Source organism: Netta rufina, assembly GCF_964035555.1.
Source record: "Netta rufina genome assembly, chromosome: 16".
Lineage (NCBI taxonomy): Eukaryota > Metazoa > Chordata > Aves > Anseriformes > Anatidae > Netta > Netta rufina.
The window spans coordinates 976,112-1,047,535 of record NC_140140.1 but is presented as its reverse complement, the minus strand read 5'-3'; the positions used below and the strand labels follow the sequence as shown (position 1 = coordinate 1,047,535).

The 71,424-nt window shown below is 46.9% G+C and overlaps 2 protein-coding genes across 2 annotated transcripts in view; one reads left to right on the top strand and one right to left on the bottom strand.

The window, feature by feature from the left end:
* B4GALT5 (beta-1,4-galactosyltransferase 5) overlaps positions 1-20,208 on the bottom strand; it is a 32,409-nt gene extending 12,201 nt beyond the window's left edge. Inside the window, exon 1 of the mRNA XM_084296943.1 lies at positions 19,932-20,208. Within this exon, the coding sequence (XP_084153069.1) occupies positions 19,932-20,058 (127 nt within the window). The 5' untranslated portion in view covers positions 20,059-20,208. The remainder of the gene's footprint in view (positions 1-19,931) is intronic.
* A 17,487-nt stretch (positions 20,209-37,695) lies between these two features.
* On the top strand, positions 37,696-66,995 carry SLC9A8 (solute carrier family 9 member A8). Its single transcript, XM_084296697.1, has 16 exons — positions 37,696-37,750; positions 38,311-38,489; positions 42,448-42,528; positions 47,490-47,548; positions 49,045-49,128; positions 50,090-50,191; positions 50,936-50,970; positions 52,027-52,170; positions 53,452-53,590; positions 55,468-55,573; positions 57,474-57,590; positions 59,159-59,241; positions 60,989-61,100; positions 61,524-61,744; positions 62,805-62,951; positions 64,262-66,995. The coding sequence occupies exons 1-16, from the start codon at positions 37,743-37,745 to the stop codon at positions 64,367-64,369; spliced, it is 1,725 nt and encodes a 574-aa protein (XP_084152823.1). The 5' UTR covers positions 37,696-37,742; the 3' UTR covers positions 64,370-66,995.
* The last annotated feature ends 4,429 nt before the right edge of the window (positions 66,996-71,424 follow it).

Sequence of the window (71,424 nt, the reverse complement as noted above, 5' to 3'; positions counted from 1 at the left end):
ATTACCCACGGCACCGAAACGCATGCTTGTGCTGTCCCTAAGCAAAACCCTCCTCATCATCACTCTCCTGCACCCTGGGCAGTGCATGCACCAGGTCCCCTGCCAGCCCCTCTACAGAACACCTTGATCTGAAACCAGGGAGGAGAAAAAACAGAGGGCTGACCACACTAACACCAGGAACTGATAGTGCCAGGAAGCCTGAGCCCCGCTGCAGCCCCGATTAGATAGGGACCCATATCAGGGCACAAGGCTGCTCCGCCAGCGCTGCCCACTTGGTACACACAGCCATAGCCACTCCTCTGCTTTCCCCTTCTGACCACAGCACCCACAGCAGCCTCCGGAGCAGCTGCTGCCTGCTATTTCCTAATTATAATTCTATTATTTTTTCTCCATGCAGGTAAGTAAATATTTGGAAGGGCATCTAAGCTCCGGAGCCAGCAGCCGTGCTGCGTGCACCCCGCTCACTGCCTGCAGCACCATGGGGTGGCTGCAGGAGGGGCTTAGCAGCTAAACTGCTGCAAAAGCAACGTTGAATGCTCATTTCCAGTCCCTCCCCTGCCAGGGATGGATGTCGCAAGAGCAATGTGAATGCCAAGGCACCCAAAAGGAGAAATTGGCTCCAGATTTTGTCAGGACACCTTCCCCAGGCCCAGCCTCTGCCCAGACTGGGTTATACCAGCCCAGCAGCGAGCAAGAGCTGCCTTGGCCAAAGATGCACCTAAATCCTGCAAGGCACAGAGCTCCTAAGGACACGTTTGCAGCACCTTGCCCTAAGAGTCACCATCCACACAAAGACACAGCAAAGTCTCAGGAGGCTCTACCAGGAGGCAGCACGGACCAGCACGAGGCAGAAGCTGCGTGCCCAGAGCACAGCGGAGCAAGGAGAGGTAGGGCATGGCCCCACCTTGCCCATCATAAAGCAACCAGGATTAACGTCTGCCCACTGCCCTTTCCAACCGCCCAAAAAGCAGATCATGGGACAGGGCACAGCTCTTCTCTTTGCACAGAGCAGCCAGAGGGGAGCCAGAACTGCTGGAGATGTTTACCAGGACCGGGCTGCGATAAGGGCGAGCAGGGGCCCCAGCAGGCTCCCTCTTCTAGCTCGCCCGGGCTTTGAGTCAGCAGCGAGGCACGACTTGCTGATACTGAACAAGTAATTTAGCTTTCTACCTCATTATGCCTTCTACTCGCTGGGTAAAGCAGAATCAGATTTGGTGAAGCATGAAAGAATGAAAGAGACACAAATCAGCATCCAATCCCTGCTTAATTTCAGGAACAGGGAGGTCTGTCCAGCACTCAATGCGACGTTTGTTTGCCTGCTCTCTAAGAGGGCAGATGAAGCACGGCCTCGCAAGAGGCGCATGACATGACTTGCTCATTTCCACTTTGATGAAATTGCAGTGGGAATCCTTAACAGACTGTCACAGCCGTTACCATCCCCAGGGGAGCTCGAGCAAAAACAAGAGCAGCTTTGTTTTAGGCAGCACTGCCTTTTCCCACATTAACCCCTTTACTCGAAGGGTCACAGAGGTACCTGGCTGCGGCGGTGCCATGCCACCAGTGCCCCAAGCACAGAGCCCTGTGTCCGTGCTGCCACAGCCAAAGCTGTGCTCCCCTGCCGTGACCCAGCACCATCACACATCCCTAGTATCCCAGGAAATTAGATTTAAAATGCATTATTTAAAACATTTCACTCCCTATATCTGCTCAGTGCAGCTGCCAGGGCTGTGCCTGAGCCTACATGGGCTGTGCCAGACCCCAGCTCACTCTTCAGTTTCCTGGGTTTCTGATGAGCAGAGGGGCCAGCCTGTAATTGCATTAAGCACAACCCAGCTGCCCCCAGAGGTCAGGGCCACGGCGGTGGCGTGGCAGTGACACGGGGCCCCGGGTTGGAGCAGCACCGTGCACGTGCGGCTCACACTGGCTGAGCTGGGGTTCAGCCAGAAAACAATTCTCTGTGTTGCGAGATAGGGCTCATCTAATCACGTAGGATGGTCTAGAAAATTACATTAGCCTTCTGCCTTTCTTCTGTCTGACCACACGGCATTTGAGAGCACATCTGTGGAGTGATAACAGCCTGGCCACGGCAGCCAAGCGGCAGCACAAGGACAGGAGAGGGATTTTAGCCTTTGTCAGCAGGGGGAGATGCCTCTTTTCAGAGGAATTTCCAGCAGACACTCATTATCCACATGGAAAATGAGCAAAATTTAAAAATCTGTCCGCCCAAATGACCACAGTCAGATTATTCCCTCTGGTTTAAGGGACAAGTTGGCCCTGCTGGGATTTAAGCACATGGGAGCCGTGCTATGGTTCTGTAAGCACAGTGCCAAGCCTCCGGCTGCCCAGCAGCAATAGTGGGGCTCCCCGCAGCACCCTGAGATGTGCACCCTTAGATGCACACCCCAGCACCCGCACGAGCAAGGCGGTGGGAGAACCAGCACTCATCAAAGTCCGGGCACGGGCAGCAGCTTGAGGTGGGGAGGTGAAGTCCAATTACATAAATGAGCACTGAAAGCTTCCTGTAATCATTTCTCAGCTAGTATTTTCAGAGCACTTCTAATTAAGAAACAGCTGACTCTCTCATGGAAGATTAATTTCACAGACATGATATGTACGAGAAGAGGCAGCAGAGTGATTTCCACTTTGGGAGAGCTCTGAGCACGACTCATGCCGGCTGCCCACACCAGAGGGGCTCAGACCCGCCGCATCCTGCTCATGACCCCAGCAGGATACAGAAGGATGATCCCCAGCACAGGGACATCGGGGTGTCCCTGGAGGAGAGGCCGGGTGGGTGGCAGCAGCCCTGCCCTGCCAGCATTATCAGCGCCCCACACAGCAGCCAGGCTTTCCGGAGGAAGGACCGCGTCTTCCTCTGCATGGAGATTTAGGTCTTTCTGTCCCATTCAGGGCTTTCCCAGGCCATCTGTCTGGATGCAGAAGCACTGAGGGGATGCTCAGGGCTTCACCGTGGCCTTTTCCTCCGGACACACCAAAGTGATGCTGGGGCACAGCGTGCGGCCTGCCCCAGCCCCTGCCCTGCCCTAGGAGCAGGAGTTGGAATAACAAACCAATAAATCCTAAACCAACATGCAGCTTCATCAGGCACTTGGAGGGAGCGTGAAACACTGAACTTGTGGGATTTTTGCACGCTGGAGATGTGTGGGGCAGCACCAGTGAGAGCGGTGCTGGCCCTCACTGCACAGCACCTCTGCACCAAGCCTCTTGCGGTGCTCTTCCAGCAGATCTCCAGCACGGTATTCAGCATTAGCAGCACAAAGGGTTTTACTCACCCTCACCCAACACTAACCCTACAAGGAAAATATAGACAGTTAGGACAGCCTGAATGTGTAAGCAAGGTGATGAGGGAGAGTAGCAGCACAGCGTCCCACTGCTGGTATGCCAGGAGACCTCTGGCTCCATTAGTCTCACGCGTTCAGCGGTACCGTATTCCCCTGCTGCACAGAGTGCCAGAACAATTAAATAAGAGGTTACAATTAGGTTTAGAGAATTTAATACTAATGCCAACACTGTTACTTAGCCCTTTGCCTATAAATAGCACAGGAAGGAATAATTTGATACATTAAGTGGCCTAAGAATTAGCAGTGCTGCAGCACTGAGTTGGTAATTACCAAGCTCCCACTCCCAAACTCAGCCTGCACGTGCACCCGGCAAGGGGGGAGGATCAGAGACTGCAGTGATGTTCATGCCCTGACTATTGGGAATCTGCACCTGAAAATGGGAAGGAAAAAAAAAAAAAGCTGTGAATGTTTCAGCAGGGGGTGGGTGGAAATCTGGTTACCCGAATAGTTCCTGAGTTCTTTATCGTGTCTGGAGAGCACTGCTATCAGTGCCCGTCTCAGCAGTCCCACCGCTGCCTGGGGGTTGTGCAACTTCCTCTGAGCACCACTGCACTGACTGCAGGACAGGCAGAGCAGAAGGAGCGCCCCAACCACGTGCAACAATTTGGAAGCCCGGGGGAAGCCTGAGCACCCCCAGCCCTGCAGCACCCACCTGGGTGAGCTCTGTGTCCACCACTGAGCACCCAGCGCCCGGCTGGGCGCAGTGACGCACACAGGCCAGCACGTAGAGCACGACAAGTGCTTGCCCGAGTTAAATATTACCCTTCCTAGTGAGACTGGGGCTCTCCTACTTTAATTGCAGCTCAGGAGATGCAATTGCACAGGACTGCATCTCCTGTTTGGTCACCATCCCTGCCCCTTCACGGCCAGGCTGCCCTCCCCGCCAGGGTGAGCACAGCCACTGCCAAGGAGCAGGAAAGCGAGGGCTGCCAGCAGATTTCTGGGCACGCAAAGCACAAAAGCACAGTGCTCGGCCTGCTCTCATGGGCACTGCGCAGTAAAGCACACAATAAAAGGCCCTTCAGCAAGCAGAATTAAATGGTTGCTGCCCTCTTCAGCTGGCAGCACTCGCACACCGCTGCTGACCCCGGACAGCAAACACGGACAGCTTGGCTTTTGTGCCTTGCCCTTCGGGAGACAAAGCGGTGGCAATTCCTGTGTCCCAGGCACCAGCTCTAAGCAGCAGGAATCCCGCTGCTCATGTAGGATCAGGATGAGGAAACAGAGGAAGAGCTTCAGTGAGAAAACCGAAAAAAAACAAGCAAACCTGGGTGAGCCAAGGGAGGCAGAGCAGCAAGATGCAGCCCAGCGCTGCCCGAGGCAGGAGGCACACAGCCGCCTGCCACCAGCCCTCTCCTCCTTCGCTTCCTGGCCACGGGAATCCATGCAGCTGCAGGAGGGAGGAAATCCCTGGTCAGGACATCACACATATTGAGCAAGAAACCTTAAGACAGGCAGGAAGAAGGCTGTCTGTGGTGCTTCTTCCCAGGAAATGCATTAAATTGAGAGTTCTAATCTATGCTGTTCTTCAGCCACCTAGCACATAGCCAGGTCACAAAGGCAGGCTAGGCTGGGTTTGGATTTAAGATTTCTGTATAACCACGCACCACTTACACAGGTAAATTTTGAAATCACTCATTTGTTAATCTGTGAAATTAGGAGATTACCTACACCCACTGGGGATTATCCAGAGTGTCAAGATAAAAACAATTAAACAGAGCCACAGACTTAGCAACTCGGTCCACGCGGTATAATCGCCACTGAAGTTCTAGCATCTCGACTTCTGTGAACTAGAGGAGAATCTGACAGCTGTTTAGGATGTTCCAGAGGAACAGACCAAGACCTGATTTTCCAACCATGTTTCACAAGCTCAGCACAGCTGAACAAAAAGGCTCATCACATGCCCAGCCTCACTTTTGCTGCAACGGGGTTGTTCCAAGTATGGGGCCAAAACTTTGCTTCTGGTCACTGGCTTGCCTCTTCAGCTAGGTTGGACTACGTGAGTTACCACGCATGAAATCAAACTGCCTCCCAGCTGTCACACATAAACACAAGTGCAAGATGTGTGGTTGTAGCACCCAGCACTGCATTCATCCTTCCTTCAGTTCTTCAAGACCCAGGGCATGCTTCACACTGACATTTATGGCTAAAGAATGGTCCAGCTCTTATTTAAGGCTTTTTTGCTTCCAAAAAAAGCCTTGTGCAGGGGGAGCTTTGCTCCCTGCCTCGCTCACCCACGATGTCCACACCCCATGGGACCCATTCCTTGCTGCCTGCACACACGGAGCGTCCTGCTGCAGGTGCAGAGTGGGGCCGGGCGCTCATCCTGTACCATGCCATACCCTGCTCTGCTGCTGCTTTCCTCAGCACAGCAACATCCTGCCCAGAGAAGCCCCAGGCTCATTTCTGACATGACCATGGATGTTCTGGCTCCACACTGGGGCTGAAAAAGCCCAGACCCCACAGCAGCACAAACTGCAGTGCTGCACTCGGTGCCTGCTAGTGCAAACAGGGTTGTACAACTGCTCCAGCCTGAGAAGTACAAGAGGGACCTTGCAGTAAGCATGATTCTCACTGTGCAGACTGCAGCTAACGAGATCCACTTGCAGCAATATCCCAAGAGCATCCCCTTTGTGGCTTCTTCACTACCCAAGGCCAGATAAAAGGAGAACAGCAGTTTCAGCATATGAGGAAGGAGCACTCAGCCACACCCCCACACCACACATCAGCCCAGTGTGCCTGTCAGTCCTCCCAACTCCTAAAAAATTCCCTAGACTGAAACTCTGGAACCACATGGGCTTATTGCCATCCGAGATCTAAGAAGGCAACAGCTCAGAGCTCCCGGCCAAGAAGGCTCCTTCCACAGTTCAACACCATCAAGAGCTGCAGCAGCTTGTCCTCCGCAGCGACATTTCCGAGTTGTTCTTGTCTGTGACAATTAAAGACCACAGCACTAACAAAGCGAGTACAGCTGCTGCACTTCTGTGGGACAAAAAAAGCTGTCAGAGAGAGGATGCAACTTTGAGGTTCCAGCATCCAGTCCACTACCCCCGTGGTTTTGTAAGAACACCAATGGCCTAAGACACTTATTAGCTTATCGTGAACGATGTAGCCTTGGAATACCTGACATGTTTGAAATTGTTTTCTTCCACCTGGCAAGCAAAATGCTAACCCAGCTGCTGTAAATAAATTAACCAATTCCATTACCAGAGAATGACCTCACTGCAGATCATTCATCCTGCTCTTGATTAACTTATTTAACACCTCATGTCACATCACAGCCTGTGGTGTCTTCCTGGGAGTCAGCAGCAAAGTAGGTAGCAGGGCAAAGAGAGCTGGTTTGGGGTGTCCCGAGCAGGAGGGAACGAAGGACAACCTCCGTGCCCTTGCCCCGTGATAAGACGCCTGCCGGACGTGCCAGGGTAAGGAGACTGCTCATGGGCTGCCCCCGGATCTTGCCCAAAGCACTGTGCTGGCTGCTGCCTCCCCTCCTGGGAGCAGACAGAGCACACCAGCAGCAATGCTGCCCAGCCACGCTGGCAGCGTCCCGAGGAACCCCCAGACCTTATCGCAGTAAGGGTGGGAATAGAGCGCCCTGGCTTCAGAATCCAGCTCAGTACCACCCTTCACCATAGACACCGGGCTCCCTGGGTTGTGAGTAACGCTCTGTAATTAAGTTACGCATTAATCCCAGATAAGCAGCAGCGAGGCTGTGCAATGAGTAAGCTCGGCGAGGGATAAGAGGGCCCAGTTCAGGATCTAGCAAGGAGGCAATGGCAATATCACCCACCTGCAAAATCCCAACCTGCAGGTGCCAGGCTCCCAACCTACCAGGGTTGCTGTTTTATACCAACAGGAAACAAATCCAGCCCAGGGCGCAGGCTGCACGTCAGCTCCAGGCAGCCCGGCGATGCTGCCCTGCCCCATGGCCACTCCTCATTGCCCGGTGGCTGCTAAATTAGCAGGGACTATCCTCAATTGGCAGGGACTAGCAGGTTACAGCTCTGCACATCACCCCTGCCCCACAGCCCTGGGGAAATACAAGCAGCTGAAGGTGCACACTGGGGGTAGCACAAACTCCCTCTTGCCCCACAGAGGCTTCTTTAAGATGTTGTACATGGCAGCAGGCATTTCTGCAAGTGACTTGCCTGTTTACCCAGGGATCTGAACGCTCGTTAGCTGATATGAGAAACAGAGCAGCAACAACAACAAAAAAATTAGTTCCAGACTGACTGCACCCAAAACGCAAGCTTGGCAAACAAGTTGGGAGTCAGATGCTTCCCTGGAAAAGATAAACACACCAGGGAGTGCAGACGGTGCTCGGAGGGGCGAGCAGCCCTCCCGCGCAGGCACAGCCCCTGTGGCCGGCTGCACACCCTGCTGCATCATCCTGCCTATTGCACAAGCAGCTCTGGATACAGAAAAGGCACTTGGCAGACGAGCAGGGAAATTAATTTATAACAGGTGGGCACATCCCCACGTTCAATGCCCGGAGCAGATTATAACCAAGGCAGCTGCAAGAAGCTTCTCTGGGCAGTGGGCACGAGGGCTGGCAGCACCGGTGCGGGCTCTGCGCTCTGCCCCCAGGGCATGGGGGTCACCCCTCGGGGGGTCTGGGGCCTCCTTCAAAGCCTACCCTGTGAGCTGTCGGGGTGCTGAGCAGAGACAGGGAGAGATCCTGTAGCCCCTGGGGATTTGGGGTCAGAAATGGCAGCATGCAGTGTGTGGCCCTGCTCACATCCCACTCACACTCCTCCTCGGCACTGCCAGCAGCGGTGTGTGCTGCGGTCAAAGGCTTCAGCTTGCAGCACAGCACAGGAAGGTAACCTGGGGGATCCTGCCATGCACCTGCCCACAGTGCTGCAGTACCCCTCCCTCCTGGCCGAGGCAGCAGCCCTTCCCTCCATGGCAGATAACAAGATTTTAGATTACACTGATTTATCCACTCAACTTATCCGATTTGCCCAGGTCAGGTTCGCTCCTCCAACGTATTACAGCTAAACACAGTCATCCTCCTCTCATCCCTTCCTCCACAGACAAGCCCTTGCAAGCACTTTGCAAACACAGCACTACAAATGCCACGTTTCCCTTCACCGTCATCCTCCTCCTCCTGCAATTTGATTGTTTTTTTTTTCAACCTGCTCCTGAGCCAGGTGGGGACACAGTGCCCCCACTGCCCACTGAAGGCCACGAGCACCCAAGGAGCCCCAATGCCTCCAGGAGCCCTCTGTGCCCTCAGCAGAGCCCTGGGGACACGAGGACACCCAGTGCCACAGCTCCCAGTGTGGGGCAGGAGGTAGCAGCTGGGGGTTTAGTGTCAGCACCACTTGAGGAGGCCGTGCCTCACTATCAGCTTGCTCTAGCCCAACAGTGAACAAGCCCATTACCATGCCAACTCACATTTTGGCTTTTTTAACCAGGTGACAGCAGAGCAGCTGAAGCACAGCACAGGGCAGCCGCCCCAGCACACTCCTGCATCGTGCGCTCCCTCTGCAGCCCTGCTGAGCTCGGTGCTGTGAAGGAGCCATCCTGGGGCTGCCCAACGGGGCCAGGTGTCAGCAGATACCCCATGCTGGAGGCTAAAAACGCTGAAAACCATTTGACACAACACAAGAAACTGGAAAGCAGGTGCTGACAGGCTGACTTGATAGCCACAAGCCTGCTGAGTGCTTGAAACACAAAAGGGTGCCTGACCTGCACTTGCCCAGAGTAACAGACACAAGTTAGGGCAGGAGGATATGCAACAGGCTGCAGGAAAAGCGGGGAGCGCAGGCACCTGCTTCCACATTATAATTGCGCAGGTCGGTTCACCTCAAAGCAGAATGGAGCATTATCTCCTTCCTCCAGCCCAGCTATTTGTTTACCTCTGCACTGACCCTTTTTCCACCTTGCAGGCTGTGCCGACAGCCACACGCACAGAGCTGGGGAGCCGGGCACCCACAGCTGCTCCCTTCTGCACAGCAGCAGTGAGGGGAAAGGAGGTTACCAGAATAGCTTTTTTTTAAAAAAAAGAAAAAAAATAAGATGGAAGGTGGTCTGAATAGCTGGTGCATCCTAAATAACTTGCTCAACTAAGCTGGGACAGCTCTCACCATGGTGAAGGGAGTGCTCGCAGCACACCGATGGCACACACAGGCACGGCGAAGCACTGACGTGCCTCTGGTGACAACAGCAGAGAGTTAACCCTGCAGAAAGGGACACGTGCACCCTCCCCTGCTGCTTCAGAAAGACCCTGGCAAGTGCAAGAGCTCTCAGCCAAGGATGAAAATCACTTTAAACATGCCTCTATACCTGTTTATAGCAACCTTTCTACCCTCCTAAGCGTGCACAGGGATAAACGCTGCACGACAGGCTGGGTGCTAGCCTCACGTCCAACATGGCACCTCCGCGGGGCAGCAGGACAGGGGGAGACAGCTCTAGTGGCAAGCACAGACCCTTGTGGGCTCCAACGCTCTCAGCCAGTGGTGTCTGCAGCTGATAGCACATGGGTTTGGTGAGGCTTCCTGTGAAAGCCCTGGAGAATCTCATCTGCTGCAGATGTGGAAAGCTCACAAATATCAGCTGCTGGTGTAGAAGGTGGAAGCCTGACTGCTAGCAGCCAGGGTGTCTTCCATACCTGCAGGCACACAGCTTTGTGTATGGGGAAACAGTTTCAGTGAGAGAAGGAAGACTTTGAGGGAGAAAGTTCTCCAGGATGCTGAATTACAGCATCACCGATGTGCCCCGGCAGCCCCACCACTGCGAACTCTTCCTGTCTGGTCTCGTGTTTGACCAGCACAGCTCTTGATGTGTGCCTGCAGTGCCACCAGGAGCCCCTCTGCCCGACCCAAACCCAAGTGATGTTCTTGCTCAAGAGCTGGGCTCCAGAGTGGCATGTTCAAGGGCTTTGATCCATTTCAAATAAGGCAATGAGCTTAGCCCTTGATTAAATACGTAGCATAATCCACCTAAATCTTGTTAGCCGAGAAGCCAGTGGCTTGTCTCTCCAGTGGCGGGCAGCGTTTTGCTCCACTGCTGGGTGAGCACAGAGCACGGGAGCAGCAGAGGCACGGCACCTGTCCCTGCTGCTCCAGCACCTCCGCATGGATTCGAGGCTCAGAAATTCACAGGCTCCTTTTGCAAAGCTTCCCCCTGTAATGGAGTCTGTACCAGCCCTGCTGGGAGCACTTCCCAGCTCACTGGGAGCACCTCACAGCCAGCAAAGCCCCGAAACCCCAGCACTGCCTGTCAGGAGAAGTCATTGACCCTGACCACAGCCACCGCAGGGCAAAAATGTCATGCTAGGATGTGGGTTATGGGAGCTCTGCTCCCACGAATACAGCACATTTATTTGAGCCTTCAGAAGACCAGCACCGTGAGAAGAGGTACTGCTGCTGTTTCTCTCCGTGGTCCCACACAGGGACGTGGGACACGTGGCATGCAGCGGGGAAGAGGCTGCACCAGGGCCAAACCCTGCAAATCCCCACTGCCAGCTGCATGAGTGGCTCCTGAGCCCCCTGCAGCAGCCAGCAGGCTCCAGTGGCCACTGTCAGGCTGCTGGTTAATTCACCACTGCTAGAGCATCGTGGGGCTGCTGTCATCTCTGTTACCTTAAAAAGCCCAGGCACGGGTCTTGGGGGAATGCAAGGAGGAGAAGAAAATAGGTTTCAGAATTTGTGAAGAAGGGGGGAAAAAAAACACAAAAAAAAAGAAAAACGGTTTTAGGCACAATCCCAAAGCATGTTCTCAAGCAAGTTGGAAAAATAAACTTCACAGGATTTCTAAAACAGAAAATGCAGCAAATCTAGGAGATATTTCCTTTAATCAAATACTACAAAGGAAGGCTCAGCGGAAAAAATCTGCTCCCAGGTGCACAGGGCTCGCCAGTTACCAGCTGGTGCAACAGAAATCATCCTTTTGGCATCTGTATCCTCAACCAGAGTCAAGAAAGGGAAAGGGCTGCCCGCAGAGTAACCGTGCATGATAAATGACAGCAGTTGAGCATTGCAGGGGCATTTCACTGCTTCAGAGGCTGCTGCTATAACAATCTTCTCTGACTCAGCAGCTGAAAGGGACACTGGGAAGGAAGCACCATAAAAAAAAAAAGTCATGCATTATTAATATGGATGCTGGCAGCAAGACATGAGTTGGAAAAACACTGAGGGGAAAAAATATGACTGCAGAATAAGAGACGGAGCTGCGTGTGTCAGAGCACTTCACACTACCCTAAAAGTGGGCTGCGGTCGGGCCAGTGGCTGCTGCTACCTACACGTGCTGCTGGGGCAGGGGGCCACCCCCTGCTCATCCCCCCAGCTCTATCACAACGAGCATTTACGGAGAGGAACCTAATGGGAATGATCTGCCCCCGAGATTGCTGCAGTCCCAGCTGGAGTAGAGCAAACACAGGAAGTCTCGGGCATGGCCCACACTAGCCGACGCTTTGGTTTAGGGTTTTCCTGCCCTGACATGCAGCCATTTAGCCATCTTATCTCCCTGTGGGCTGTGCATCAATCAGCTGTCTGCCAACGAGCCCACCAGCACCCCATGTTGCATTGCACAGCTCATGCCTGGCACTGCCCCAGTGCCACCAAGGGCACGGAGCGCAGGGGTGGTACTGAAATGCTCCCCTGCTCCCACTGGGTAGGCAAGGAAAAGCCATCAGTGGGAGCCCGCCTACCTGCTGCACTGCAGTCTTTCATTTCCTGTTTTATTCTGCACGCTTCATGGATTTATTTATTTCATTATTTATTTATTTTTTTTAAAGAGGCCAGAGGTACCTTGCCAACATTTAGCATCTGTGCAGCTGTCTTCATCACTTCCCATCCAAAATCCTCGTGTAAAAGCCCCCACTGCTGGGAAGAGGCACTGTACAGTAGCAGCGTGTGCTCTCCCAGCTCAGATGTCCCAGCACAGCCCTCTGCGAGCCACCTGCCCCATTTGCAGCCAACCCACCCACTCCTTACCAGGAGGGCTGTGGCAGCACATTGGTGTATTTATCACTTTGATGCAGCTTGGTGCTCAGCCTCTGTAAAGCAAAGGAGGTGGGTAGTGCAGCGCCAGGATTCGAGAGGTCCTTCTGATCATTTATAAGGGGATAGCACTCAAGTACAACTAATCAGGTAGTTTGCCATGAAATTGCTTGGTATGTAAACAAGCCCTGGCTGACTAACACCACACACACCTCATCCCAACAGCTGAGCAAAGGATTTTTCTCCTCCCCACACTCTATTTACTTTCTCCCATTTTCAAACGCACAGAGACACCCTCCATGCAGAAATACTTCCCAATCTTTACATCTCGGACCAGAAAGGCAGAGGGAGAGGACAACTCTGTAGGCACAGCCCAGCACACAGCACTGGCACGGGAAGCACACTGGCCTCACCGAGCAGGGATTTGTCACCATGCAGCCATATCCCTGCTCAGCCACACACTTCCAGCTGAAATCCATTCAAAGCAGCCACTGATCTCCCTGTGTACCTGGGGTTTCCATGTTGGGGCTCAAGCCCAGGCCCTTGTGCAGCTGCAGTACTATTTACACACCTTGGAAAACCGGAGCGCCGCGTCAGGTGTGCCACAGCATTGACTTCTTACAAAACACCCACAGTCACTACAAAACACAACAAGACTCCCCAGCCCACCTGCTGCAGCTCACTCATTCACTATAGGTTTACACAAAACCAGAAAGCCCTAGAAAATTCCTTTTCTGTGAGCGAACACAGGACAGTGTTTCTCTCCCCGCCGCGCCACACACCGTGCCCTGCGCCCACAAGGCTGCTTGCTGGCCAGGCCGCAGCTACATGTGCTGTCCTTGCGCTGCCCCTGGGACCAGGCCAGGCAGCAGATTAGGATGGCTGGAGGGAGACATTCTCCTGCCAGGCACTTACATCACCCTCCAGATTTTTGGTCTACCTTTCCTTTCAAAATAATAGCGGCTCTGAAGCGATACTAAGAGCCCTGGCATTTTCAGAAGTGCTAAGATTTAACAACCGTGATTTAACATTCTCCATAAAACACATCTGCAAACAGAGCTCAAAGAATTTTTTATTTTTTATTTTTTTTTAAGAACAGGTGCGAAAAAGCCTTAAAATATACACTAAGCACACTAATGCACTGATGCTCGCCATGCTGCCAGAGAAAAACAGAACAACCCAAAGTCAAACAAGGAGGAAAAGCTAGCATGGAAATAAACTTCACTAAAATAACCCAGCAAAGGTTTTGTCAAAGTAAACATGTTTTATGGTAACAGTGCTGCTTAAAAAACAAAGCTGGTGAGGGGAAGATTTCCTCACTGTACAGAATTTTCCTTCTGGACTCCTGGCACTGCCATAGCAGGGGCTCTGCAGACCTGATCCCCCCCAGCCTTAGGTCGTGGCATCCACCCCTGCAAGGCTGCCCAGAAATTTCAGTGTAATTAATCATGTAAAGACTCCACGCATTAAAATGAGCCAAGACCGAGAGCATTCAACCAGGGGCAAGTGGGACACACACAGCTCCCCGTGCTCCTCAGCTCCGGTCCCTACAGCTGTCCCCGGGGGTTCGTCACCCCCTGACGGAGCAGAGGCTGCCTGAATTAATGCAGTTAATGAGCCCAGCCAGGGAGGAGGCAAACCATCACAAACCATGGGCTCCGGAAACAAAGCAGCAGGGCCGCAGCCCTCATCGCCATCAGCAGCCCCCTGAGGAGGCCAGCGGCCTGCTGAAGCCATGGCCATCTACAGTTTCCCGAGCCTTAAAAGATCAGGTATCCTGGAGACCTGGGCTGGCAACACTGATGTTTTTGCTGTAAGGTTTGGTCTGTTGCCTATCGCTTAAGTTTTGATGCAATTAATTTGCAGGAATGAACCTGGAAGGCTTTGTGGCTTTCACGAGTCATGCTCACAGAGACAGGTCGCTGAAACGTGAACTACTCGCATGCTCCCTGCGCTTGCAACACCGAGTGAGCCAGCAACAAAATAACCCAAACCAGAAGTGCCTGACAGACGACATGGCCCACTGTCATGGGTGCTTAACAGCAAAGAAAAGCCAGTAATTCACCTGCCTCCTGAGAAACCCTGCAATTCCCAGCCTTGACCTGTGAGCCCTGAGCTGCAGTGCTGAGGTCGCAGCAGCCTCCTGGTCACACGTGCGGTTCAGAAAGCTCTGTCCTGGACATGACAGAAGCAGGGGCTATTTCCCTACACTGCTGCCAGCTTCCTTCAAACTGAAGGCAGGAAACACAGAGTTCAAGCCCTGGTATCAAGCAGCATTTATCACTCCCCTCAGTCATTGTCGAGTCTGATGCCTGCAAAAAGCTCAGAGAAACACCCCAAGAAATGCCTCATTACTTCTTTGGGCTGTATAGTGCTGCTGCACAGACCTTTTAGGGTTGGGAAAGGAGGTAAACGAGGGCAGCACTGCCGGTAAGTTTGCGGTAAGCCACCACAAGGCAGAAGGAAGGCCTAGCAGGTGACAGACGGAACTGCCACAGCACAAACCTCACCGCCTGCAAAGCTGCGCCCTGTCCTCACCTGAGCAGAGCCCAATCCCACAGCTGCCACCACACCAAGACCCAGCCTCCGGCACCCACAGGGCCCTGCCTCCTGGCTGGAGCTGCGGGAAAAACCCAAGAGTGAAGAGAAACAAAACCCCTCCTGCCTCTTCCTCCACCAGCCATCGGGCCTGACCACAACTCCTTCTGCTGGCATCCCCATGAAAAATGCACAGCGGGCGAAACAAGCAGCTCTCCATCCCCGTGTCACCTCTTGGTGTCACCGCCACAGATGTCTCGGCCCCGGGCAGTGCTGTCCCTGCAGAGCCACCTGCCCAGCACTGGGGACCCACCTGCTGTCACTTCTCCCTGCCGAGGGCAACTCCACGGTTCAGAGAAGCTGGTGGTATCAAAATATTTCACCATGTCCACACCTGGAGCTACCCCGTATTGCAGCTTGCCAGGAGGATGCACTGAACAGCCGATTTGGATCGGTCACACACGGCAGCGTGGTATTTCTACAAGGAATCAAAGCAGTAGATGAGACGCACAAAAACACCGTGCCTTTGGTCTCCATAGCATTGCCCGGCTGGCCACTGAAACGCGGCATGAAGGAATGGTGTTTCAAAGCATTTTGACCGATCATAAATCAAGCCCTTGCATCACAGATTTAATCCAGGCCTAATGCTGCTGACTTGTGCACTCTACAACAGGTCTGAAGCAATTTCTGATAAGTTTTGAGGAAGTAAAGCTTGAGTGAATTACAGCTCTCTCACACAGGTAATGATCTTTCACCCAATAATTTAAATTCTGTTATTTTCCCACATCAGATTCAGACAAGAAAAACTCCTGTACAGGAGTCTACCCTGTCTAACCCTAAAAAATATAGAAAAAAAAAATTCTAAAAAATATAGAAAAAAAATAGGGTCCAACATCTAGAGAAATAAAAAACAAAAACAGAAGCAGGTACCTGAGCACCAGGGGAGGCCTTGAACCTTCCTCCTTCCAGGAACCTGGTAACAACCCACAGAGAGGACCAAGGGCACAGTTTGACAAGTTTCTGCTGGTGAAGCGAGAGTTATCAAGGTGCAACTGAAGCACGCAGCACAAGCAACTTGTAAAAGTATTACTACTTCCAGCTGCAAGATGGAATTTCCCTGGTTTCCTGGTCCCTGTTACAAAAGTGTGAAGCCAACAAGAAAAGACACCTCCAGGAAAGCCACATGAACCCCCACGATGTGCAAAGGCATGACGGCCAGGGATTCTTACCGCAGCCCCTTGAAACACCTGCAGCCCTCTTGTTCAATTCAAGAGGCAGTCAACCAGCAGCAGTTTCTGGAGGTGCAATGCCTGCAAGGCAGCTCGCTCACCCCATGGCCTCCAGGTCCTGCCTGGTCACGGGGCAGTTTTCTGGGCAGGATGATCCCTGTGGCACCTCTGGGGGTGGCTGCAGGCCCCCAGCATCTCTGGGTGATAAAAGCCTCAATGTGAGCAAGGAGACTGAACAGGCTTTCAGTTCTGTCTCGTAAAAAACAAACAAACAAACAAACAAAAAAACAAGTGGCCTGTTGGACTCCAAGCCCCATAGAGCATGGTCACTGCTCAGCAGACCCCCACATCGGATGGACCAGAGACAGCAGCACCAGGGGCCTGCTCCAGCCCTCACAAGCACAGCTCAGCACCCGCTTGTGTGGAGCTCAGGGGCAATGGGACACAGGCACAGGTGTACCAGCAGCTCCTCAGCTGCTGCATCTTTAATGGCCCCGCCAGGCTCTCGCCACGCAGCTCGGCGCGGAGCGGAACAATCGGCCGCCTCACGGAGCGCACAATGGCAGCGATGAGACAGACCCACATAATAACTCCATCCGCACCAGGAACAAAAGCCAGCAGATGCTGGGGAACAACGTGGAGTAAAAGGGAACCCTGCTGCATCCACATGAGCGGCTCAGCGCCTGATGATCTGCTCTCCGAGGTGGATTTACAAGCCCAGGCCCGAGGACATGGGTTGTTATGGTGCAGTTCAGAGGAGGCCACGCATTTTAGTTGAGTGCCGCAAAGGAAGAGATGCTGGCTGATTGTCAGATTGCTCTGTAAGAACTTGAGGCTGCAAGAAGATATCAGTTTTGTAGGTGAAATGTTGTTTAAGAACATAAGCAGGGGGTTACCCCAAGGACAACACAAACAGAAGTACCAAAGGCCCTGGGCTCATGGAAGGTGCCAGGCATGGCTGCTGCCCACGCAGGCTGAACTCTCCCACCTGCATCCTTGCTGGCACTAAACACGAAATTCTTCCTCACGTTTCCATCATGAGCAGCACAGTCCGAGCAGATGGAGGGCAGGCCACTGGCCTGGAGCACAGGACAGCACTGTGTGGGGCTTGATGAGGGGAGGTGACCCTGAGCAGTTCCCAGCACCTGGGCCAGGCTCTGCTCTCCCTGCGGGCACCAGGAGCCATTTTCTTGCCTTCCCAGCCCATCAAGGGAGCTGTAAAGTGCGCCATGCCAATATGCTGAGACAGCACCCAGAAGTGCAACTGTCCCAGTTTCTTCCTGGCAGTGGGATACAACTGCTCGAACACAACAAGCCTCAGCAGCTCCAAAGCATTTTCCATCAAATTGGCACCCGCTCCCCACCCAGGGCCTGCACCAGACACTGGGGACAGGGCACAGGGGTGCCCCACACAGCACGTGTGGCCACTGGTCCTCAGGATGGCCCCCAGCCACCTTGGGCAGGTTGCCTTCACCAGCCAAATGGACGCGGGTCACCCTCTGCAGGCCAAGGTTTGCTGTAGCAGTGCATTTTCATCACTGTTAGACATCAAACAGATTAAAGCCTTCTAACACTGGTTCAAAGTCACACACACAGATTCTTAAACTTCAGGTCCAGTTCATTTGGATTTTTCTCTTTGAATTGAGACATGACCAAGGAATAGGATTAATCACTCCTCCACTTGTGTTTTAGCCAAGAGCCACAAGTTGCTCTGCAGTCTCTTCGCCAGCAAGCCCTGCAAAGGATGGTTTTGGGGCTGAGGCCTCACACCGTGTCGAGCACTTCCCCTTTGCACACCGTTTGCTCAGTTTAGTGAGGGCTGCAGCATTGCTCACATCCTACCAGGAAAACTCACTTTTCTTCCAACTTTCTCCTTACCTCTTTGGCCTAAAAACAAACTGCTTCCAAGTGACAGGATGATGAGCCCAGCCGCCATGGGAATACTGGGCTGGGTTTTCATGATGGAACATTTTTGGCTGAAAGTGGTGGAAAAAAAAAAAAAAAAAAAAAAAAAGGAACCAGATCTTCTGTCACCTGATGGGGAGATGAGTCAGAACATCGCTAACATCCACAGGCATGTGGGGACAGGGACTATCTTCACGTCTTTGCTTCCTCTTCCAGCACCTCAGAGAGGAGAGCAGGGGCTGGGACGTGGATGTGCTACCTGTGGTCCATGTGGGTAAAAGGCCTGGGCAATGAGCTGCTTTTACACAGGGATTTGCATTTTGCAGCACCTCCGGTTCCTGCGTGACTGTTGGCCACCCACAGCAGTGCAAAGCAAATGAGACAATGTAGCACAACTCTAGAGGAAGAGCAAAACTATCCCTGCAAGAGAAGTTTCCCGCTGATGCCATACAGCAACTCCCCCTTTGAAGCCTGGCCACAGCCCCTGCAGCAGGCCAGGAGCACACCACAGAGCTGCTCCTCGTCCCGGCCCAAAGCTGTGCCCCCAGCAGCAGCCACGCTCTGCCGGGGGCCCAGCATCTGAGCAGTGCCATTTCCCCAGAAGGAAACCAGTCGTTTATTTCCAAAGCAGCTCACCCCTGCACCGCAGCTCTCTGAAGGGACATTCCCCACACCTGCCCTGCACAGGGCCACGGGACGCATCTGACAAAGCCGCCGCCAGCAGAGCTGGTACAAAACTGTCCTCAAACAGATGCTGGGGAGCTCTTGGCCACCCCAAGGCAAACATGCAGGACAGTGGCCAGGGGCTCAGCAGTCAGCCCACGGGGACAGTAAAGCCCTGGGCCACCCCGCCAGGTAGGGCACGGGCACCCAGAACCTCACACGGGCTGTCCACAGGACTCGTGCCCCCATGTGCAGGGCTTTGGGCACCAGCAGCACTCTGCTTTGCCCCGCACAAGGCTCCCAAAGCCCAGAGGCAGCAATGGGATGGGATCTGTAAACAAAAACCTGCAGAAGTCACTTCAAGGAGCACACTTGGGTCTCCCTGGGATGTCTGAGCTCGGGACAGCATGAGCGATACCAATGACATTTCAAGGAGAAATTATCATTGGCGAGATTTTCAGTTTTATTGAAAAAACAAAACCACAATCCTTTCCAAAGAATGGGTACTATAGCTAGATTGAAGGCCAAGCTGCCTGTGAGCCTTGGCTTCTTACAGAAACGCGACACACAGCACGAAGACAACAGTTGCTTTGCAAGTCACAAGCCTTCCTGCCACTATGGGAGATGGGCACCCAGTCCCACGAGCACCGGGTGCCCTAGGTGCTGGCCATTCGGGCACACGGCCACCCTCGAAGCACGCCGTAAGGACAACCACCACCAAGCACCCCCCCCTTTTAAAACACGCACTTCTCATCTTTCTACTTTACCAACAAAACAAAAAAAAATAAAAAGAGAGAGAGAGAGAGAGAGAGAGAAAAAGGAGTAGGATTTCCGCCAGGGAGAGTTCAGACCACAAACACTCAGCCAACACTCCACTTCTTCGAAAACAAACTCGGTGCTTCGCGGGCCCGCGGGGAGGTACGGCTTGGTTATAGCACGGCTCGGCACAGCTCAGTACAGCACGGCACGGCTCGGTATGGCTCGGTACGGCTCAGCACCCACAGGCGGCCCCACGACCAACAGCAAAACCCCACTCCCATGCACACCCCCAGGGGGCCACCCCCCTGACCCCCCCCACCCCAAACCCGCGCTTTTTTTTTTTTTTTTTTTATCCCCCCCCTTTTTTCCCCTACTTCCCCCGCCCCACCTCCAGCACCCCGCGCAGCGGCCGGGCAGCACCGCGCCCTCCCGCACCCCTCTCCGTCCCCCCGGCGATGCTGCGGCCGCCCGCCCCCCCGGCCCATTACTCAGCGTTTCCCCTCGGAGCGGCGCCGCGGCCCGCCGCTTACCGATGCCCGGCGCCACATAGACGAAGTAAAGGAAGGAGGAGGAGAGCGAGAAGAGGAAGAGCGCGGCCAGCAGCGAGCGCCGGGGCAGCAGCCGCCAGGCGCCGCGGGGGCCGCGGGGCCACCGCATGGCCGATGTTGCCGCAGCCCTGCCGCACCGCCACCGCTACCGGCACCGCCACCGGCACCGCCACCGGCACCGCCACCGGCACCGCCCCGGGCCCGCTCGCATGCGCCGAGGCCCGGCGGGAGCGTGCTGCCGGGGCCGCTCCGAGCCGCCGCCGCCGCCGCCGCGTGAATGAGCCGGGGCGGGGCGGGCCGGCCCCGGCTGCTCGCTCCCGCCCCCGCCGGGCAGAGCCGGGCTCCTCCCACGGCCACGGGGGGCGTGGGGAAGGGATGGGAGGGGATGGGTGGAGAGGCAGGGGTGTGGGGTTAGGGGGTGGCGGGGGACGCGGTGATGGTCCCGGGATGCGCGGTGATGGTACCCGGACATCGAAAGTGGCCTTGGAACAGCCGGTGATGGCCCCAGGACACCCGGGTATGGTCGTGGAGCAGCTGGTGGTGGCCCCAAGAGACCCAGGCATGGTCCTGTGGCACCCAATGATGGTCCTGACACACCAGAGGTGGCCTTGGGACACTCAGTGATGGCCTTAGGACACTTGGGTATGGTCCTGGGATACCCGATAATGGCCCCAGGACACCAGAGGTGGCCTTAGTACATCTGGTGATGGTCCTGGGGCACCCGGTGATGGCCAAGGACACCCTGGTATGGGCCTGGGGCATCCATTGATGTCCCCAGGGCACCAGAGGTGGTCTTGGAACACCCAGCGGTGGCTCCAGGACACCCAGGTATAGTCTTGGGACACTACGTGGTGGCCCCAGGACACCCTGTGGTGGCCCCAGGACACCCAGGCATGGTACTGGGACGCTCAGTGATGGCTTCAGGACACCAGAGGTGGCCTTGGAACACCTGGGCATGGTCCCAGGCCATTCACCACTGGCCTAGGACACCCAGAACTGGCCCTACAATACCCAGCAATGAAACCCAAGGCATCCAGCAGCGGGCAAGCAAGGGCTGAACCCCTCAGCCCACCACACACAAGGGTGTGTTTGCCACCACCCCAGGTGCCATGCACGCACCACTGCAGGATGCAGAGCATCCAGAGCCTGCAGGCCGGGCAGGTGATGGGCACAGATGGGCAGAGGAGAGGGGGCGAAGTCGGCATGGTCAGCGCAGCCATCAGCACCCGCAGCAAGCGGCAGCGCAGCTGGTTCGGGAGTAATTAAGTAGATTTGCACGTTTGTGGGCAGTTCCTCCGCTGTGTGTGGGAGGAGTTGGAAGGAGACACGGAGATGCCTGAAAATGAAAAAATGGGGAAGAAGAGCATCCATCCCCATCGGGGGAGGGAGGCAGCAGAAGGAGCTGCCAGGGCCCAGCACAGCCCACATTGCAGCTCAGGCCACGCTGCGTTTCTTGCTTCTTTGTGCTTGCAGGAGCTGTGCAGCTCACACTGGGGCTGGGGCACCAGAGACAGAGGTAATTTCTCATTTTACCAGCAGGTAAAGCCAAAAAAGCCAAGGCCGGGCTGCAGGGGAGGACAGCAGGGTGTGGGCCAGGCTGCCTACATCCAGGGCAGGCTCCTCGAGAATGATGGGCTGGGGGTGGGAGATGGGGCCAGCCGCCGCTGCCAGGGCATGTCCACTGTGTCCCTGACTGCCTCCGCAGCCTGGTTGTTAGCCTCTCCCTGGCAGAAAGTGAAGCATTGCTTAATCCAAACTTCTGACTTTGCAGCCTGACTGTGACTTCAGGGCAGGAGCAGGCCCCCAGGCCAGTTTGGGGATGGATGCTGGAATAAAGGGCACTGCAGGTGAGGCTGTGTATCACGGTAACCCAGGGAAGGATCAGCCTCCCTCCCGGCCTCCGTGCAGCAAAGGCAAATAAAGAGAATGGTTCCCATGTGAGACCAGTGTGAGAGAAATACCTTTGTGTTGGATACATGGATTCACTGAGGAGGGATGAGATAAAAAAGAACATAAAGTCAAACTGAGTGGGGATTAGCAGAAAAGTGGAAATCTCTCTTTAAAAGGTAAGGTGTTCTTGTTCATAATGCAACAAGGCCCAGAAAGGAGGATCCTCTGTCCTCCAGAGAAGGGAGCCTGAGGAGGTAAGCAGGGATGTCCCTAGAGAGGCTGCGTGAGCTGTGATAACTTCAGGAGCAGGGAAATTTGCACTCGTTGTGTTCCACTGCACCGCCACCTTCATTGAGGGAAATTAAACCCCGAGCCCTGACAATTTGTAGCAGCCCAAAATATTGTAGCAGAACCGCGTGGTGCTGGCTGGGTCTTCTGTTAGCGCAGCTCCTATCCAACTCCTAACAGCACGCCTTGGGCAAGGAAACCCAAAAAGATTCCTTGGCTGGCTTTTGATTTGTCTGATGCAGACGTGGTCAAAGGTGAGACATCACCACAACCGATAATCTCACCTTTAGAGTGTATTTAATTAGCAATGACACCGCTGGAGGAACCACCCAGAAACTGGCTCCCAGGCCCAGCTGCCTCAACAGGGACTGGCACAGAGGGGCAAGGGCAGCAGAGCCCCCATGCCCTGCTCGGGCTCTCCCCTCTCCCGGCCTTCCAGGGCCCAGCTCGCCCCAGCCCACCCACCCCACTTTCCCCCTTTTTTGCCTGCTGTCTCATCCCCTCTGGTTAAGCCCCCCCAGCTAAATGCCAGCTCCATGGCTCCAACCAGCCTACACCATTCCCCCTGCCTTATCCCCATGCCAACAAGACCAAATGGAAGGGGGGGGGGGGGGGGGGGAGGTTAACCTTCTGGATTGTCCAGATTTCTTCTGGATTTGCCCTGGCAGGCAGGGGCTGTCTGCTGGTGCATGGCCACCAACAGGAAAAGAGGGACAGGTCCTGCCAGCACCCAGACCTGTGCTAAGGTCTAGGGGCACCCTGGGTGCATATCTCCATGCAAAGGCCTTTGGACCCCCTGAGGGGGGCTCTCCTTCCATGGCTTGGGGAAGCAAGCACAGGGCTCAGAGGGAGGGCAGGAACATGGGTGCACCAGGCGCCGTCTGGAAACGTTGGGGCCACGTTTGCACAGCAGCACCAGCGCATTGCACAAGTGCTGTGTGTGGGAGACCGACCTGGAAGCTCTCTGCCCGCTCATGATAAATTCTGGCGTGACCGGGCTGGGCGTCTGGCGGGCTAGATCCTGCACACAGACATGGGGGCACCGAGGTGGCCGTGAGAGGCAGCAGCAGGGGCCGCCCTGTGCAGTGCTGTGAGCAAACCCTGCTGAGGAATCACCACAAGACCTCAGCCCCACAGTCCCTCCCGGTCCCTAGGGCCACTGGTGACCAGACAGGTGGCCTCTGCCTCATTTTGGGGTTAGAAATGCTCAACAAAGGGCTTCTCCGCCCTGACAGCACATCCATTCTTGTCAGCTGCCAACTTCTGGTGGAGAGAATAACTGATCTGAGCAATAATCTTTGCCCTGCCTCTTCTGCACAGGACAGATTGCAGCAAGGGTGTCGCAGCTCTCCTCGTGTTTAGCAGGCTTTGTCACCATCGCTGTAGCTGCTGACACCTTCAGCCCAAATGGCAGAGACTTTCCAGAACAAAAACTCAATCCTGTGGTTAGAAAAATGTCTCCATTTATAACGTCCAGCTGCTTGGCAATGCTCAGTCTGCCTGGGATTTTCCCTGGAGTTTCTGCAGCCAGTCAGTCTGTGAGCAGAGGGGGAACCTGAGCTGTGCCACTTGGGCTGACCAAGGTGCTGGGTGCACTGTATGCTGACCAGCTCTCAGATCTGCACGCCCTGGGTGACAGAAGTGTCTTCCCTCTACTTTTACTAAAAGCCCAGTTGCAACACCCGGCTTGCTGCAGCTCCACTTAAAGCCAACACAGGGTCATCGCTGGCTGTGAGCAGACACAAGACCGAGAGGATGCAGGAATGCACACCCACAGACACCATGTGTGCAATAAATATTCATCCAGAATCTTTTGCTCTTTGCCAGATCATTGACATAATTATTGATGCAGCAGCTTTTCCAAAAGACAAAACAGGGTGTGTACTTAATTTGGTAATGAGAACACACCTAAGTGGCCCTGGCTCTTTAGGCTAAGCATCAGACCACTGCCACCCACGTGTGTTGCTATTTTATCTAGCATCAGTGTGTTGGCAGTAACAGAAAGGAAACCAAAGGCAGATATTTGTTTATTAAAATGGGAGAACACCGAACACTGCAAGGTGCTCCTGGCAAGCAGGAGTGCTGTAGACCAGCTCCTGGATTATGCCACCCACTGAACTTTCTAACAAGGCTATTAGGGCTCTGATCTTACTAGCACTCGTGCACATGCTTAACCATAGGGATGTCTCATTCTACCAAAGTCAACAGATGTGTCATACCTCCCAAAAGGAAGTACCGCCAACAGGAATGGCTTTGCAGAGCTCCACATTCACTTGGAAGGTCGCTGTAATCAGGATAAGAGGCTAAAATATTCAGCTTGTCATTGCACTTTTCAGAGGTCCAACTGATTTTGTTACCCCCGAGTCAGCTCATCTCTGAATGCTGGTGATCTCTCCCTGTCAACGTGGATTTACCCAAAGACACATAAAATGCCTTTGAAATCTAAATATTTTGGCTGGGGAATACGCCAGGCTGTACTTTCCAAAATTTCCCAAGGAAGGAAACTTTAGCAGACAACAGTAAAAGTATTGCGTAATTTAGCATGAGCGCAACTTATCCAGATTTTGAAATATCACTTGACAAAGTGCATGGCAAAAAAGCTATGACAATAGTTGAGATAAAATACCCCGAAACAGCCCAAACTGTTTGAGGGTCAGCAAATAAACAGGACGTATCAGTGCACCATGGGGCTAGGACTGGGATGCCAGGAAATTCTCCATAGGAGATGTTTTTTGGGGGGTGCTGTGGAAGAGCCCTGCTCTCTCCCTCGTCCAGGAGGTCTGCAAAGCCAGACACAAGGGCAGCGCAGGTACAGGTGAGATCCAGCCTCTAGCTCCTGGGAGGTGACATGGACAGAAAGGGAACAAACATTTGGACAGTTCAGACACATTGCTGTGTCTCAAAACAAACGGTGTAGGCAAGACAGTGGGATGAAATTCTGCCTTTACTGAAGCCAGCAGTGGAAAAGACTCCAGGACTTTCACCGTGCAGAAACGTGGCTGCCTCCAGAAACCTGGGGACAAGGACAACCAGGAACAAAAGAGCATTTCAGAGGAAATTGCTTTCTATTAACTCATAATTACATAACGCAAAATTAACTCATGAAGGCCAACTGCTTAATTGGATTCCCAAGCCGGGAAGACATTTGCATGGTGAATGAGAACCTTCCCCAGCTCCATTGAATCGGGTGTTTTAATACAGAACATAAATTCCTCTGCTGTGTGGCACAATTTACCCCTCACCTTCAACAGCTAAACCAAGGGGGTTTTGAGCACTTCTCCTCAACCACTGACCAGCACCAAACACTAACCAGGGACCCCTACAGAAACCGCTCAGTTCTGGAAACCTCCATTTACTCTTTTCCACACAGCCACATTCTAATTAATTTTGTGAGTATATTCAGATATTTTGCTGGAGTAAAATATCAACACTTTCTGCAATTTTAGCCTTCCTCTCAGCTTGGATTTTGGTTAATTGGAGTAAGTATTTAATTAGGAAGGCGAATAGCTGAACCTCTTGAGCAGCCAGGCATCACCTCTGTAGTCACCACCCTTTGATGTACAAGGAAAGTGCTTACAGGAGTTTCTTGAACACGTGCAGACTTTCATTTCTCTTAACACCTTAGCAAGGTTTGGCTCTGCTTTGGGGTTTGCAGCACGGTGAGGGAGCTGCCCAAAGGGAATTCCTGCTCCCCTTGGCCTGACGCCGGCCAGGGCAGAGAGTGGGACCGGGCAGCAGCTGGGCCCCAGCAGCACCGTGACCTCTGCAGATGAACTGCCCCTCTCAGCAAGGAGCCGTGGGCAGCTTGTGCTGAGCCACAGGCTGGGTTTTGCTGTCCCGTTTTGGTTGTATTTCTCGTCACTCTCGGGATGGGCCCCGCTCTCTGCTTAATCTGAGTAAACGCAGTAAAACTCTGCTATTGAAGTGCGAAACATTTACATTGGGTCTGTTTTATTAGGTGTTTCTCCAGCATCTTCCCACATGCAGAGGCACAGCCGTGAGCATGCACACCCCGTGTAGCGTTGTGCACGCATTCTTGCAGGCTGCTGGCTCCTGCAGCAGACCTTGAGCAGTGCTCGTGCCCACCCTGCCACATGTGTGCTGGGATCAGCTGCCTGCAGTTGGTCCTGGCGCCATTTGTGTTGTGTGCTTTTATTTTTCCCAAAAGGAGCGTTTGCACCTTTACTACATTCATTTTATTCTGAGGAAACTGTAATGATTTACTTTCGTGATTGTTTTTTCCTGTTTGCAGTGGGACTCCTTCTGTCGTTCTATAAATATCCCATCCTCAAGTCGTTGCAGGAGTGAGCATGACTGAGAGCAGGGAAGGTGAAGCCAAGCTAAGGAGGCCTTTACCAGTGCTAAAAACAGCTGCTGCTGTGGCTGCTGCAAATGATTTATACCTCATCTGGAGAACAACAGTTCAGAGCCTGGAATTGTTGCCTCCAATGATTTATTTGGCTGTGCTTGGGTTTGGCGACGTGCTGTATAATGTTTTTTGCATGGAAGTGTCACTCCGAGGAAGGTTTAATTGCTTTTACCATGGATGGTGATGAGAACGCCTTGGAAAAGCTATTTGCATACATTTTCTAGAATGCCAAATGTGTAACTTCCTCTGAGCTCAGGCAGTCTGAGACTGCTTCGCTGCATTAGTCAGCTGTGCTGAATGCCTCTGAAAAATTAACAACCAGAAATTCCCCGGCATGGAGCAGAAAGTAAAACTCAGGGACAGCTGGCTCAAGCACAGGGTTATCTGTAGCAGATAAAGCGGCAGGGCTCTGGATATGAGGTTGCAAGCCACAGGCACTGGCAGCCCCAGACCCAGCACTGCTCACAGCCTCACAGAAGCCCAACATGAAGAAAGGGTCCCCAGCTGCTGGCATGGCTGGCTGCATACAGGAAAGGAAAGGAGAGATTTCAGCAATATGGTGCTAATGGCAAAAAGCTGACCCGCTGCCAAAGGCAGGGCCCACACCTGCTCCTTGCAGCACTGCCGCTCACACGCCGCCGGCTCAGTGCTGCTCCCGGAGCACGCTCCCAGGGTTATCACTGCAGTGCCCTTCATGCAAGGCTATGCACAAATCCCTTTTCCTGCTTCCTCCACAGGCTTCAAGGGCAGAGTATCTCTTGAGTGGCCTTGGATATTTCCCCAGCATCAGCCACAGCTATCTGGTCTAAACAGCTCCTTACTCCAGCACATTACTCACTGTACAGGGAAGTTCATTTCTGTGATTATTTAACGCTTTGAAGCCTCAGATGTTGACATCAGCAGGACCCTGCCTATACACATGTATTGATTTAATGTCGCTCAGTGCAAGGGGATCCTAAAGCACCTATAGGTGACTTATGTTGGAGCCACAGCCATCCCTCTATGTGAGTTTACTCTGCATTTCCCCAGAGACCTGTGCTTTTTCTGCCTGTCTGCTTTACGTGGGGAGAAGAGAAGGGTTATTTGCGGCAGGCACACAGCACCCACTGCCCTGCACAGCAAGCATCGGGAGGAGAAAGCACAATGATTGTCTGCCCGTCACGCAGTGAACGTGCTGCAGGACCAAGGCCTTCTGGAAGCATCAGATTTGTTGTGGAGGTGCTGAGCAGCTGCATATGTGCATGTGATGGATCAGCACCTTTCAAGCGCAGGGGATTTGCTGAGCGTGTACAAACCATCTGCCCAGGAAAAACACAGAGAAAGGCACCAGTCCTGGTCCCCACAGTGTGTGGCAGTGGTCCTGCCTGTCCATGAGGAAGGATAACAGTCATGTCAGGCAGAGCATTTCCTGCTGGAGACCATGTTTCTGGCATGAGTGGGGCTGTTTGTGCCAACCCCCCGACCCTTCTGCCTCTTGGGATACTGCATCATGGCACTGACTGTGCTGCCTGCACACCTAGGGGTCAAGGCAGCGCTCAGGGGTGCTTTTTGTGTCACACAAGGCAAGGGGCTCAGTCCCTGAGCCCGCTCTGACACCTCCTCCCAGCAGCTCGGCAGCTCAGCCCCAGCGTGCAGGGCACAGCAGCGAGAGGCTGAGTGTCACCAGCTTCCCTGGAGCCAGCAGAAACTGTAGTAAAGCAGAACACAGTCATCCAAAGTGGAATCCAAACAAGATGCCAGGGTTCGTATTTGCTAGTTATGAACAACCAGGATGAGTACATGACATAACTGTAGCCAGAAATACTCTCCAGTTAGAAATCAGGCTGAATTTTGTAATAGCAAGCGTGGAAGTGACAAATTCTTTCTCTCTTGATGTCACCCAGCTAAAGCAGTAGAGTTTTCTGGAGGTTACGTGTCAGCCACACACCCACCCAATGCACAGGCTCTGGGTTCAATGCCAGGTTTTACAGACAGCTCTCCGTGGCCTGTGACACACAAGTGGCCAGCTTCGATGACCTCAGGGGCTCTGCTGGCCCGGCTGCTCTTTGTCCCCAAACAGCCACCACCTCATGATTCAACGGGGAGAGATGCACTCTGCAAGCACCGCAGCCTGTTTCGGTCAGGTTCGCAGAGTTTCTGATCTTGTGCAACCCCCAGCAGCTGAGCACAGCTAAGAGGCAGGCTGGCAGGGAGCGGTGCCTGCTTACAAAAACAAACCCGGCCTTGCTCTGCCACAGGCACATTTCCCTCTGATAAACTTAGAAAATTTACCGTAGTGTGCTGTTCGTTGCACACAACCTAGATTTAAACTGTTTAGTTTAGAAGGGTGTTTTAAACAAGCAGCTTTTTGTTTACATTCTCACCAGCCCTGCAGATTTCTGGGTTTAGGACAGCTCTGATCACTCTACACCAGCAGCCTTTGAGATCAGAGGGAAGGGACACTGTAACCACTTCCTAAATCTGGGACTCTGCAGCCACTTTCCCGGCAGTGTCCCTGAGATTAACTGGAGCCACTACAAGCTAAAGGGCTGACCCTCAGGCTTCCCTCATCTCTCAGGGCAGGGCAGCCGCTGGTCTCAACCCAGAGCTGGGAGGAACTGGGCCACCAGCACGATGAACAGCCGAAGCACCCCTTGGTTTTTGTGTTCCTTGGTGTGTTCAGCTTGCTGGACGTGACAGGGAAAAGGAGGGGCTGGGTCTGCTGGGAGAGTCATCACAAGGTGCAAGAAGGCTGCCAGAGCTGATTTCTTCTTGGAAAGAGGAAGATCCAAGGAGCATGGCCTTGCCAAGTAAAGAAACAGTCCCCTTGCCCTTGGCTCTTGCTCTCCTAACCAGCCTCTCCTCCCTGAGCGCTGTCAGCTCGAGCACTTTGCTCTTGGGCTGGGTCTGGCTGGCACGGGGTGAGTTTTCTTCATGCTGTGTCCTAGGTTTGTGCCTAAAACAGAGCTGATAACACAGTTTAGCTGCTGCTTAGCAGTGCCTGCACAGCAACGAGCAGCTCCTTTTCCCACTCTGTCCCCGTGAGCAGGCTGTCAGGGGGCAGAGCCAGGACAGAGGACCCCAGCTGGCCCAGGGGGCAGTCTGTGCCCCAGGACCTCGTGCTGGGCTGTGAAAGGGGAAGAGGAATGCCGGGGGAATGCAGGAGGAAGGGGGGCACTCAGGGTTATGGCATTTGTCTTCCCAAATAACCGCTGTGCATGTTGGGCCCTGCTTCCCCGCGGATGGCTGAGCACCTGGTGGGAAGTGAAAAAATTCTTTATTTTGCTTCACTTGTGCATGAGATTTTGCTTCCCTCGTTGATCTGTATTCATCTCAACCCACAAGCTGCTTCTCACTTTTGCCCTTCTGATTCTCCCCCCTCCCACTGGAGGGGAGAGAGCAAGCAGCTGGGGGGCCAGCAGGGGTCAACCCACCACAGCTGGGGGTTTATATGCTGCTCTTTTGTTACCTATCCCCTCCGTCCTATGGGATAGTTACTGTTCCTGTAGTGCCACATCATAATTATTGTTGCTACTTCACTTTTCCTCTCTCAGCTCCCTGCCTCTCCCCTTATGGTGCTGCTGGCCACAGGAGCAGCAGTGCTCCGTCAAGGTGGCGGCTGCAGGAGGGGATGCCCCTCTGCAGAGTGGGGCCTGCGTGCTGTGTGTCAAAAGTGATTTGTGGAGAAGGTGTGAACAGAGGCTGTGTTTTATCAACAGGGCAATTGCCGTCTTGATGACGGGCTACAGAGATAACAGAAGCAGCAGAGTTCTTCCATGGAGACGCTTCAGAGGAATGCCTAAAAAACCGCCAGCAGCTGCCTCCGAGGGAGAGGAGCTACAAGAGAAAGTGTGGTCTGGCAGTCAGAGCAGGAGTCAGCACATTTAAATTAGTGTTTGTCTCTCTGCTGTGTGCTTTGCTGGGTGCTGAACTGGATACCTACTTCATCTCAGCTGCGAAACTTCTCTCCCCCAGCAGAGGTGCCGTGGGGAGGGTAATGGGGTGTACCCCAAATCCACGTCCTACAGACCCCAAAGGTCTGCTGACCTGCACTGGGCAAAGGCCCCCTCCTTCCTGGCAGGAGCAGGAGCAGCAGCAGGCTGGGGAATGGTGCTGGCTTGTCACCAGAGAGCCTGCAGGGGTCCCAGCTGGTGGGGCCTTCTTCAAGGGCTGGCAGGTTTTGGAGGCAGCTCAAGAGCATGAGAGCATGAGGCGACAGGTCCTAGGAGTGCCCAGCAGCTCCAGGCTACATCCGTGAGCGAGCAATGCAGTTGTTTGTACAGTTGTTCTCCCTTCCCATTGACACTTGTTGCAGACATGCCACAACAGATGCTTCCCACCAGCACAACGGATACTTGGACTCATCTGGGGCTGGTACCCGTAACTGTAATCCAGCTAACAAAACACTCTGCCTGTCACAGGGCTGTCACAAAGATTTGTTAATTTCCGTTGACAGGAGGCCTGTCAGGTTACCCTGTAATCAGGAAGGAGGAAGAACTTTTAACTTAGGTGCCAGGAAGAATGCAACCCACAGGATAGCTACACGCTGCCCTCAACAACAGAGAATTATTTAGGAGTAAGAGCTACCCCCTCGAGGGGCAGGCAGAGGCAGACTGCTGCAGGAGGGAGAAGAGCAGGGCCAGGGCAGGCTTCCCACAGCTGGCATTCGGGTTTCACCTCACGGGTGATGAATGTCTCCTGTATGGGAACAGCTGCTGCCTGGCATCAGGGTGAATCTGGACACATCACCTGCAGTGTCTCCCAGCACACGATGGGTTTCCAACAGCAACCGGGTTTGGAGCAGAGAGCAGGGGGTGGCTCTGTGCAGAGCTGGGCGTGAAGCTGCAGGTACTGAAAGCTTCCACGATTTGTGTGCTGAGCAGTGCTGGAGAGGCTGCTTGGGAGCAGGACTGCATGGGCTCACCCTGCTGTTTGTCTCTCAGGATGTCTGCTGAAGGCCTCTCTTGGCTTTTTTTTTTCAGGGAAATTGGTGGTGGTAGTCTTTTAAATTCTAATTCTACCCTGACCATATGTGCAAAGCAGCACTAAATTCTAGGAAGGATCCACATGCACCAAGTTCATAGAAACACCCCAGAAATCCCTCCTGTGGCAAAGTGCAGGAGGCTTGAACTCACAAAGCTTATATGAGATCAAGCGGTGAACAGTCCTCTGTGGAAGAAACAAGAATGCCTTGAGGAAGACATTCAGGAAAAAATGGAAGAGGACAGTATTTTGTCACCACTACCTTCTGTTGCCTCATTTTCTGAGCACGCAGAAGCACTTGGAGGCCTCTGCTGGGAAGAAGAGAGGTGGCCTGCAGGCCTTGCTGGCCCGACGCAGTGTGGCTGTGTCCCTGGCCTGGCAGATGATGGCTGTGGGATTGCATCACACAGGGCTCCAGCCCACGCGGCCACAAAGTTTGGATAATGAAGTGATGTCAGTAAGAGCTGACTATGCCAGCAGCCAAACAGAAACGTGTCCTGGGAGCCTAGGGGGAATAGGTGGGAGCAGAAGCGATGCCCAGTCCTTGGCTGAAGTTGCAGGTCTCCAGATGAAGTGCTCTTCAGAGGGCAGGTCCCTCTTGGTTAGCACAAGATTTGCTTCCCAGCTCACCCACGTGCTCTCTGTGTTTTTCAGGGGTGTTTCTCCAGCCTCTCCGAGCCTCAGTTTAGCCATCTGTAAAACAGGAACTGCCTCCTGCGAAAGCCTGTCACTAAGCATCACCCGTCTGTGTTGTGAGAGTCACGTCCTGAGACCGACAGACCATCTAGCTGCTGCTAGGGCGGCCCGCTGAGTCACAGCACACGAGTGCAGCACCAGCTCTGAAATGCATGGAGTGCCTGAGAGCCCAACATGGAAATATTCACCACTTAAGAGCAAAACTGAGTGAGGACAGGCCCTCTGTGTCCTGTCTCTGAGCAGAGAGGTTGGTGGTGCCTGCAGGGTACAAGCCAGAGTGAGCAAGCAGCCGGTGCTGCAGTCAGAGTAGGGAAGCGAGGCTGGGGGCAGGTGGGATGCATTTCCCTGGAGGGCAAACAGGGCTGGAGAAGTCCGCTGTCACCTCTTGATAAGGTGGTCCCCACCCCATCTCCGTGTCCAAGCGAGGGAAGAGTTCAGCCTCCCTGGCCCACTTGACTAGCATTGCCAGCAGCTGGTAGGACAGGATCTCCTTAGGAATATTCCTCCCCAAAGCCCTTTGGGGCCCTCTTTCCAAGGATTGATCCCATTTGTTCATATTTCAAGCTGATCCCAACCTCTGGCCACCAGCTCTGACAACAGTTCTGCCTGGGTGCTGACTACCAGCAGGACACACAATGTACTTCCCTCTGTCACTGCTTCCTCCTGGATAAACTCGGGATTTATCACATCAAAAACAGAAAACACATGAAATGAAAAGCAAACAAAGCACTGGGCTCAAGCATTCAGTAGTTTCAAACAACAAATACCAAAGCAATAGGAAAGACATCACCTGCTGCAAACTCCTGGCTAGAATTTGCCTATGTGTATAGTTACTCATATTTAGATGTGTGTGTATACAAGTGTATTCACACATGCATACACCTACTGTGTATGCCTAGAGAACAAAAGAGTATGACACCATGTATGCTAAGACACATCAAGAATACACAAAAAATCTATATAGTGAAGGGTTTAAAAAAAAAAAACAGAATTTCACCAGTCAGCTTAAAAGAATCTTTCCTATCTGCCCAAAAGCAGTAAAACAAACACATACGGCTGACTCTGTTCCTACCTGCTTAGTGGCATGTTTAACCTTCACCTGTATATTAAATAGATATCCTTGGTTTGATAACAGAAGTTATCATGCCTTTTAAAACACAATCTTTTCTTACTTTCTTAGTCTCATAATGGAGTGCAGGAAAACAGAGAGAAGGAAGGGGGGGGGAAGATCTTTTAGCACAGGGGTTGTGTTCACACCACATCTCCCCAGCGCTCGCATCTGCTGGCATCAGCCTGACAATACCTTCAGGAGCTGCGATGGGACTGATCCTGGGGGATGATGATGAAGCCCCCAAAAGCAGGTCTTTTGTAAGCAGTGAGTGCCCTGCTGGCACTTTGGTACTGTGGCCATAGGCATTTCCTCACATGTAAGCTACAGACACTGACAATTTAAGGCTTCTGCCTGTTTTGGTGTTGGCATTGCTGATTTTGCCTGACATCCCTGAAATCCCAGGCTCCTCTCGGTGTTTGGCATATAACATGTTCCACACCACAATCAGAACCTGGCTTCAGCTGAACTTGGAGCCAAATCCCTCTCTACTCCCTGGTAAGTATTTTATTTTTATTCTAAAGCCAAGCTATAAAGGCAATGGCACATACAGGTATTTGTGGAGTAGTTCTGCAGTAAACCTGGGCAAGTGCTGCTACCTCCCCTCCAACACCTGGCAGTCCCTCGCTGTGCAGCCTCAGTGCAGCAGGAGGAAGCTCAGCACTCTCTGGTTCAGGGAAAGGGGATGAATCAAAGGTGACTGACCTGCCTGCGAGCACACTGTTTGCCAATAATCTAAAAGGCAAACCCAGATCTCTCCAAGGACAAAGACTACCTCAACTGCAAAAGCAACTCCCTAATGTAAATATGTCATATCACCATTCTTTATTGTTGACAGCCTTCATGTACCACAGCACAAGAGAGAACAAAGTCCTGTGCCTGTGAATAGAGTCCTGTGCTTGTAAATTAGAGCCTTCCCTACATTCCCAGCACGAGGTTACAGCTGGTCACTTCCTCATCTGTGTCTGCCCTCAGTGTTCCACATAGCTATCTATTTAGGCTACTCTGTATAATTTAAGAATTAAAACTAAACACTGTGTTACCTACAGCCACACCATGTTAGATGAGCTTAAACAACTGTGAAATTCCTGGGATCTATTAAAAGAAGCATTCAGCGCGTGCATTAATCAACAGATGCTCCATAGCCGTGCATCCGAGCACCACAAGTGAGGAACAGGCTGAAAGGCCTCCTGCCCAAATGATTGCTTTCTGTTGTGACCATGCTGTCAGCCCATGGAAAGCTATCTGCACAGCAATGCCAGAGCAGCTTTGGTTCAGCAGTTATCTCCGTCACAGGGAGTCTCACTGACCCCTTTTCAGAAGCCACTACAGGACAAGCAAGCGGTGGTATTTCCTGCAGACGAGTCAGCAAGAAGACACGAAAATCACCATCCCCAAATACAGAACAATTTATATATTATAATTCGATATCACCTCTGGTTATTTCACCCATAGTGTGCTGCTGTGAGCGATGACACTTGCTTTACATGGAAATGGAAGAGTTGTCAGAAGCTGAGTGACGGTGCCTCTGGGTACCTTGCTCCCACACAGTCCCAAGCAGTCCTTGATGCCCCCAGCCACCCTGATGCTCCCTTCTGCAGGGGTTCCTGGGTTCTTTGTCTTCCTTTCATCTTTTTCCTCTTTTTTCGCCCACTTCAGATCCTGGCTTTTGTGAGGCTCAGCCTCATGTGTGTGTCTCTGTAGGCTCCCAGGCCTCTATTGCTCTGACTCCTTCCTTCCACATCCCTTCCTGAATCCTTCACATGGCCCCCAGCACTCATCTGTGGTCCACCTTTGGCCTAGGCCAGCAGGCAAAGTGAAGAGGTCAGTTCACATCTTGAAAAGTTACGTCTGCAGTCATCCCTTTCCTACATCAATCTCTCAGGATTCAAAGCACACGACAACTACAAGGCCAGTAAAACAAAACAAGTGTGGAGTTTCCTGACTATGCTGGTTGAGAGATTTAAGGAACAAAAACAACCAAAAAAAAAAAAAAAAAAAAAAAAAAGGCTAAGACCAGAACCAAAACAACTCAAAACAAAGGGAAGAAAAACAAAGAAAAAAAAAAAAAAAAAGCAAAACAGAGCTATAATTTCTGGCCTTCATTCTTAGGCCAGATGACCTACTCCTCACGCCAAGCAAAACTCAAGTGAATGACTAGTAAAGATAGTTTTAAGTTTTTCTCTGTTCTGCTCCAGCCTTGTACAGAGTTGGATATCACTCTGGTGACAACTGCAGGAGGCCATTTCAACAGGTAAAGATTACACGGGACTCAAGCCATGCCCTCTTTTGCACTGCTGTGATGACCCCACTTCTTCCACTATTCGCTGTTTTGCTGACAAGGACTGGAAGAAGGGGACAGGAAATAAAGGGAAATAAAGACAATTCACCTTTTAGCAAACAGCTACTGTCAGCCACCTAGAGTGACTTGCACTGATGAAACAATCCATACCCCTCTGGTGTTTCGACACAGGACTTTTGGAGCACTTCACTAATACTGGCAAATTTTGAATTTTAACTCTTGTGGAAAAAAAGGAAGACAACATTCACCAGGAATTTTCCTGTGTTTCATCAGCTTAAGTGTAATTCATTCTGGATCAAGCTTCATTATTTGTGGATGAAACTTTTTTCATAATGTCCACTGTCCACTCCAAAGCATTGTAAAAACTGAGATCAAAAAGAGGAAGCATCCCAGCTCCTGGTGTGCTTAAGGCCCACAGACCTCCAGATTTGAAATGGAGTGGGACGTGCACATCACCTCTGGAAATCAATCAGCTTGCACCAACTTGCAAAGTGGCATCCTCCTTTTTCACTGGCATCAGTGGGCTTTACGTGCTCCACACCACACATCCCTACAGTAAAGCCAGGCACACCAGACTGTCCCAAACGCACTCAATGGGGAAAGTGAATTAAAGCCAGTGGTGTTTAGCAAATGGCATATTGTAGGTAATTATCCAGTGTAAGGGGAAAAAGAAAAAGAAAAAAAAAAAAAAAGTTTTGGTTGTAACTCTGGTAAGAAGGTTACCACAAAACTACATTACACTCATGCTCATACTTCTTTGAAAGGCATTCACTTTCACATACGCAGATCACATGAGTATCAGCCTGTCTGTGAAATGAAACTACAGTTTCATTTCGATTGAAGTGTGTGGCAGAAGTTCTAAAAGGCCTTCAAAATGACCCGAGGTTTACAAACCAGCGTGCCTATTTGTACAAACCCCACACTTTCCTTGAGAATGTCAAACCAAAAACGCATAGAAATGCACACGATGCTACCATGCTATTTGCTTGCACAGTGCCTGTCACCCCAGCATCGCCAACATTCACTGAGTAGATATATGTTCACAACTGGCTCTGTGAGCCGGGCAGTGTTTGTAGGCCTAGCTACCTAGGCATGCAGGTAGGAAAGGATGCACGGGTGTCCTGCTTTTAGCTGGGATAGAGTTGTTTTTTTTCTTCTAGTGGCTGGCATGGTGCAGTGTTTGGGATTTAGGACGAGAATAACACTGATAACACACCAGTGTTTCAGCGGTTGCAGAGCAGCGCTTTTGTTAAGCCAAGGACCTTCCAGCTTCTCAGATGGCCCTGCTGGAGCTGGGAGGGGACAGACCCGGGACCCCAGCCCCAGGGGATGTCCCACATCATGCTGGGCATAACACCGGGGGGCTGCTGCTGCTTGGGGACACTGGCTGGCAGGTGGTGAGCAGCTGTAATCTGCATCACTTGCTGTTTTATAGTTCTTTTCCTTTTCTGTCCCATTAAACTGCCTTTATCTCAACCCATGAGCTTTATCTGTTTCCTGATCCTCTCCCCATCCCTCCGGGGTGGTTGTGTCGTGCTGTGCTGCCCACCAGGACAGCTCCCGGGCACACCTACCTCAGAGCCACCGTCCGCAAGGGAGAGCAGTTCAAACTTAGGCCGGGCAAGGCTGACAACCACCTACTTAACAGGTTTTACTAAATACATTTTAATTCGCCACCACGTGATGCTTTAATTCACCACACGACATTGAAATTCATGACCACATGACACTTTAATGCACGATATTTCAATCCACGACCACCCCATGACATGTTATTCACATTACATGTTGTTCACATGGTGTTTTAATTCACGTGCTGTTTTAAAGCGTTTTGACGCCAGCCCGGCGCTGTGGTTGCTGCCTTGGGGCGGCTGCGGGTGAGGGGAGGATGAGGCAAGGGGGCAAAGTGGCGGCGGGCGACTATGGCGTGTGGGGGAGGGGGGGGGTCACGATGACGTCACGCCACGGCTCCGGGCAGTGACGTCACCGCGTTGCTACGCGACGGGCCCACAGCTCTCGCGCGACAACGCCCCCTCCCTCCCCGCTCCGCTCTGCGCAGGCGCGCCCTCCCACCCCGCAGCCTCCCTCTCGTTCCCCACCATAGAGTTGGCGGAGGCGCCGGCTAGAGCGGCCGCGACGCTCCCGGAAGTGGCGCGGTTTGAGCCGGCGGGCGGCAAGATGGCGGAGTGAGTGCAGCGGGGGGCGGCCCGCCGGGGGGCGGGGACCGTTCCCCTCAGCGGAAGCCTCCCTGCGCCCGGCTAGGGCCCCCGGGGCAGCACGGGCGGCTCCTGGGCCTCGGGGCTGGGCTCTGCATGGGGGGGGGGCGCGGGATGGTGTGATGAGCTGCGGGGAGCAGCCCGGGGGAAGGCCGGGCCCTTGGGTGGGCCCGAGTGGTCCCTGGGTGGGCCCTCAGTGGTCCTGAGTGGTCCCCGAGCGGCTCCTGCAGGCCGTGGGCCCCGGACGCTGTCAGGCTGGGTGCCGCTGCGTCAGGCTCTCGCTGCCTCCCCCAGCTGCGTTGCAGGGTGTTTGGTGCCAGCAGCGCACGAAGACACTGGGCAATAAAAACCTCAGTGTATACGAAATTCCACCATTTGTCCGGGATCAGAGAGCGCTTCTGGAAGCAGCCTGCATGTGTTGGTTGTGGCACAAATCGGTGTGATGTGGGGTTTCTGCGTGCTGTTTCTTGGCTAATTCTTTGTCATGCTGCTCCCAGCTGGTGTAATCACATGTTGTGTAATCCTGACAGGTTTGCAAATGTCACCCATGAAGCCATCAATGTCACCCTCCGCACCACGCTGGCTGCTACCACCAAGCTGGTGGTACCTACACCTGCTAAACCTATCCTTCCAGTGCAGACTGGAGTCCAAGCACAGCAAGAGGAGCAATCTAGTGGCATGACAATTTTTTTTAGTCTTCTTGTATTAGGTGAATGATGAACTGAAAGTCTCTTAATCGCTCTTAAGCATACTCTGCATGTGAGGATGTGGGCTGACTTTCAGAATCTTTTTCTCTGTGAAACGAAGTATTGTATAGGCACAAGGACTGAGAAGAGTTGGGTGTATATACACATACAATTAATCACCTGGCCTCCCCCAGACCCATTGAAAGAGAGGCCCATTGCAGACCTTTTCACGTTGATCTCAAAGTGCAGACAACATGTTTAATTGGCTTCATGTTCTTAATCAAGCACATGGCATATGTGTATGTATGAGAAAGATGCTGTCAGAACGCCCTGTGGTGCTTGGATCTCTCTTTGAGGAGAGAATACTGGATGGATTTCAATTTTGATTGGTTGTAGCACTTCCAGACATCGCTCAAGATACTTTGTTATATAGGGCGATGCCAGACAGTTGGGTTTACCTGCACGGGTACTAAAGTACAGTATCTATTTGTCTGGCTCTGTCAGGTTTCTAACATTCTTACCAGTGCAAGAGCTACTTGCAGATTGCCATAGTTATGCTAACATTGTTACACATACAGAGGGATTTTGAATGGCAGATGCCCACCCAATTCTCTAGTCTAGGCTGTCATCTTTCCTTTAGTAGAATATAGCTGTCTCCTACCATCTGCTTAGAGCAATGCTGTAGTCAAAACTGTAACAATAACAAAATTTTCACAGAGGATTACTTGTCTGTTTTCTTTTGTGTGTGTGCATGCTTGGTTTCTCCAAAGCAAGCTTTGCTGAAAGAACCTTTTTTCTGCCAGACAGGTCAGCTAGTCTTCCAAGTGGTCACTCTTGCCTGTAGCAAATGAAGGAAATAATAGTGAAATGTGGAGTTGAAAGCAGATCAGAAACTTCTGCAAATCATATGGATTAAAAAATAAATAAATTATTTCTACAGTATCAGTTTGTCTTCAAAGAAGGCTGATGTTTTCCCAGTGGTCAGTGGTCTAGTAGAATTTGAACAGAAATGAAAGACCAAAGCAAAATGCAGTAGTTCAGAAAACTTGTAAGATTAAAGTCAAAATTTCTAAGTATGCATGTCTCGTGGATTCTAAAAGGTCAGAAGAACATTAAGAACAGAGCTATCATTTATTGACTGTGTTCCAGCCTGCTTATGCCAGTACGATAGCTTAATGCATCTTGAAAGCATCACCCTCAGGACAGAGGAGTCCCATGAACAAAGTAGAACTAGTATAAAAGCTTATTGTTCGTAGTTACTGCCATTCATAGTAATCTCATTTAAGAGCGTAGTAAGGACAAACATGAATGTGCCGACAACACTCAAATCTGGATGTTATGCACTGTTATGGCCTTTAAGATGTTCTAAACTAGGATCAGAAGTAGATCTGTTCTGAGCTGCCTGTGTCAAATTCAAGCCCCAGATTTAAAGTCCCTGAAGCAGTATGAGGTAGTTTCCAATCCCAGATTTCCCATGGCTTGTTCATCTGTTCAAACACCACTTCATTTTCAATAGCCCACTGAGCCAAAAAGTCATACCTGTCTGTTCTGCTGCATCCGTGGGATCCAGGAATTCCCTTCTGTCACGGGTGTGCCTACGGTACACTTCCTTAGGGGGACACTTGAATATTCTTACAACCTGTCCAGAATCATGCTTCTTCCAGCCTTTTGCCTGTTTTACTCCTGCTGTGTGCAAGTGCCTGGGGGAGATGGCATGCTGCAAATACAAACTAAGCAGTCCTACACAAGGAATAGGTGACAAGCAGCTAAGGAATCTACTGGGCTGCCACACAGTATTTCTGGTGGTGGGAGGTGCTTCTTAGGCCATGGTTGCTTTTTATTTTATTGTCAAAGTGAAGTAAAAATAGTAGAAAGAAGCTGGCACTTAGACCTGCTAAATGGAAAGCATATTTGTGCTTGCATTGGAGTTCACTGGAAATCTGCATGGTACAGATACCTTTATGGATCTGTCACGGGCAATAGCAGTATGGAATGCTTTTAACACAGTAATCCTAAATGTCTTTGTTGGACGCATATTATTTGTGCTTAATGGATAGGAAATTGGTCAAAACTCAGTAGTACTGATGGACAAGTGTACAAAAACTGCTTGGGGTACGTGATGAGGTTATTGCTCCAGCAGTTTGGCAGCTGGCAGTCAAATGTCTGAGTTGTTAGTTCCTGAACTGCTGCAGTTCTTAGTACAGTATTTAAAGTAAGCTGTTTCAGTCTGTGTCAAAGTATTATGCTGTAAACACCGGTGTTTGAAAACTGATGGGTCAATATTGTGAAGATTGGTGGAGTAGAAGTGGAGTAAATGTAGGGAAATTAGTCCTGCCAGTCTTCCTGCATGGACCTGTCCCTGCTTGTCACTCAGAACCCGCAGTTATGGCCACGAACAATTTGCATGCCAGTAAGTGAGCAAATATGGTGTATTTCTTGAGGCCTTGCTCAGTCTGTAAGCCCATCCTTCCATCCGTTCACATGCACATAAATAAAATGTCACACTTGTATAGGAGCAGGGCGTGTAAGATAACAAGGGCGAGAATTATCCGAGTGATTCCAATTCCCTAGCACAGGAGAGGAGGACAAAAAAGAGTGGTAGTTGTATTTATGAGCTTTGTACTTTGTGATGCTGTACAGTGAATGCAGATCATGATGGAGGTCCCAGTAGTTCATGGGTGGTGTGAGCCAGCAAGTCACGCCAGAGCTCTGAGTTCCTGGTGGAACATATTGCACCTTTCAGACTGTAAATTAAAAGCAGTGTTCTGAACCAGCTGCAGCGTGGCTGTTGTGTTGTTGTTAACTAGGAGGAGCAGTTAAACTGAATCACCAAGAGCTGTTCACGGAAGCGAGGTCATTGCAGTTGCCACTGGGTTTGTAAACTGCACAGTTTGAAACAGTCTCTGCTGCGTTTGGCAAGCCACAGTTTGATTCCACCTATGAAATGCTGTTGACTGCTTGAGTTTCAGTTGCTTTCTGTCAAAATGCGAGCAGTAATTGTTTATATCCTAGGCCATTGCTGAAAGATTTTGTAGTGAATAGAGCAAAATGCATGTATTGTGGAGATGCAAGCCAGATGTTTCTTTGTCTGACTCTTAGTTGAGCTAGATTAAAACGGGAGAAGAATTTCAGTTCAACATGTAGAGTGTCCAAATAAAAATTGGTAGGAATTTAATGATCTAGGTTTATGTGAGTCAAGATATTTAAGCAGTTACCCATCCTGCAGCCTCATAGCACCACTAAACATGAGCAATAGACTCTTCTGAGGTTCCCAAAACAAGAAGGAAGCAGCCATGAGACTGTTACTGGAACTAGGGGGTGGAGGGGTTGTGCTATCTTTGCTTTTGAAGATTTCCAAGCTCAACTGGATAAGGCCATGGACAACTTCTTTGACTATGAAGTTATCCCTGTTTTGAGTAGTAGGAGGTTGGATTAGATGACACAGAGATCCCTTCCAGTGTAATTTTTTTTGGTTCTGTGATTATACATTTACATAAAGCCCATTTCCTCAAAGAGAGTCAGGTACAAAAGAGTATAGCTCTGAAATTTTAATTAAGGCTATGTGTATATGTGCTTACATGTTTCACTTCAAAAATGTGGAAATGTTAGAAAAAAAAAAAAAGATATTAAAACTGCATGTTCTGTATGACTGCCATTTTTCACAGCTACTGTTCAGAGAAAATTTTCTTGTAAGCTGAATCAGCCTCTAAGAGTAGCAATATTTGTATTTTTAGAAGATAATTTTAAGTGCTAAAACTTGCCTCAGTTATTTTCTGTCATTTGTAGATTAATTTAAGTATTTCATTGAGAATTAGGAACCTAGAATTTGGTTATTTTCATCAGTGGTATTCTACTAAATCATTAGGAAAAGATTTCCTGCATGCATTTTAGAAATGCTACTTAAAAGCATATGTTATTCCCTGCTAACACTTCTAAATTTTCTACTTTTTTTTTTTTTTTTTTTTTTTTATTCCTTCACAGCTATCTGCATCATATTGGTGCATTTACTGATAAAATACCGACTGCATTTTTTACCAGAGAGTGTAGCTGTTGTTTCTTTAGGTGAGTAACCATGCCTTTTTTATATCAGATTTGTGTTAATTCAGAGATTCAGTAGTCTGTGCTTGAAATTCTGTGCCTTTGTGTGTTAGCCATCACTAGAAAGATGTGGAAAAGTGGATGCAGTGAAGAAAAACAACTAATTCAAATAATTAAACTGATGAAAAAAATCAAGAAATAGGCATAGGTACAGAGAGTGGATCAGCAAAACGACACAGGGGCCCTATAGGGGTGTCATTACCTAGGTATTTTGGCAACAAACCTCCATTCTGGGCTCTGCAAGGTGGGATAAAGCACTGACAAAGCACTCCAAATCATTCCCTGGTGGCCATACTCTGGCCTTGCCTTTCAAATGGTACATGTGTTTGTTTCAGTATCTGTAGGATTATGTCTATATATGTGATTTAGTCCAGGTGTGGATATAATTGTATCTTCAACACTTGCCCAGGACTTTCAGATACTTAGTTATCACTGTGCTAGATACTTAACTTTCCCAGTAGTACCATGACAAGAGCTATTCCTGTGACCTGAGGTAAAAGAACGCCACTCTTCATGATAATCACGTCCTTGCGTAATTTGTACCAAATCTGGAGTATTCCTAAATCTGCAGTTTTACATTATGATAGTTTCACTTAGTTGTGTGCTGTTGCTTCTGATTTATACATGTGTACATGAGAAGGAGATCAGGCCAAATACATTCATTATTTTCTTTACATAATGTGTAGCAATGTTTAAAAACCTGGTTTAACTAACCCCAGGAAACAGTTTTCCACCTGTCTCTGAAACATGTTTACCAGTATCAATGTGATATTTTTGCTTCTATTAGGAGTGACACTTTCACTGACAGCCCTTCTAAAAATACAGCACAAAGAGAAAGATGCTTAACAATAATCCTGACACAGTGTGGAGGAATGTAATACTTGCTGTATGGGTAGATTTTTATCTTTCTCCTGGGCTATGCTGTAATTTCTGGTACCTTCTTCTGTCGTACCTCTTCACTGCATTTTCACACCATTTCGCAATGGGAGGAAATAAGCTTTCTGGTGCTTGTGTAGTACCTTGCACTTTCTCGAAAACAGGAATCTTCTGGCATCTTTTTGGTGCTAGATTGAGAAAATCTTAAAGCTGTTACTTAGAAGAAAAACACATTTTTCCCAAGGTGTAACACCCTGAATTTTTAGTTCTCTCTATTTGATGCATGCCACATCACATTACCAGCATAGGAGAAGGTGCTGAAATTCAAAGAAAGATTGTCTTACAAGGTCATATTTGAATTTTGACATTTCTGTGCAGCTGAAAAACAGATAGATCTCTAAGAAATCTGTCATGGTGATAGTGTGGATTTCCTGGGTATTGCATGCACACCTCATCTTTATAGTAGCAGCACCCATCAGACTTCTTGTGTGGTTAGGCTTCTATCTACATGGAAAGATCAGAGCTGCTCTAGATCATCCTGACTTCTTCATCCTCATGGAAACTGTGCTTTGATTCCCTATTAACACACTTCTCTTTCCTCTCCTTCTTACACATTGCCAGTGACAGGTGAGATGTTTTGTTTGGTATATCTTCCAGTGTCTTGAAAGGTTTCAGAAGGACTTTTCTGTCTCTTCAGTATCCTTTGGTTTTGTACAGAAAGGTGAAAAGTGTTAATTTGGTTTCTAATCAAGTTAGTTACCATTGTTATTAAATAGCTAATTAAATTGAAGCATATTCCCCCATTTAAAGTGCAGCACTATATTGCTTGCTCTTGCTGGCTTAGTTTTGGATTTTCTTTGCTATCATTGCCATTATTCTGCCCCAAGCCAACTACTGGGCACCGCTGAAGTGTTAGGGAAGTTTGTGTCACTGCTCCTGCTGAAGGTTGCAGGGAGCAGCAGAGGCACAGACATTCTTCTCTTTCCGTTTTCTGTTCTTGGCATCTGAGCAGCAGGGCAGGGAGTTTTAGCTGTGCTGATATGTTCTGTGCTCCCGTCACTGCCAACAAAAGCCTGTTAATGAAACTGCTGAGTTTTCTTGCTATGGCTGTCACTATTACTCAAGATCAGTAAGGAACATCAGTGCATCATTTGAGTTTTCACACAGAAGCCGCATAAGAAACTTGCACAGTTCAGTTTTCAGTGTGCAAACCATTGTGCAGCTGTAGGCTGCCTCCCAAAGCAGACTGGATGATACCAGCAAATGCAATCCCACTAAGTCAGGAGAATGTTACACCCAATAGCAACCAGGCTAACATATGTCCGGTGTCACTTAAGCCTTATTTATTTAATTTATTGACTCAGTCGTATTTAAACTACTGTGAGCTCTTCTGACAGGCCATGGCATCTGTATAATCACTGGAATTGGCAGCTAATTGCTGGGCAGTGAACCTCTGTTACTGGTAATGATCTACACAGCTGCAAGAGCACAGTTTGAGTTTCAAGTATCCAGTTTTGCTAGCAGTGCCCGAAGTGAGGTGTGTCCTATTTTAACTTGTAAATTAAACAAATGTTCTTGGGCAGTTATTGAGGACTAATAAATGTGGCAGCTGAGCAGATAAGTAAGGTTTTCACAACTGTTTTTCCTGCCATTGTCTAAGCTGCTCAGAAGATTGTGTTTTACCATTTCTAGTGCATATTACTCTCCTGGTGAACAGGGCAGGAGCAGGTTCTCTAAGGGTAGATTTTGATCTTCATCCTTAAAAGGTACTGGATTTTGTTGGTAAAAATAATTGCCAGATTTTTTTTTCTCTCAGATTTGTTCCTGAAGTTGTTTGTACTAAGAAACTTTTTGTAATGTTATCTAAGGAATGAGGTTAACTCTTACAGACTTAACTTTCCAATTAGCCTCTTGACAAAAACACTGAACTGATCTTGCTGATGTAATCGATGGAACTGTCTGAAAGAAGACTGCTTTCGTTTACCTAGTGATAACAGAGGAGTAGTTTGTAAAGATATGTGGGGCAGGTTGTACAAACCATCATCAAAGTTTCATTCTGCTGCTCTTAAGCCATTGTGGTGATGCATTATTTTGTGCAGCCCTCTTCCATGACTTTACATAGCGTAAAATGCCACAACAGGCAGCTAGAACTAGCCTGTACTATAGGAAGATTTAAGTTGTGTAGTTCCATCTCATCCTTTTCCCTTAACCTCTGCTGTTGCCTTACACTTACATTGCCGGTCATTTAACTTCTAGATATCATGAAAGGATCTTCTCTTTTTGTGACACTGTTGTTAGGATCGGTTTATGATTAGCTCTTCTTCCAAAAGAGATTGGGACTAGCCATTTACTTGGGTGTCTTGAGCTCACAGGATACGGATGCCTAGCCCAGAGCCTGCAGACTGGTTTTGCCTTCTCCCAGTGGTCCCATTTCTCACAGTTGTGCTGGAGCCCTTTCACTTCTGCAGAAGTAATTTAAGGGATTCTCATTTCCATTAAATCCCCTCAAAACAGAGTTTTATGCAAGGTTTATCAATGCAAATTCATAAAATACTGAAAATTTCCTGGAAAGTGCACTTCTTGGAATCTGTACCCTCAGATGTATAGGCTCTGGTTGTTGGCTTGTTTGTTTTTTTTTTCCCTACATAAATTTGCTGAATGATACAAGTGTTGTCTGTGCCAGCTGAAGAAAGTGTTGCTACCCTGCAAAAATCAGAAATGTTACAGTCCTTGACTTCTGACATCATTTCCATCCCAGAATAGAAGGTCTGACTGTTAGTACTGAAATCTGTGTTTATCTGGCATGTGAGTGGCTGCGTCTGTATTCTGGCCTCCTTCAAAGGACACCAGACCTTTAATGTTCCTTCATTAACGTTTTGTTCTTCCTTTCCATATAAAGCATTTAATGGAACAAGTATTTCTATTTTCTGGAACCAATGCCTTCACATATTTTTGTATGAAAGAAGGCTTAAGCCTCATGGCTTTCTGTGTATGACACATCCATCAGCAGTAATCCATGTGATGCTATTTGTAAGGCTCTTTTGATAGCTATGGTATGAGGGAATGAAAAACACATGGGTTACAGGAAAGCACACTTAACAAGCACACTTAACATTTCTTAGCCACTTCTTACCTTTTATTCAGTGTATTTCACTTCTATATCCCAGTGTTTGATTATTAAGCCTTCATTCTGTAAATAATAAAAAGATATATACAGAAGAATATATATACATATATAAATGTATGCATCTGGCATCTGACCAAAGACAAATTCCTCGTAACTCCTTGAATGCAAGTAATGACAGGCTAAGAATTATCTTAGCCTCCAAACAAAATCGTGTTAATTTGGAGTCTTCTGACTTATCTGTTTTAAAATATGTGGGAGGAAAGAGCACAATAATCTGTAACCAATGAGTTTGCAGCACCCTTGATAAAGTTCTTTTATACGTAAATTAGTATTTCTACATGACTTAAAATACATGTAATACATTTGGGAAATAGTTCTGATGGTATCTCCACCCTGATCAGATGTTGTCTACTCCATTGCCAGTAAGTGCTATGATTTCATTGAGACAAAATTCACCTCTGTGGAGATGTCTTTGATTTCACTTAAGCTGTGTTAATGCTGCAAATAGCACTGAAATGACATGGCTGTTTTGTGCAATTGCACAGCTATCTAATTAATAACTTCCTGATTTTTTAGGAAGACAGGACAAATTTAATTTGAATGCATTTTAGATGAAAAGCCTTTCTGAGCAGTTAAACCGCTTACCTTGAGGAACAGCGAGCACAGTACTGTCAATACATGTGCTCACTATTTAGATATCCTAAGCAACAACCTTTTGTGTACGGAAGCTGTGTAATTATGTGACATATCAGAAACTATCTTATATCAGACCCCATTTGTGATTTAGGAATGAAAGACCTGCTGCTTTATGTTTTGCCTTGTTTATACTTTTAAAACTTTGTTGACTGAGAGTCTGTAATAGTTAATGGAAACAGTGGTGTGTTTTGTGAATTTTTAAGAATATTATCTCTTTGTCTCCTAGGTATCCTTATGGGAGCTTTTATAAAAATCATAGAGGCTCAAAAGCTGGCCAACTGGAAGGTATATTTGAAGCAATTAATTGTTAATTACAGAACAATCTCTGAATGTTTGAAATAAGACTTAGTAATATGGGTTTCTTTAGAGGTAATTTCCAAAAATTTAGTATTTTATACTCTATGCCAAGTATTTTATTTTTTTTTTAAATAATAATGCAACCAAATATTCAGAGTCATGATCCTGCTATTCATTTTCTTCACAATATTTTTCCTCCAAAAGAGGTTCCTATGCATCTTGCAGTGTGGGACCAGTTACAGTTAAAAGTATAGCAATTCAATTATTTGTCTTACATAGTTATTGGCTAGATTTAGTCCTTTTCTTCTTTTAGGAGTTAATTCTGTAGGTGTTTTCTTAAAAAAAAAAGTGTGTTGATACACTGTAAAGTTAGATGTTTTACCTGTGGATGTTAATGTAGGTTTCACAGAGGAAGAAAGCAGCACTTCTCCAGAATAGCTGTACTAAAAATTACCTTATTTACTTAATTTATTTGCATATACTTAAACCTGTAACATATTATGAGGTTGAGAACAAACACTTCACAGAGCAATCCATTCAGCATGGCACATTTCTTGGTACTCCAGAGCTTCTTAGGGAAAGACTGCCAACACCAGTGTGCTTGAAGCAGCAGGATTTCTCGCACTGAGACAATGGAAATGTGATTTGAGCTTTACTTCCAGCAGAAAATGTAAGCAAAGCTGCTGTGCAGAAGGATGTCCTTGTCCTGGAACTCCGTGATTTACTTTATACAAGGAAGTAAATGTTAACAGAGATAATAACCAAACACGTGTGACTAGAGAGGTTGCGGGAATCTCCATCCACAGCAATACTCAACACATGGCTGGATAAAGCCTGAGGCAAACTAAGTTGCTCTGAGTTGGCCTTGCTTGAAGTAGGGGGTTGGATCAGAGACCTCCAGAGGTCCCTTCCAACCTGAATCAATGTGTGATGCCATGAGATCTTACGTGTTTCTGTGTGGACCTACAGAGACTTTGCCAGGGAGGGAGAATCCTGGCAGAAGTGTCTCCAAGAGGTGAATTCTACAGTGAAGCAAGGATTTTGCCTCCTGCAGTTTATCCACATAATCAAAGCAATGAACTCTTCGTTATTCCTGCAATAATAATTAGTGTAGTATTTAAATTGTGATTTTGTTTAATAGGATCCAACAGTTTATTCAAATTAGATCAGTGAATTGAATTGCCAGTTTTAAACAGGGTTTATATTACTAAAGTAAAAATCTTGATCTGAGTAGTGGATTTTAATCCTAGCTTGAAGCTTAGTATTTCTTGGCAGTTATTTTCTTAAAGAAAGACTTTCTTTCTCCTCAGTTGAAACACATTAAAATGTTATAGATTTTCAATCAGATATAGCTTTTTAAATGAAATGTGATACTTTTGATACATTTTTTCATTATTATTTTTTAATAATTTCCTTTGGGAAGATTCAGTGTTATTTCAGTAATCATGATATCCTTCAAACTATGCTTCATTTTTGTTTTGCAGGAAGAAGAAATGTTTCGCCCAAATATGTTTTTTCTGCTTTTGCTTCCACCTATTATATTTGAATCTGGATATTCATTGCATAAGGTTAGCCAATGCCAGACACTCATTTTTAAATGTTGAGGCTTTGTTTGAAATAGATTCTGCTTTCAGTTATTGTAGTGAAATCTAGAATAATCGCACTAAATTCCATCATATTCATCATCAGGCAACTGAGAATGCAAAAATAATAAGCTCCTTCAACCCAGAATGCAGGGAATGTAGCTTGTTATTGTTAACTGAATGTTGGCAAGGTAGTAGGTGCAGCACAGACGTCATTTTCCTTGGTTGAAGAGGTTTCTTACCTCATTGGAGCTGTACAAGGGCTGATGTGAAGGAGGCAAAATGGGAAGGAGTAGGAACAGAAGTGGGAAAGGTGGGGTCGCTCCTTATGTAAAGAAGTGGAAGGGCAAAAAAGATTGCAAACAGTTCCACTGTTTGCCTGAGAGGCTGTGTTTCCATGGACATTTCTGACAGTGCTAGTTCTGGCAGAAGCAGTTCTCATCCACCCCGTGTGCTGCCTTTCTGTTTAAACTGTACTGCGGAAGAGGGAGAGAGCAATGGGAGATAGCAGTACTGTGAGTGGTGCCATTGCTGAAGACTTTTCTATTCAAAATTACAATCTAAGACATGGACTAGCAGCTGGGCTGTTTACAAGTCTTTTTCACATGCCCTTTCTACAACAGATGGATTCATTTACAGTTCCATCAGGTATGTCCAAGTGATTCTGAAAATTCAATTGCTCATCTGAGGATTCGATTTTTGTTATAGTTCCAAACTGACATCCCATCCTGGATATCACAGGGTTTTGCAGTTGTCCTCAAGAGAGCAAGCTCCTCAGGCAGATGGTGTGGATATATGTCCTGGGATACCTGGAATAAAACTATTGAAGCCTTATTATCTCTCAAACACAGCTGTGAATCAGAATTTAATTTAGATGCAAACCTGAAACATGACTTTTCCCTCTGTCCATTTTCACTGATTTACTTAATGTGTTACTGTGTTCCAGGGCAATTTTTTTCAGAACATAGGCTCCATCACGCTATTTTCTGTATTTGGCACAGCGATATCAGCTTTCATTGTAGGTGGAGGAATTTATTTCCTGGGCCAGGTAAGAATAACTACTTTGAAGCACTTACATTTATGCTGCTTGCTCTTTGAAAGCCTGTTTTTCAAGAACAGACAAACATAGTGAAACTGAATTCCTGGGTCACAAAGTCCGGTTCTCTGCTATCATGCTTTCTCAGAGGCAATGTAATATAATCCCTTACATGCTTCATGTTAAAAGCAATTAAGACTTGAGCTGAGTTTTGTTTTCTTTTGCTTACTTGATCTTCCCACTGGAAGGTTGTTCCAAAACCTGCCTTCTAGAAGAGCAATCTTCCTATTTCCGGTGTTAAATTTACTTGTTCTTCAGTTGACAGCTTTCTTTCACTTCTCTGCTTTGGTGTTTCCTCTTAGGTTAGTTAACCCAATACATAGATGTAGATGGTTATGTCTTCTCTGAGACTTTGTTCTGTTAGGCTAAATGGTTGATGCTTTTTGTCTTTGCCTCTCACATTTCTGTTCCTTTGACTGCCTTGGTTACTTTGCTTACTTGTATCAGTTCCAGTTTTGTCTGGTCTTTCCTGATGGTTTGGGGTGACCAGAATTGTAACAGGGTAATGTTAGGTTGGGTAACATTATTACTGTGTTTTTTATTATTATTACTTCTTATATTATTATGGTCTGTTTTTTGTTTGTTTGTTTGTTTGTTTTTCCCGATAATGAGCTTAAGGTTTGATTGATGCTTTAATTGTAAAAATAGCAGCAAAATACAACTGATTGTGATTCTTTTCTGTTTTGCCTATTTCAGGCTGATGTAATTTATAAACTCAACATGACAGACAGGTAAGCTCTTGGGGAAATGGAGTTGTATGTGAAATGGAGCACTTGTCAAGATAACACTGTATCTGGGAAAGGCATTGTAGTTGGCAAGCTTTTCTGGTTACTCTTTGGATTGCTTAGATTCAATATTGTGTATTACGCCAAGAAATTGATCTAATGCTTCTAAATCCTATTACAATGCTCTTATTTCCAAATAGTATCCTGTGCTCAGTGATTTTTCCAGCCAGGAAATACACTGTGTTTTTTTTTTAAACAACCTTTAAAGTTAAAATATGTAAACTTTGATTGGTTGACATGATTAATATGTATGAAAAAGGCATAGCTTCTTCATCCAAACAGTGTCTTAAAAGATGTAATGAGCTTTTCAGTATCAGTAATGTAGATTTTTCAAGAACTTGGCAAAGAATCTAATCAGGTTCTTAGGAGGACACAAGCCCAGAGTTAATTTCTGCATTATTTTTGTATTTTGTTTGCTAGTTCATTGTATGGCAAAATATAGCGGTTTTCTGTTAAAATCCATAAATAAGTCAAGTTGCAAGCAGGAAACATAACAAGTAAAACATGCATGAACAGCAAAAATCTTCCTTATTTGTCCCAGTGTTTGACTTTATGCAGCTGAGCAGTCCCATTGCCTCTGTATTGTCTATTCTTGGATTCCAAAGTAATGAACTTTTAGCTGTTCCATTTAGATGTTGCCTTTTAGTACTCCTAAACAGGTAACACTATGCATATATGATACATGGTTTTGGCAGTATCTGTAAAATTGTTTGTTTTTTCTTACTTAGTTGGAGTGAGACATTAGTACTGTTGTTGCGAGCTGGGAGCTACATACTTCTCAAACTTCTCTTCCAGCTAGACAACAACTTTTCTCTTTGAAAAACAAAACCATCTCTTTGGTCACATCAAGTTTTTATTAATGGGAAGAGAGCTTAGCTCTATAAACACTGTAAGAAATAACATCACTGTCACTAGTTTTTCATATAAGTTGATTAGGTATATATTTTTCTTTCATCTGGTTTTCTTATCTGGTTTCTTTTTTTTTGTTTTGTGTTCTCCCAGTTTTGCATTTGGCTCTTTAATATCTGCGGTTGACCCTGTGGCTACTATTGCCATTTTCAATGCCCTCAATGTGGATCCTGTACTTAACATGTTGGTTTTCGGAGAAAGCATTCTCAATGATGCAGTCTCTATCGTTTTGACCAAGTAAGTGCATTGGAACAATACGTGTAAGGAAACAGCAGCCACAGTTTTTTCTGTTGATTGGTTATTCAGATATACAGGAATTCTTCAATCTGCTTTTGGAACAAATCATGTATTTCTGGTACAATGCTGAATTTTGCACTATTAAAAGCAATTCAGAGCATAAACTGCATAGGCAGGAGACATTAAATGGTTGTCTTTTTGCAGCTCCCTCAGTGCCTCATCAAATTGACCCCAGGTTGTTATGTAAGTCTGCAAGTTTATCATCTGTCTTTCCATCTTCAGGTCCTGGCAACAGAAGACCAACATGCATCCTTTCAAGCTTGCACAAAAATATTTATCTTGACAATTTTGCAGCTGTATCTCCTGTATTGTTGGCTTATACCCAGAATCACATTTCAGTCTGTGGGGGATGCATTAACATCTATGCAATAGGAACTTATTTTGGGGCTATCACAAGGAACAAGAGCATCCAATATCTTTATCATTTATCCATGATAGTTCAGTGTGGCTAAAAGAGTAAAAAATAGAGATATATAGCCATATTTTCATATTATTGCTAAAATCAATAGATATCACTGTGCACGTATACGAGTAGTAGATCAGCTAAGAAGATAGAGAAGTTAGAGTAATTTTCCTGTAATCTAATAGCTTTTTTAATATAGTCACAGTCCCTTTGTGGAAGACCGTGAAGACTAAGAGTAGTCAAATAGAAAATTAGTTAGAATCCATACCTTTTTGCATGGAATTCTATGAAAGATATTCCTGAAATTCAAAGAGATTTATTCTGTTTCCTCTTAAGAACGTCTTTGTTTTTCTCCAGTGACCTTCTTGTCTCTCATTCACACCTAAATATTTGATGAGACGTGTCCTTGTTCATTTGTTTTTCTCTGAGGATCATGTGATCTGACCTTTCTCTTTCATGCCCAGAGTTTTTACCACAGCAAAATGTGTTTTCCTTTCAAAGTTTGAAAATTTTTTTGTAATATTGGGCATTATGATAGCCTATTTACACCATTCTGAGAAGCTTCAGAAGACCAATGCTGGATTTCCAGATTTTTGGCAGAATTAGGTTTCCCTTTGGGGATTACACTAAGACTTGATTTAACAACTTTTGACATTCCTCTTGTTATATATATCACAGTAAAAGCCTTTTAAAAGTACTAGCAGCAAAGAAATACAAGTCTTTTGTTGTTGTTGTTCTCAAAAGCTGTCTGTCTCTTTTGGATCCAGGCTTAGAATTTATAACTGTTTCTTTTTTATTATTATTTTTTATTTATCCAGCACTGCAGAAGGTTTGACAAGAGAAAATATGTCAGATGTAAGTGGATGGCAAACCTTTCTACAGGCACTGGGATACTTTCTTAAGATGTTCTTCGGCTCTGCAGCACTTGGCACGCTTACTGGCCTTATTTCTGCATTAATATCCTTTTTAAATTTTGGTGATACACAGATGGAAATCGGTGAACTTCAGCACTCTAATAGTATTTTCTCTCCCATATTTTCCAGCATTCCTTAGGAGATGTTTCTTAACAGAGATTGTTTTGTTGGCTGAGGATTTTCTCATGCTTATTTTCTTTTTGTATTAGTATGCATGGGTGTATATTAAAAAGCTGCATCAAATTTTTATGAACATACATGTAATTAATGTCTGAAATGCTGTATAGTAGCTTATATTATGTGCACTGGAGTGTTATAAAATATGGTAATTATTTTGCAAATTCAAAATGCATTAATTCAATTTCAATACTGATCTGTTTTTACAAATACATGGCTCATTTTCTACATATATAAAAGTTAATTTAAAAGAAAAAAAGCTCCTTTTGAGTCAGACCACCTCATCTGCCCCTGTGTATTCATCCAGCTGAATACAGGTACTATTCTATTTGTTTTTACGTGGAGTTATATTTTGCCTTTTCCATTTGCATGCATTGGTTGCTAAACAACCCAGAAGCTTCTCTGCTGAGATAAGGAAAGATGTTTGTTTAAGTCAGGTACCTTTGCTGAGAGCTTGCTTTAATGTTAACATTGAATTCACCATAGGTAGCTTTTTTGTTCTAGGCTCATGCAACAGTTATTCATGTCATCTGGGACATACTGTTAAGTATTTTGTTTGTAAATAACAGGAACAGATTGATTAAATACTGACATGTTTCCTCTTTTGGTTCATTAGTCTGATTCCACGAACTTTTAAATTATTCCATACATCACAATAAAAGAGGGAGACAGATGTTTAACGTTTCTTTGACTGATACCTAAATGATACCAAGAGAAAAGCTGCTTAGTTGCCCTATTACAGTTATTTGTGCCTCAGAGTTAGATTTCCCCCAAACATGCAAAATTTCAGCGTAGCAATGGAAATTTCTTAATATTTGCCAGCAGATAAGTATGACTGAAGGTTGTTGCTGGTTCCTGACTCAGGAGGAATGTGAACTTCCATGTCATGGGCCTTTTATCCTCTGAATTTTACCAGAGATGGTAAGTTAAGAGTTGAGAGAAGGACATGATTCAAGGAATAAGTGAACATGTCTCCTCAGTGTTAATATTACTGCAGATCTGTCACATCCATTTTAAAATAACTAGAAGTCTAGTGACTGACCAGAAAAGTTTATTTGCATGCTTATCATGGCAAATAACGAAACAAAATCTGAGGCAAAATCTACTTCTTGTATTTACCAGCTGTGCTGCAGAACCACACATGAGATGCAAAGCTGAATTTGCAGCCCTTGACAAATGCCCACACTTTTGACTTTCAAATGTGAAGTAAGTTTTTAAGTATCTTAAATATTTAAGACAAAAATACATTATTTTTGTTAAAACAGAACTGAGGGCTGTTTTTTTTACTTTTTTTTTTTTACTTTGCTGTTTCATAACTCTCCCTGTTTTTAGGAAAGCCTTTACTATTTAACAATTTTCTGTGGCTTATTTACAATAGTTTTGGAGAAGAAATTTCAAAGACTGAGTGTGTAGGGAGATGGCCTTTGTAGATAGATAAAAACAATTTAGCATTTTTTGTCATTATTGTGTAGGTACATCAGTAGCAGAACTTTTCTGCCTCTAAGTCTGTCCATTCTGACCGGGTTCTACCAGTGGTAGGTTCTTTAAAAAACACTCCTTGTAAGAAATTATTAATCTTTCTACACCTGAGTCATGGGACAATTTGTAGACTTTATTAGCTATCCAGTAAGCATGTAGTGAGTAAGATTAAGCAGCATCATTGTTTTGTAATGGAATGGTAACAATTTAAATTTTTCTTTGGATTTTTTTACCTTACCTTTTCCATAACCTTTTTGTGTGTACGTGTTAAAGCACATTGATTTAAGGAAGACACCCTCCCTAGAGTTTGGGATGATGATTATCTTTGCTTACCTTCCTTACGGACTTGCAGAGGGTATCTCACTCTCAGGTGAGTAGCAAAATGAGTATGTGCATGTTTCTCTGATAAATTTGAATAGGGTTTTTTTGTGTGTCTAAGAAGACCCCTGTTTTTCTTTTACATGTTTTCTCATTTAACCTGTGCTCTTACTTTTGACCTTGCCTTACTTTACGGGAACACTTATTCTCTACTAAATGTTGTAAATGTATAGAAAAGATAGTAACGGTTTTCATAAGCATTAGCTAGCCAGTGCAAATAGTGTTCTCTCAGTTACCTCTGCCTAACACAGAGGTTGGATTTGAGCTGCATAGTGTGAGGAGAGCTTAGCTGTGTTAGCTAACTCAGATAATGGCTGTCCTCCTACCCAGTAGCTGTTTTTTTTGCACGTCCTTCAGTGAAGTTAGCTGAGACCAATGAATATTTTATGTATCTCTGGACACCAGGTAGCAGTTCTGCTGAGGGCCAGGAGAAGAGGCTTGGAGATGAACTTTTTCATTCTGCAGAATCAAGTACAAAGACCGGGGTCCAGTTCTGCTGGATACCTGGATACCCAACATCCCTGACCTCTGCTGATTTAACTGTTTTTTGAAGGCAATCAGCTTCCTGTCTCATTTCTCAAAGGAAAGGGATGCAACAGTTAGTTTAATTCATACAGCTAGGGAATCTGCTTGTTTCTTTTCTTTGGTATTGTTTTATTTTTAATTTCATAAAGTTCTTGGTGTATATGTTAAGAATGTGAGGTAGATGATGTCAGTTGCTCTTCCTATATCCACCAATGCTGTAACTCCATCATAGAAAGCCACCACATTGCAGTTGATTTCTTCTGGGTCGTGTCAATTTTGGTCAGTTTTGTCACAAGGAGTACAGTAGTTGTTCTTGAAGTGTGCTACTAAATTTTTCCAGTCCTAGCCATCATCTCAAATGACATCTTTCTCTGGTGTAAGTCTTTGCAGCAGCTGTGGAAATTCTAAAACTTCCTTTAAGATATCTAACTCCCTATGAACAGCGAACAACTGACAGCTTCTGTGATATGTCTTGAGCAGTTAGAGAAATAGGTTGAGATTCAGATTCTTCTTTCCCATAAATAACCAAGAGCTGTTAAGCAAGGTAGATGGCAAAATCCCAAAGATGCAAGAATACAGTGAAATCTGAGACATCTGTTCTGGCCTATGATATCAGCTGCTGTACCTCCATCCAAGCTGTGCATGTCATTAGGGCAATTGAATTCTACTATGGTAAATTAAGTGGCTATCGTTAATTTCCGAAACCACCTGTACTAGCTGGTGTAGTGACCTGTATGCTGGAGACAAGGCACATTCTGCACAGTAGCATTCCTTACAGGCCCTACATATCGGGCTCTATCACAGAAGTTATTTTTACCCTGAATTCTGAAGTCTCAGTAGCTTTTCTCATTCTCAGATTGATAGCAAGTTGTGGGTAGGCACAACTTAATTTTTATCATTTGGTACACCTTACAGGAGTGGATTCACACCCATGCATGCCCTGTTGTTCTCATTCTGCTTCTGATGGAGTGATTGATTGGCTGATGAGCATGTAGGAAAGAAGGACACACTTTTCTGGGAGAGCTAAATCAGTTCTCTTGCCCCACTACTCTCAAATTGTTTTTATTACTTCTTGATCTCATCTGTCTATGGGTTAAGGAGAATGAAAGGCAGGAAAAGCAGTCAAGAATCAGTTTATTATTTCCCTTATATGGGAAAACATGCCAGAACAGGGATTTATTCTAGCTTGCATCTGACCTATATTGGACCTCCTAGCATTTAATATGACCAGTGTAATGAAAACAGCATGAATAGCGGTGGCAATGGAAACCCCAGTCATTGCTTCGTAAGCTTTTGCATTAATATGGGGTGTAAATACAAACAGCATGCAAACTATTCTTCTGTTGACTGCTGCATTTCCTTTATAGGTATCATGGCAATCCTCTTCTCTGGCATCGTCATGTCCCACTATACACACCATAACCTCTCCCCGGTTACACAGATACTAATGCAGCAGACACTGAGAACTGTTGCTTTCATGTGTGGTAGGTGCTACCTTTGATATATGACTAATACAGTTTAAAAATTAATTTGCATGAAATGGTGATTCCAATGGGAGTAGGAGAGATGTGAATTTTCCTCTAGCTATTCATATGTCAGTGGTACATACCTTTAAGAGAAGACTTCCTAATAGTGCAGGCTGGGAGGTAGTCAAAAGTCACCTTTCCTGCCATCCTGGATAAAACATACAGTAAATCTTCTCCTTCTCCCATCCTGCAGGCTCCTGCTAAGATTTGCAACAAGATTGATAACCAAGTAGAGATCTCTGACTCGTCTGGTCTACTTTTAGTCATAGTAGATGGATTCTTAGCAGTATTTTTCTGTAAATTATTTTGGATATAAAAAGCTGCTTGCAAAAACGATAGCTTCCCAGATTGAGAAGTTGGTTTTGGAAGCGGTCATACAGGCAGCGCAGCGTCCTGTAGCCTTTCTGTTGGTTTATCAATGGAAAACTTCTGAAGAAATGACTTGATTCAGTATTACAAATATATCCCCCTGTTTTTTAGGGGATCACATGAACATGTTCCATACTGTTTGCAGAAAGATGCATTTGGAACATGGTCAGGGAGTGACATTGCTGCAAAATCAACCACATGAGCACCAGTAGCTCATCAGGTTTTGTCTTAACCTGTTACAAATGCTAAAAACCGTGCATTCATTCAAGTCACCAAAGGAGTTAATTTAAGCTACTGTGTAACTTCCTACACATTTATAGAAAGTTTTGGCTATGCAAATGGAAGTAGCCAGTAACCAAAGAATGAGCAGTAATGCATCATGCTGCAGTAACTCAGTTATTGCTACAGTCTGTTTAAAACTTTCCTGTTTGTAACAGCCTCTATGATAAGAAAGCTACCTTGCTAGGACATCTACCAGAACAGTAGACTTAGGAAACAGCCTTACTGTGAGATTCTGTAATGCTAAGAGGTTGGTACTTTGGAAATGAAATGTTTGGATGGAAATAGTCATTGTGCATTGGTGGTATTATTTCAGATTTCCAAACATCACTTCTAGAGGTTACTAGAATATACAATGGTTGGTAGATCATATAATGCAGTATTACGGTGAAAGTTGTGAACTCCTGCAGTTTATAAGAACTGAAAGTATTTATAAATTGGACACTTTATATTGCATGTTGAGCACTATTATATGAGACTGTGCCTGACATCCCAGTTTTATAGAGAATCCAATTTAAAGCTCCAGAAGTTGATAGTGGTTACTCCTTTAAGCTTGTGTTCTACAGCTTTTCCTATATTCTTTAAGTAAAAAAACCTCCTCAGTCTTTAGAACAAAGAAATTTTTTTTATAACAGGGTTTTGCTAGCTCATAATAATTATGAATTTACGGCTGAAAAAAGCCTGCTACACACAGACTAAAGTGCAGTCTGCCAACAGTGAGTATCTGTCTTTTTTGCATAATGGCATTCATGCTTATTTTGAGCATTCAAAGGCCAGGAAATAAATATAAATTCTACGTACCATATGTAATAACTTGTAATAGGAATAGAGAAGGTTTTATAGAATTCTTTATTTCAAACGTGATTTTTCTTTTTCAGAAACGTGTGTTTTTGCATTTCTTGGCCTGTCAATTTTTAGTTTTCCTCACAAGTTTGAAACATCCTTTGTCATCTGGTGCATAGTAAGTATGTACTTTTTTCAAACTTGTTTAGGTACTTTTTAATGGTATTTGTGGGGAAAAACAAACTCTTACAATATTTTAGACTATTTGTTGGGTTTTATAGGTTTTTATAAAAATATCTTTATATTTCTATATATTGCAAAGTTAATTCTCACTAATAGCATGAAATTATTAGTTTTGTTGCCAGCACTGTGGTGTATGTACACAGTTCCAGTTTACTGTTATTTTGGAACCCCAGTGTATCGGATTTTTAATAAGAAGGAAAAGGACCCTACTTGTTTTGAAGCCTGTTAGATTTATTAAAATAAATCTCAAAAGATTTTGAGATTATTATAAATGCCAGTTTATGCCAGAATTCATTTCCCTGGAAAACAATCTTGAGTTACGTACCTTTAGCTTCATACAAAAAATTTGTGTGAGTGGGCAGTTTGCAGAAACAACCATGCAAACTAATATAAACTTGGCTACATTTTGTCACTCCAGGACTACAGCTTTTGTGCCTTTCTGTCATAGGTATTTGCAGCTTGTTTATATTAAACCAATTTAGTCCACACATCACATCTTGACTCTGAGCTTGCCATCTTCAGAGGTAGCCCTTACTCAAAACCTCTCTAACGTCTATTCACTCTCACTTCATTCTTAATTGTTTTTCTTTCTTTCTGTATTTCAGTGTAGGGTTTTTTTGTTTGTTTGTTTGTTTTTTGTATTAGTACTTTGGATTATGTTTCACGTGGGATTTCCCTACATCTTTTGCTGTTATAACTAATTGAAACATGAAAAGTACATTCTCTTGACAGAGTGAAAAGAGGAAAATAGGAATCCATTTCCCATCACATGCTTCAATTAGTACATTTTAGTCCATGGCTAAAAGGGAGAATTGTTCTCTACAGGTTACGGATTATGGTATCAGCATGGGGAACTGCTCTTGCTGCATTGCACGTACATACCTAACTTATCTAACATATATCTAAGGTGTGAAACTTCCTTCTCTGTAGCATTGCCCTCACAGCCATAATGCACATTGAATAATTTTAGAGTGATTCATAAAAGTAAACAGCACAGCCCTTCAAGGATCCTACTGACTAATTCTAGGATATTTACCTTTGTAAGGTCTGTTTGTGGTGGAGCTTACAAAGCAATGCTCTTGTGAAAAATGGCTTTTCTGAGCTAGAGTCTTCATTGTATTCATTGATTGTCTGTCACTAAAGCAATGGTACTTTTTTTTTTTTTTCCCTCACAATGTTGCTTGGATGTTTGGTGTATTTTATAAGCACACCCAGGCAAGTGTTGAGGAACTGAATTACATGCCATTTGTTCGGCTCCTGGCCTTTTTCTCTGAGGAACTGGTCCATGGGGAGACAATAGAAATATCTTAGCCTCTTAGCTGCTGTGCTAAGGGAGTGATTAAAGGAGCAGAACTGAGGAAAACTTTTACCCAAAGTAATTCTTGGTCTCTCTGGAATGCCTCCTGGGTTTCATTCATTTATTATAAGTAAAGTGGTGTCTGGTCTCTATCAGTGACAAGTCTGGCTTAATTTCAGTTAAGCAGAAAAACATTTAAAACGTTAAATTCCACATTGACTGATGCTGAGAGATATTTTTATGCTGGTTTAGCAACATGGCCTGTTTATAAGACTTGTGGGTGATAAGGGTTTATTCACCTTAGCTGGTACAAGCCAAATGCAATGCAATTCGGGCCTGGGTGACTGTAACACATCAGTCTTTTGCTTTGATTTTTGTTTTTCAGGTACTTGTTCTATTTGGTAGAGCAGTGAATATTTTTCCACTTTCCTACCTACTCAACTTTTTCCGTGATCATAAAATCACCCCCAAAATGATGTTTATCATGTGGTTTAGTGGTAAGTGAAAGCTAGAAGTATGGAGGACTGGAAAAAAATGTTTAATCTCTTTCACTTTGTGGGCTACTCTGAGAGGAACTGGTTTTCCATCTGTGGAAAACCTAACAATGTTTGCACCATTCTCAAACCGAAGTGCGATAGGTATGTTCTTCCCCCTTTGTACTAGGCGACTGGGCAGTATAGATTCCAACTAAAACTTTTCTGCAAAGAATCTGCTTTCCTAAAAATCTAGCTGCTTTAGTCTGAAAAACAATACCTGAAGACCTTTTACTCATTTTAGGATGGTAACCAAATGATAGACAAATGGGCGTGGTATAGGATTGTAAAAATCTTTCAAAGGTGGAGGATTCTTGAGTTATCGGGGTGCTAAGGACTAACAATGGTGCTGATTCACTCTTCATCGATTTACTCTTCTCTCTGAAGGTCTACGTGGTGCAATTCCCTATGCCCTCAGCCTCCATTTGGGCTTGGAACCAATCGAGAAGCGACAGCTCATTGGGACAACAACAATCATCATTGTGCTGTTCACAATTTTGCTGCTGGGAGGAGGAACCATGCCCCTCATCAGACTGATTGATATTGAGGACTCCAAAGCACGCAAGAGGAACAAGAAGGACATTAACCTTAGCAAGACAGAGAAGATGGTTTGTTGTTGTTGCCTTATTCAGAGGATTTTTTATTAATTTTCAAAGAAAAAACTAGTATTTTACTATTTACTAAAAAGTAAAATGGAAGTATGGCATGAAAAAGCCAAGCAGTATCATTTTAAAATATCCCAAAGACAGTGCTTGGTTACTGTTTACACAAATAACTGGACAAAGAGCTGAAAGTAATTTATCTCAACTCAATCTAATTATAAATTGATCCATACAAATTAAAGTAACCTTAAAGCATAAGACAGATGAGACAGGATAGATTGAGACATATACAGACAGAAAGTAGCTAGTGCATTATGAGTCATAAATTAATCATAAAAGGCAGATGGAAATTATTTTGAAAAAGTCAAAGCAAAGGCCATGAGAATGTGCTAACAACAGCACCTCTGCGACTGGGTTTTATTTTAAAGTCGTTTCTTGCTAAACAGAAGTACTGAAGAAAACTAACAGCCAGGCTGAAAACTCATCTGATAAAGACAGGAATATATAAAGTATCCTGGGAGCATTTTCCTGTTTTGTCCCAAACCATCAAATGGATACATGGAGGGTATTATTCTGTGGAGTCTGAAGAACAGCTTCTCTTGGCATAAGGCTTTAAGAAAGTTTGCAGCCTTAAGAATTAGTTTATTCTGTCTGTGGAAGTAGATGTCTATAAGAAGAGTGCAGGGATATGGCATGTTCTGAAACAGGGCTTATTTTCAGTAAGATATTGACATTAAAGTGTTGCTTGCTATATAAACTTATCATGCAGCTCACAAGAGGAATGCTCACATGCTAGAAATCTGTCCCTAGTACTAGTACAAAATTATGGGATATTTGAAGCCTTTTACCTTTCAGCATGAAAATGGAAGCCAAGTGACTCTGGGAGTCAACAACTGGACAGATTCATACAGCCATAAGTCCTGGGAGGCTGAGGTGATAATTTCCATTTTGTTCCAGCATGGGAATTGGTTTTGAGAAGACATAGAGCAGAGTAGGGAGGGGTAAGGCAAGCTGGAGGAAATAACTGTGATATTTCTCAAGTTATTGCAATTTGTGATATTTCTAGGGAAATACCATAGAATCTGAACATTTATCAGAGCTCACAGAGGAGGAATATGAAGCCCAGTACATAAAACGCCAGGACCTCAAAGGGTTTATGTGGCTTGATGCTAAGTATTTGAATCCTTTCTTCACCAGACGACTCACACAAGAAGTAAGTCTTTCTTGTTTTCTTAAAGAAAAGAAACTCCATGGTAGAGTTGGTTGTCATTTCACTCTGTACCATTCAAGACTCAAGTGCAGCCATGCAACTTCTACACCAGGAAAAGAGAGCCATGTAGTATCTTCCTTGTGCGTATGCAGAACAGCTGTAATGAAAAGCTGCACTGTAAAATTGCTGGTTGGATTAAGTGAGCATCTCTGAGGGCTACCACAATTAAAGTTAAAAAGCTGAATGGATTTATTGAACTTGCCTTTAAGCTTGCAGATTACCATGAAAAGTATCAGGAATTACTACTGATTCTAGGAAAAGCTACTGCTACCTGTGCAGAGCTTTTAAAGTGCTATCACACACAGTTGCTGCCCTTTACTGTAAATGGTCCTATGAATTCTTGAGCTGTGATTTTTCTGCAGAGTGCAGCTTTTCTCTTGGAACTATGCATAAGGATTGCAGCCTTCATTTTTATTTTTTTTTTAAAGACTTCTTCACTGGGAGATGAAGACTGTGGATCTGTAAATGCAAAGTGGCACCTGACCTGAACAACTAACTTAACACTGAGCTGCTCTGAGAGGTGTAAATACTGTGCCATTTTCACTCCAGGCCTTAGAAACCTGAGATTTCTTTGCTATGTAATTCACGTTTTTTTCTTTTTCTCCTCCAATTTGCCATAGAATTAAGCATTTTTGCTGTGTAATTAAACATTTTCTGTACAGTGTGCCCATTCCATCTTCCTAGCCTGCTCAAACATAATTTTTTTCTTATTTTTTACCTTTATTTTCAAAAGAACACTTTCAGCACTTCCCTGCAGAAGCCAGAGGGTTTTTTGTATGTTTTTAGCAAAACCAGAAATGAATCAAGAAACTAGGGCAAGCATCTGATTTGTAGTTGGTAGCCAAAAACGCAGGCAGGCAGCCATCCAGATGGCAACCAAAGGCTAGAAAAATAAGTATGTGAATCACGAAAGCAAGCCACAAGCTTTCCCCTGTCCCTGGGAACATGTAGAGGGGAGTAAGATTCAAAGAAAGGCTATCTAGACGACTCTATGACTGTTAAAATCCACAAAGCAGGACTGTCTAGAAAAACAGGTCAAAAATCTCACAAAAATATCACCCCTGGATATAATTACTAATTGATAGAACACTTGATGTGTTCTGGTAGGAAATAGAACTGCTTTGTACACTTTGAGACCACAAACAGATTATTTCCTGAGGAATGTGCTAAACTAGGCTTTCTCTTTTGCTCTCTCAGACACACAAGTAGTGTTGTAGCTCAATAACAAGTGTTCTGGATTTCTTGTGCCTTAGGACTTGCATCATGGGCGCATACAGATGAAAACCCTCACAAACAAATGGTATGAAGAAGTACGACAAGGACCCTCAGGATCTGAAGATGATGAGCAAGAGCTGCTATAGCAGACCAGGGAAGGAGTGCAATGAGTTTATCATTTGACCTTCAAGAAGTGGATTTAAGTATCAAGAGTCTGACTGCAAAAAAGCTGGAAAATTAAGAATGAACTTTCCGATTTGGGGCATATCTTGTTCTATGCGTTTAGATATTACTAGGAGGTAACTGAATCCCTTAAGTGTCAGACATTGGACTGAATAAGGAACTTCTCACATTCTATAGCATAGCAAATTCGACAAAGCCTCTTATAAAGCAGAAACATCTGCTATGAAATAATGACATTACTATGTCATGTTTAATGCAAGGTCTTCTTCCTATTATGAAATCTGCTGTTTGTGTGTGAAGTACAAAGCCACTGTATGACTCTGCAAAATAGGATGAGTTGCACTTTTTTGAATATATAGATGTATATATATACACACACTCATTCACATGGAGAGTCTTGACAGTTTATACTGTGAATTTGTTTCAGCACTAGTAAGGGAAGTTGGCTGGAATAAGTCTATAACTTACAAGATTTGCACATTATGAAACCAGAGAAGATGAGTACCTTGACAAAAAGCAGATGCTTCACACTTCAGGAAGCACCTATTAAAACTGGTATTTTTGTCATTTAAAAATTTATTGGTTTCAATTCTATGTTTTTGGTTTTTTTGTTTGTTTGTTTGTTTTTAACTATTCTGAAGTGTCTAATCCATTATAGTACTGATAATGGCATGACTTGCAGGGAATGGGGGATTATACAATAATACAGAACTGCATTTGAAATTGTAGTTTTAATTTTTTTTTCTTTAGTTAAAGCCAGTTGCAGTTTGTAGTTGGTTGTTGCTCTGTGCTAGCACAGTGGCTTCAAGTCTTAGAAAGCAGCAGCTTTTGTTTTACCAAATTCATGAAATTCCCCTAACACTCCAGAATTCACCAGTGAAATTTCTGAATTCTGGTTGAAGCAGAAGCAGCATTTTCCACACCATTAGTTTGTGGAACTAAACGTGTACATGGGGAAGGAGAGTTTATAAAAATAAAATCCAGTTATAGAAGGCTTAATATTGGACATCATGAAATCATACTCAGTTGGGAAGTACCAAACAGCTTCCATTAAGTTGTCTTGTTAGCATAATTTTTCCTGTTAGCTGTTTCAAATTAATCAGTATTTCACTTTTTCTGTATGATGTAGTTCATTTGCTCCAATTGCATACATCTAAACAGACGGGGTTTGTTGTGTTTGCCATGATTACAGATACAGGAGTATGCTATCATGACTGATGCAAACTCCCCATTAGTTATTTGCATATTCATTGTTGAAATGTAAAAAATGTTCTGCTTGTAAGTCTGACATGCAAGTGGACATGTTTCTCAAAGCAAGATTTATTTTGGGTCTGGTTTTGTTACTGGGGTTTTTTAATCAACTGCTTACCAGCTGGGAGGAATAAGAGTTCAAGATTGTATTTGGAATCCTAAACCTGTGCTGAGTAGTTTTTCAGACTAACACATTACATGACTTGCTTCTTTTTTCTCCCTGTTAGTTCAAAGAATTTCTCGCCTAATCTCAAAACTGAGACGTGCACTGGTCGGAGTCTGAATGAGGCACAAACTCAGCTTCTGGTATTAATTTATTTCTGGTCAATGCTTGTTTTTCTCTTTAGGGGACTCTGCAGTTGGTGTTTTTTTGTTGTTGCTTGTTTTTTAAAGAAGACTTCCCTCACGCTCTAGACAACAGCAGGTTGGTTACATTTCAGTTACCCATTGGTCTTAAGTGTTCAAATTCAGAAACCTAGTAAGGTGCACAAGCCCATTTCACAATGCCATGAAGGGTGAGAATGTGTCTTCAGATTCTGCATTATAATGTTTATTCAGTGCAAGAAGACTGTTTATTTACTAGGCTAAATTTCGTTTAATTCATCAGTGCTGCCAAGGCCAACAGACTAAGGCTGCTGACTTTTGAGACTTTCTGTAGTGTTTATGCTGTTTGTCTTGTAAGAGGTGAGGATGCATTATTTATCTTGTCCTTCTTTGCCTTGTACCAGCTAAGACACATGTTCAAGCCAGAATGGGGAAGCTGTTAAGGCTGTGCTGCCAGTGGGACCAGACTGACCTGTGTAGATCCTTATTCCTGTCCAGTCCAGAAGCTGGCTGGAAGGTTTCCAGGAGCTTCTCTTATTGCCAGGAGAAGCATGCTGGTTAAATGGTCTAGATGCTATGATGTTGAGCACAGCGTTATGCCATATTCCTGCTGATACACAAAATAAGATTTAATCTCTATTGTTATTCTGAAATTGGTCGCCTGTAGAAGGAATGAGGTCTGCACCGATGGATTAGCCCTTCGGTTAACTTCCATCAAGGTAAACCGAGCGTTTCCTGCCCTCTGCTGGCAGGAAGTGATAATACCTTCACATCTAGCGAGAATCATTTTCTGAGTAATTTTATACATTAAGTTGAAGCAATTAATTGATACAGCTAGAACTAATGAAATCATTTGAAGCAATTAAGTTGAAGAAAATTTTGGGTGGCTTCATTTAATAGTATCTATGCTAAAAATTAAACTATTACATTTGTCAAAACTTGGAATTAAGACAGCTTTGTTTTCTCAACAAAATACACACTAAATTCTGTATTTTGGAACTATTACAATCAGTTTTTGCCATTATTTCAGTGACTGATTTTCATATTTATCATCAATACATTGACTTTGAAGTGAAGAAATCCAAAACGGGAAATGACTGTCACACTCTAAAGCATACTGCTTCATCCGTACTAAGTTGCCTTGCAGTTATTTTAGATCATTTCTTATTTTATCAGGACAATAGGAAACTCTAGTCCTATTTCCACAAGTGCTAGCAACGCCATCCTAACTTGGTGCCATCTGCAGAATTGTGCATGCTGTTTCTGCTTTCTTAAATACAGAATGACCAGGAAAATACAGATGTTACTAATTACAGAGACCCTGAAGTTGTGTCAGGCCATAGCCCCAGCAGCTGTTTCTCCTGACAGCTAAGAAGTTGTGCAGAGGGAACCCAGAGCCTCCCAAAAGTTACTTCTCAACCTCTTCCAGCCCAACTCAGAGTCCTGCATTAGCCTGTGATTAGATGCTTTAGCTGCTGATGCTATTATCAACATGAGGACAGCAGTTATGCCCAGATACTCCCAGAGCATCTGCTGGTGCTGCTGTGCCCTCAGGACAAGGCACGACCCCCTGTAGAGGCCACACACCTCCAGGCCAGGTCTTCGCCAGGTCTCACTCCACTGCTGCAGCAAGCCAATGAGGCAGGCAGAAATCACCACAGTCCATAACAGCCGCAAGCTGGAACACGAGGCTGCCCTGCAGACCTCCCACCATACCTGTCCCCTGAGCAGTGACCTGTCCTTGGGCAGCTGGGTGACAGTCACAGATGGCACCATCATCGCCAAGAGCCTGGCTTACACACTACATCCAGCCTGTGCCACCTTTGTGCCAGACCCCAGCCCTGGCAGTGAGTCACCAGCCGAGTGTGAGCAACACCTCCAGCTTTCCCTGCCGTGGTTTAATCATGACAATGCTATTTTTAACGCAGATGAGTGTCTCTTGGTGTGGCTATTTTAAACTTGAAAGCACCTGCAGGCTGTTTCTCCAGCCTAATCTAAAAGATGCCATAAAAGGGAGGGGAGCAATAGTAATTATCTGCAGTTAAGGAGCTTAACCTTTGGAAAGAAAAAAGAACTGAGCTCCAAGCTATGCTTGTTAAACACCCTTTACCTTTCCAAAGCAATTGCACAGTTCGTGAGGGAGATCCCCTGCCCCAGACAGGAGGCCTCCACAGGCCAAGATGCTGTAATTTGTCACAGAAGAGATACAACAAAAAAAGTCTCAGGAAGCAGGAGGTGCAAGACCAGCAGTGCACCACGCTGCCAGCAGCTGCAGCACCCCTGTGCTGCTGCACTCCTACAGCACCTGAAAATGCAGAACACCCCGAGGCACCCCACATCTCCACCCGGGGCCACCAGCCGCCCTGGTTTCATGCCTGGCTCCCTGCCACAGCCACAGCCAGGGACGTCACTGTGATGCAGTGACACAGGAGGAAACTTTGCATGGGTTTACTTCAACAGCAGCTGCACTTTGAGCACACAGTTCCCAGTTTCGGTGAGTGAAAGGCAGCTCTTACTGCTCAAACTATGCACTACCTCCCATTTTTTGGAACCAATGGAAGAAACTTCCAACAGATTTGTTTTCACATTCCTTGTGAATCCTGCTGGCTTTCCCCAGCAGTCAGCAGATTCCCCGTTTGCCTTCCCTCAGGACACACACGGCACCTGAGGTGAGCACCCAGCAGCTGCTGGGGACAGGTGGGAGCAGTGGCCTGTCAGGAAGGCTGGGGCCTGCCCAAGCAGCTGCTGACAGCAGCTATAAATGAGCAGACACGTCAGTTTTGAGGGCACATCAGGGTAAATACATTTTCCACACAGCCTTGGAGCTGAGTGTATTGTGCCCTTGCACCCAGCAATCCCCTATTTTGGGGAAACACCACACAGCTCACCGAGGTCTGTGGCCGCCTTGTCTGATGGGCACTGGCTATGGGGCATCCCTAGGGGCTCAGTGTTTGAGTCAGTGACAAAATGAAAAATAAGCTGAGCACTTAAGCAAAGCTTGGTGGTCACTTCAGTCAGAGAGGCTTTGAAGGCAGCACAGCAGGCACCATCCACCTCCTCTAGAAGTGAAGCTCTCCTTGAGAGCCAGCACACAGAAGCAGCATTAGGAGAAACCCAACTCAAAGGGCAGATTTGTTCAGGTTTTCACACAATCCAGCCACAGCTTCCTTTGGAAGCCTCACTGTCCAAACGGAGGCATGACGTAGCAGAACAATGTTTTTTCTCAGCTCCCTTTACACAAAAACCCCAGCCTGCTGTCCCTCAGCACTGATGAACACACCCAGGCAGGCCGTGGCCCCGGGGACCCAGCCTGGGCAGGGCCTGGACATGGAAGCAAGAGCCTGAAGGCTCAGCCCACAGGAGCCATTTCAGAGGCAAAGGCAGGATGAAGCCACACACCTCCTCTGTCTGCACTGCCTCAGCCAGGCTGCTGGATGCTGCGTAGTGACAGGGTTGGGCCCGTATGTGGCAGAAGTTGGTGGGACATGGTGCTGGCTCAAGGAGCACATATACCCCGGGACGAGTGGGAAGGCAGCGTGATGCCACACCGTGGGGGCTTTGCAGACACACACCAGCTGCTTGCTGTCACCCTGGCATCCTCTTAAACCTGAACCACTGCAGGCTGCAGCTCTGCCACGAGAGGTGTAGAAACAGGGCAGGAGCCTGCCATCCTTACACAGCTTTCAAGGAAAGGCAGCAAAGGAAGATGCTGCACTTGCCTCAGCAGCTTCTACCTCACCAAGCAGCACGTGGAGCTCAGGGCTCATGCTCTGCCCCAACATCAGGCTCCCATCGAGCAGCAAGGCAGCCCCCTGCACCCCAAAGCCCCCAACTCTGGAGCTAAGTCTCCAACAAGACTCCCAATTCCCACCCATCCCAGGGCCACAGACCAGCCCGCAGCTGCCCCGAAAGTTAAGAAATCATTTCCCATAACCAGCAGCCACCTCCCCAACTGTACCCCACCACAGCAGCAAACAGTCCCTACCTCAATCTCCAGAGGTGCTGCTGTCATCACCCCCCACCAGGAGCCTAGATCTAGACGGGCCCCAGCTGTGCTATGCCCAGAGCCCATCCCTGCAGGTGGCAGCACCCAGGTGATGGCAGCCCCCAACCCTGTAGGGGAAGAGGACCTGCCATTTGGCCTGGCTGTGGTGCATGCTTGTAATTACAGTGATTTTATTCTGTGCCACTGCCTGGACATCTCCAGGGGTAGGAGTGTCTTGTGTGAGTGTAGCTTAAAACACACTCGCTATCATGTGCTCGCAATATTATGTATTCTCACATTAAGCTGAAGGTGAAAGTGGTGACCTGGGGTTTTCCCACAGCAAACCTGGGGGACTTACAGAGCCTTTTTTTCCTACCTCCTTGAGGTGATTTCTAGACTGCAGCATTTTCAAACTGGCGAAGGACAGGGCAGCAGGACGGGGGCTGCTGAGCACAGCAGGGACCCACTGCTGCTCTCAGTCTGTGCCTGTCCCAGCCTTGAGCACCAGCCCTGACCATGGGGCCACAGCCTCCCCCTGAGCTGCCCCATAGCAGCCGTGCCCAGGGGCTGAGAGCCCCCAGGAGATGGCAGCAGCCCCTCGTGTTCGTGTCCTCTGGTGGGAACACAAGGGAGAGCTCTGTGGGCTGTGACCACCACCCCACAGGTGGCAGATGCACCAGCAAAATTTCTGTTTATTCCAGAGCACAGCCATAAGGGCGTCTCTGAATTGAGTCGAACTCAAGTTTTGCACAAGTGAATTTATTTTAAAAATGCACGATTTCAGGAATGCAAAGAATAGGTAACAGAGACACAGAGAGCTCAGGAGCTCCTGGCGTGCCGGGGTGGCCTGGGCTTGAGGTGGGCAGTGGTGGTGTGGGGGGTGCTGGTGCCCAGTTCTGCACAGGGGCTGGATGGGGTTGCTCCCTCCTGGAGGTGTGCACATGTCTGGAGCTTCATCCTCTCTTTTCACTGGCTGCCCAGATATTTCTTCATTTGTTTGAAGCTTTTTCAAACATTGCACATCTTTTGCTTGGCTGATTTTTTTGCATAGCACAGGTAGGAAGCAAAGCCACACTTTTTGGTGTGTCGGTCCCAGCATGGCCTTCCTGTTAGTCCTTGGCTCCTGCCCGTGTTACACATGTGCAAGGATTTCCCAGCACTGGGGAGGATGCGAGCACACCTCGAGATATCACAGATCCTCTTTTGCACAGGCCCACTCCTGAAACAGGGAAACTGCTGAGGGAAAGTGGCTACATGGAAACGACCAAAGGACAAAAGCAAGTGCCATGACTCATGCTACCGTACACTATTTAGAGCCATAATGATAGCACACACAGAAAGCAGGGGCAGGTCTGCTCGTGCCCGTTGCTGCTGTGCTGTAAGCCGCTCTCAGCACACAGCTCTGAGCTTGAACCAGCCCTGGGTTGGGATCAGTGCCCACAGCCAGAGGTGAGGGCA

Excerpts from the sequence above, each read along its gene's own strand:
- SLC9A8 (XM_084296697.1), top strand. Across the intron at positions 50,192-50,935 it reads GAATTTATTTCCTGGGCCAG|GCTGATGTAATTTATAAACT; the intron begins GTAAGAATAACT and ends TGCCTATTTCAG. Across the intron at positions 57,591-59,158 it reads AACTGTTGCTTTCATGTGTG|AAACGTGTGTTTTTGCATTT; the intron begins GTAGGTGCTACC and ends TTTCTTTTTCAG.